Genomic DNA, 72,089 nt, shown 5'->3' with positions numbered 1-72,089 from the left:
AATTTTTTGTGGCTTTGCCCCCCCCCCCCTCTACCCATCCACCCCTGGTTACGCCGTTTTCTTTAGCTCTTGAAATTCCATGGGACCCTCCAAAAACAAAATCCTCCATACGGACCTGATATACAAACTAGGTTTCGGTGTAGGTATCCTTAAATCCAACTTTTTCAATTCATTGTTTTCATAGGTCAAGTGTTTACTGGACACTAATTTCCACTTGAAAAGTGTATTCTTGACATAAAGTTGTACTGTTTAATTTATGTTATATATCTGTGGCCTGATCAGCACATATATTTGTTGTTGTTTTTTTCCAGCAGGGGTCAAATAAAAAAAAAAATATATCAGCATACAAATTTTGAGATTTCAGGGGAGAGGGTCAGTTGGCATGAACCTAAACGCCACTACTTCCTCATATTTTTTGAGGCTCGATATATATAGTACGGCACTAAACATAGATTAGTATAAAAAATTCTGTTATAATCTGCTATTAGAGCATGAGTGACTTATAGCTCTCTTTCTCTGTTATATACTTTATATACATGTTTTTTCGTGTTTTTTTTTTAGCAAAAGCTGGTATCCTCAGCCCAACGTTTCTCGATGTCCGATAATAGTTCAGACTCAATGGAAAAGTCTCAAGCAGCAACATCAGTGATCGATGACACTCAGTCTTACGAGATATATGAAACGGACAACACATTTCGCGACTTTGACCAAACATTTGAAAATAGTCAAAAAAATGGTGAATTTGAGTCTTATCGCTACCCCCCAACCCCTTCGGACAATATTTCTAGAGCTACAAGTGAATACTGGGATAGTACAGATCAGAGTAGGAACATTAGCATGAACGCTGATAGTGTTAGATATAAACAAGTTCATTCGGTAGGTCTGCCTGATCCTAAAAGTGTTGAATATGGCAGGGCTCATTTAACAACACCTTCTGAGCCACACTACAGCACTCTAAGAACGATAGGTCCGTCTGACTATTCACGTATTCAGGGGAGACCTGTCCCTCCCCTCCCGTCTGTTTATTCATCCGCTAGTAGTTTTGGGCGAGGCTTAGATAGGAGCCTTGACGACACAAATGTTGCCAATTCTGTTCGTGCAAATTCTAGTGATTTTCTTGATCAAAAGGAACCTCTTTATAGTGAAGAAAGATCTGTGATGACTTCATTTAAAGCGGGATCACGTGTACGATGTCCATTACCACTAACCCTTCCGCCACCCCCAGCAGTACCACAAAGAGTGTCAGCGTTCCCTCCCCTTGAACCAGAACGCCCCACAACAGTTGCATCTTTTTTATCGGAACCAACAAGAGCCAAGAGTCCTGCTCTAAGTTTACGCGCTCGCTCTCAAATATTACTTGAAACGGACTTTGAAGATCAAAAAGTGACTCATCGTGGTAGTACCCGATCTCAAGTGCTTGAAACAGATATAGATGCTCTTGCATTAAACAGAGTGCATGCTCAAACAACGCCACATTTGCCTGATATAGGCCGTATGAGTGTCAGATCTAAAAGCCAGCCCATAGAAACTGCCATGTAACTTGAAGTGCAGCAAATCTTTTATATTAATCCTAATGACATTTTGTATCCTTATATCGTGTTTTATTGTTCAAATTTGTTGTATAGTGCCTTAGTTTTTTGAACAAATTTTAAACTTTTTAAGTAAACAGAGAAAGAACCAAAGCTCTTATGATTTGATGTAAAATGATGAGCCGAAGAGAAACAGGCGAATGTCCTCATTCGGTGGTTCAATAAGTGTCCCTCTTTCAAGGTCCAAAAGTCTATAAAATGTCAAAAGAAATCAATACTAATTAACCTGTGCATAAACAATTAGTAGAACAATAGGGAAATTTTTTATATAAGACGTTGGAACGCAACTTTAAATGAATATTTCGACCCTATAGGGAAGTTTTTATATAAGACAGTGGAACGCAACTTTAAATGAATATTTTGATCCTACATCCAAGGGCCGTCCTTTATTGTTTTTTTTTCTTCATTTGTTTTTCTGACGACGGCCCTTGGATATAGGGTCAAAATATTCATTTAAATTTGCATTTCACTGTCTTATAAAAAAAAAAATTCCCTATTGTTATACTTATTGTTTGATGGAAAGGCAGTGTGGTCTTCGTCGCTATTTAAACCTGTGCATGCTATAGACACCATTGTCCTTTAGTAAACCAGATCACCACCCAAGCGATATCTTTTACATCAGAACAAACCAGAGCCAAATTGAGGATAGCATGGCATCTAAAATTGTTCACTCAAGGGTCAGTGAAAGCATATTTTTGAACTGTTATTTCCCCCATCTTAAGGTGCAATAATTCTTGTGGTGAAATATGGCTCTGAAGCATGGGCGCTCCGAAATGAAGATTTGAGGAAGAATCTTCGGATGAAGATTTGCTAGATGTTTTCCTGAGAAATTGCCTACGGATTGTTCTGGGTACCCGGCTGACTGACCTTATGTCAAATAGTATGTTCTACAAAAAGTGTGGTCCAATCCAGCTTTTTAGGGCTATAATGAAAGAAAGGCTGAGATGGCTAGGTCCCATTCTGTGAATGTAAGATGACAGATTGCCGAAAATTGTCCTTTTCGGCCAACCGTCTAGGGCTAAACGGAAAACAGGTCGTCCTCGTCTTGGATGGGAGGACGTCATAAATAAATATTTAAAGGAAATGGGTACTTCCTATGAGGGTGTAAAGAGGGAGGTTTTTAGTAGGTTGGGATGGAGGAGGAGCGTGCGCAGATGTTTTGGCCTCAGGTGGCTTTGTGCTGCAGTGAGTTGTTAGTAGTAGTAGTAGTAGTAGTTTTTTACTAGCCTTGTACTCTAAATTAAGCTGTATAAATTTCTATATTTTTTTTTTTTTTTGTATCTGTATTTCTCTCTGGAATTTCTTTGCTTAATCAATTTTCTGGTGTGTGTTCTTCTGTTAAGCCAAACATACACACTGAACTGAACAAATATTTTTACATTTTTCATAGTTATTTTTTTAATCTTGTTGATGTATTTTGTATTTTTAGGCAACTGTAAACAATGTCGGGACCTGTTACATCAAATAAGGTGGGGTTCATTACTTATCAAATCTTTTACTTATTTTGTAATAATAAGTAAAAGATTAACAAATCACAAAATAACAAATTTACAATAAATAGAAAAGTGCAAAAACGAGTATTTTTTGAAGAATAAATACACCTTCTTATACCTTTCGTAGGGTATACCCTTCGTAGCGGTGCTGAAGCTGTAATGCTGGGTTATTTGCAATTTGTCCTTTAAATCGTGTTTCAGGGTTTTAATTATGAGATAACTTTCCGGAATTGGTCATCATCATCATGGGATGGTTCTACTCCGATTTTACAACGCTTACTTAATCCGTTACTTTGAAACAGATGACAGATAGCAACAGGGTTTTGTAATAAAAGACATCAAATTTGCTAGTTCATGCCACAAGATTTCCCAAGCTTTATTTTCCCAATTTCATCTATTATTTTACATTTTTGTTGGCTGGATCCATCACTATTGCCTGCTGATTTAAAAGAAGATGATCCGACACCATCGGAGTCTACAGGAAAAGGTAATCCGATCTTCAAGTAATAATTATGTCAAAGCTATTCAAAATAATAAGTCTATGCTTGTAACACGCTCTTCATCTTGTTTTCAACTGACACAGGAAATGGTTATGGTTACACTGGTTACACTATGCTTACACGGAAATGGTTACAGGGGAATTTTATATAACCATTTCTATTAAACCTTGATTTTCCTATTTCTTACCTGTAAATTTGCATCAATGGAAAAAACAACGCATTAAAAATATCAGTAAGAAACTAATAATGAAATAGAACAAGGTATAAGATTAAGGAGGTTACTCAATAGTTTAATAATATGAGGTTAGTAATTTATCATTTTTCATTTCGGTTTCTACATTCTTTCCTACTTCGGGAGGCTCCTCGTCTAGATAGGAAAAAAGGCATTATAAAATAGGCTATACATACTCTCATCAAATTTATGTTCGCTTAATCGAAAGCTTAATTATATTGTGATATGGCCATCCAAAAGCGAAAGGCATTATTGCCATGGTTGATCACTTAATACCAGCATCATTTTTATCAACAATATAAGTAACGTCAAGCCGAAGAGGTTGTCTTACCCTAAAATTAGTTTTCTTTAACTCTCATTTATAGTATATATTAACAAGTTTCAACAAAACATGTTACGAGTTCTAGAAGCTTACGCTTGTCCAAGGGATCTATGACCACAGAAATGAACGATAGTGACGGTTAACGAAACACACAAACAAATATAATGAAACTTCATTGTTGTCCTCCCCAGACCCAAATAATAACTGTGCTAGTTGCTGTCGAGGATGGAAGGTCAACATCTCAGAGGACGAGAATTATTGCCGGGCGTGACGGGAACAGGGTTGCCACTCAGCCGGTTTTTTTGGTGCCACTTTGGGAAGCAAAATAATGTCAATTTTGTATAAAAAGTGTCATTTTCCAAAAATTTGCCGCTCGCGACGCGTCGCGTCGCGCGCGCTCATATCAACAAGCTTTTCAAATTAAAAATACTTGTCAATCCGTGTGGGAGCCCCTCCCGCGTGGGTTACCGCATCTTTAAATTCTCCAACATGAAATGTCGGATCTAATACCATCTATCAACTATAAAAAAGAAATTTTGATTTTTCTTAGTCAATGCTGATTTCCGGCTTTGCGCAGCAATTCCACTCTTCTCAACTTTCCAGCCCCCCTCCTAAAAACCCGCTAAAACGCAAATGGTACTTACTGTATAAAATAGGAACTCGTTCCAGAAAGTACTTTCTTCTCTTTTTTTCTGAGCAGTCTTTGTTCATAGCGTGAAAAAGCAACGGAAAAAGAAAAGAGGAAATACCTTCAGTTTTTTTTCTTTTGAGAAAACGGAAAAAAAAGGGACAGCAATACTCGTCTATATTGAGAGTTTTTCATCCAGTTTTTCCATAAAATGGACTATCTGGATAATTACAGTGCATTCAGGTGCTTGAAACTTTTCTTTTCTCCAAAAATGCTGAAGAGAATGCCACTAACATAGATCGTTGCTATAGATGACCCTATGATAAACACAACTAATAGTGGTTCAGACACTAACTCTTTCAAATAATTTATTTGGAAAAAGCTAGTGGAAAAACAATAAGATAGCTATATCATCTAACCCGTTTATCACAACCTGAATAGAATAAGTTTCACGAGAACTCTCGCCACTCCCGGTAAATTTGTCTTTAAGATGTCTCCAGGGACTAGGGCATAGCAACAGTCAACTAGCATTTTAAGTATCAATATGAAAGCACCTTTATCATAAAACACGAGCATTTAGAGTATTAATTAAAAAAACTTTTTCCACAAAATAAGTTTTTCAAAGAAAAGTAAAGAACTCCATTAAACAGAAAATGAGCAAAAATATTGTAAAATAACTTACCAGGCTCGAAACTACCACAAATCAGCATCGATAAATAAATGATACCCAAAACGAACAGAAATCAAAATAAATAACCGATTAACATAAGTTGAGCGCAAAACCCTTATGCCTTTCCAAGGCCAGAGCAAAATTTGCACTTTACTGAAAAAAAAACAAATGAATGTGTATTGTCAGTTCAATATACATATACTGATATTTAGTTATCAAAATGTTAATATTATTTGATTTATTAAAGCTATGAAAGTAAAAAAAATTTATATTTTTTTCAGTAAAGTGCAAATTTTGTTCTGGCCTTGGGAAGGCATAGGGGTTTTGCGCCCAACTTATGTTAATTTCTGCTCGTTTTGAGTTTAACTCGGTTATTTATTTCAATTTCTGTTCGTTTTGGGTTTTATTTATTTATCGATGCTGATTTGTGGTAGTTTCGAGCTTGGTAGATTATTTTATTTTTGCTCACTTTTTGTTTGATGGAGTTCTTTACTTTTCTTCGAAAAAGCTTATTTTGTGGAAAAAGTTTTTTTTAATTAATTTCTGTTCGTTTTATATTGACATAGTCTTTTCAGGGAAAAAGAAAATAATACTTTAAATCTTTTCGTTTTTTTGGCCTGCTATTTGTATGCTCGAGAAAAAGTTTCAGCAATTTTTAATAACATACACCCTTTTAAAAATCTGGACACAAATAGTACAGTTTAACTTAGTTTCACACCTCCTCTAGTTGATCTGAAATGGAAAACTTGATACCGTTCGCAAAACAAATCAGTTTATTTTCTTTAATAGCTTTGATACACTTACACGAGTTGGATTTGGTTAAATTTTAAGGGCAGAAGTAGCCACGAAAGTTCGAACATAATACCCTCAGTCGTTCTTGGGATACTGCTGAGACGCCTTATAGGGAATTAGTATTACCACAGTGCATTTTGATTTAATCTTAAGGCAACATTTAGTTTTTAAACATAATGGGAGGATGGGAGTGGAAGGGGGATTATTTGCCCTCCAATAACTTTCGAATATTAAAAAGGGCATCAGCTCTTTCTATTTTCAATCGAATGAGGCCCTTTCAAAGTTCCCACGGCAACTCCTTTGATACGAAGTGCCCTGGTCTAAACAACAACAAATATTACTAATCACTTTCGACTATTAAAAATAGCACTAGCCCTTTGAATTCAAATCGAATGAGCCCTTTTCTGAAGTTTCTACGACAACGTCTTATATAAAAACCTTATTTGCCCCCAGGACATAATTTAAAACCCTTGCCCTGAGGGCTGTGGTGGAGTATCCTCCTCAAAAACATATTTTCTATCTTTAAATCAACTACGCTGAACAAAAAGGCTATCTCAAAATTTTTATTGTATGTGTTTGGGGTAATGATGGGCGGGGGGGGGGGGGGCTAGTTGCCCTCCAATCACTTTCGACTATTAAAAAGGGCACTAGCCCTTTGAATCTCCAATCTAATGAGCTTTTTTTTGAAGTTTCTACTACATCGCCTTCTATAAAAAGAGTATATGCCCCCTGGGCATAACTTAAAACCTTGCTCTGAGGGTTGTGGGGGAGTGTCCTCCTCAAAACATATTTTCTATCTGGAAATCAACCACGCTGAACAAAATGGCTATCTAAAAATTTTGATTGGATGTGTTTGGGTGAACGATGGACTTGGGGGGGCTAGTTGCCCTCCAATCACATTCAACTATTAAAAAAGACACTGGCCCTTTGAATTTCCAATCAAATGAGCCCCTTTTGAAGTTATTATGACAACGCCTTCTATAAAAACCTTATATACCCCAGGATATAACTTAAAACCCTTGCCCCGAGGGTTGTTGGGGAGTCCGGAAATCGTCTCTGTCCTCTTCATTGCCAAGTATTTTGTACCAAAGATCACTGGGTGATCTTCTCTTATCAGTGATAAGAATAAGAATATAAAATTTTCTCACACACAGAAAGAGACAAACACGTTTACATTTTCCACCGCACAGAAAGATTCTTGCATCCAATATTTGCCGCGCGCGGAGTTAAGATAAGAATCGTAATTGACAGAAAAAGAATATTGATTCATATCTACATTGACAGTTTTCCTTCCGGTTTTTTTGTCTGAAAAAATTCTTTTTTTGTAAAATAATGCTACTTAGCAAAAAAAGTGCCACTTTTGCTAAAAAGTGTCCTAATAGTGTCAGGTGTCGCGAAAAGTGCCATTGAAAAAAAAGTGTCAAAAGTGACACTAAAGTGTCACCGGTGGCAACCCTGGACGGAAAACTATTGCATAGATGCACGATTTTTGGTAACCACCGCTTGGTTTAAAAGGGGAGAACGGACACGAAATGCTTTGGTAAAGAATAGCCTAGATATTATTCGTAAATATTATATTAGTAGATAGATAATTTATTTAGTTATAAGTGATGTCACACCATTGCAAAGCATTTTTGATTATTGAATGCGAAGGAAAATTTTATTGAATAGGGGTAGTTAGATAATATATTGAAAGAATCAAAATCAATAAAGCTTAGACATTCTCTATTGCTTAAGATATTACTAAATTTTACGATACATTAACCGACCGTATATTAGTAACAAACAAATAGTTCATCAAATACCTGTCAAAGACGGGAAGTGGGTGAAATTTCACGAAGTAGAATACGAGGTAATGACGGAAAAAATGAACAAAATGAGGGAAAAAATAATGTAGTGAAGAATGAAATATAAAATGAAGGAAGAAATTAACAGAATGAAGAGATAAATTAACAGAATGAACGAAGAAAATGTTTTGTTTGGTTGTCATAGCCATCTATAGCGGGAAATGCCTGGTTTAGGTTCCCAAGACTGATCTATTCAGTTTTGTGTTGATTACAGGAGGTTCAATATCACCTCTGAGACGAATATATACCCAATGCATTAATATGCAATTGCATAAATTTACATAAATTGCATAGATTATGCAATGCATAAATATAAACTTTATAATTTGACAGGCTCTGGCATCTGCTTTTATTGTTACTTCAGAACTGTGATTTCTAAATGTTATTCGTTATTTAAAAGCTAAGACTATGAGGTAGGGTGGTGTTATCCCAAACGTTTGAGTACGGCGAGCACCCTATTATTAAGATTCACCAGAAATTTTCACCAGCACACTGTTGTAATTTACCCATTGTTTATATACAAGGTTGGCTATTGGGGAAGGGGGTTCATGTTGTATCCTGAGTCTCCAAAAAGGCCAATAACGTTAAGATAAAACTTTAAGAAAATATTGAGGGGAATGCAAAATAAAATCAAAGCATGCCATATGCAGCCATCCCTTCTCCCTCTTGCCTGTGTCATTTGCACTTTACTGAAAACGGATTATATTTTCAATAAAACACAAATGACACTGCAGGATTTAGAATTTTAAAATTAGGGAAGGAGACAATAGCTAAGCTCTTATTTGTACTGATTTTTGTTCGTTTTAAGTTTTGTTTGAGTATTAAACTTAAGTTTTACTCATTTTAACATTTATTTATTCGTTTATATTAGTGCCAGTTGCATGTTTATTTGCTTGATTGTCTATTAATTTATGTTCGTTTTGGGTTTCATTTATTCTTGAATAGCAATTTCTTATGTTTTCAGTTTAAATAGTAATTTATTTCTGTTGGTCTTTAGTTTAATATGGCTCTTTACTTTTCTTTCAAAAACTTCTTTTTTGTATTTTTTTTCTAATTAACTTAATGTAGAAAACCTCAATTTTAATTATGTTAAGCTTGTTACGATTGTTCAGACTTGAACTTATTTATTACTTAAATGGATGACTGTGGTATATATTCAATATATTCATGATTATGATGGAGCTTGTGCATTCTGCGCTGCTAAACTTTGTGCAGTCAAATTTTCATGAAGGAGTGGATAATGAAATTATCGCCATATAGGCGGCTGACTTTTTTGATGAAAAGTTTATTATGATAGCTAAAACTGACCTATGGTCTCGAGTTTTCGTGGGCGATCTAGCTAATTACCATCACATAAAGAATATGATTGAGACCTTTCAGAACTGTGAGTCTCATGATTTTATTTTGCCTACTTACGTGATTATTTTGCCTACCGAGGTTCCTGTCATTCCAGCCGTTGCATATTCAAGCCTCGCATCAAGGCTTCTAAACATTGATTCTGAACTCAAGCAAATCCGTGAGAAAATGGTGTCTTATGATCTAAATTTCCCTCTTCGTAGTGACCCCAGGCCCCAGCCAATCGCTGATAAGCATGCCATTATTGTCATTTCAAAAGTTCCATATCACCTTAATAATCCTGCAAGACGCCGTGAAGTGATTGACCTTATACCTGGTCATGAATGTATTCATAGCATAAAGCCCTCCGGCGATAAATTGGTGGTGCAGTTTGATCAGACTGCTGCTAAGGACTATTGCGTTTCTGTTACCTCTGTAATGAGCAACTGTGACGTCAAAGTAAATGAAGCAAAATATATCGGTATTATGAAAGGTTTATCAAATGCCTTTGACGTGGGCATGCTAACTGGTTGCGAACATATTAAGGATGCAAAACAAATTAGCAATTCTTTTGCTGCTGAAGTGGTTTTCGAAAATGCAATTGCTATTACTAATGCGCTGAAGCTTGGCGTGAAAGTTGTTTATGATATTTTCCGTGTTCATGAGTTCCAGTGTCCACCGAGGTGCTGTTATAATTGTCAATCGCCCAATCACCTGAAGGTCACTTGTAATAACCCTAAACGTTGCTCCCGCTGTGCAGAAGAGCATGAATTGTCGCTCGATTCCCCGTGCCAGGCTTACCCTAAATGTGCTAATTGTCATGGCAATCATGTTTCATTTTCTCTAAAATGCGGAATCCTTCGTAATGCTGTAGCTAAACGTTCTAGTCAGCTAAGAAAATGACTATTAAAATCGAATTTCCTATATGCTCATTCAACATTAACGAAACGAAGGATAAGGATGATTCTTTGAATCAGAAACTATCTAATTTTGACATTTTGTTTCTACAAGAACACCTCTTGCCCTTGGTGAGTTTGAACTCCCTTCGCAGGAATAAAGAACACTTGGTTTCCGCTAGAAGTGCCCGAAAAACTTTCGGGAGACCTTCAGGCGGGCTGGCCTGCCTGTTAAAACAGAAACTAGTCCCGCTATCCTCAGTGTGTTATCGTGAATGTGATTATTTCATTGCAATCTGTTTTGCTAACCTAGTTCTTATTAATGTATACCTCCCTTGCGACCAAAGATCCTTTTCCTCACTAACAAAGTATACTAAAGCATGTGCATCGCTAAAGACCCTTCTTGTTAGTGTTGAGAGTAATGGATTGGATTGGATCCTGTTAGGCGATATGAACTGTGATATAAACTCTACCTCAACACGGACTGATTTATTTTTGGATTCGCTATCAAATGGCTATTGGATTTTGGATAAAGATGCATCCCATTCATACATACATAATAGCAGTTCATTTTCTGATATTGATCACTGTGTTTCTTCTGGTGTTTCTATTAGCGATATTCACATTGACTAGGATGAACGTGATTTAGACCATCTGCCCCTTTCAGCCACTGTCACCATCAATACGACTCGGGCTGAACAGACCTTATGTACTAATTACCAAAAGTGGATAACTAAAAGAGACTGGAATAAAGCGGATTGGCCTCTATATCTATCAACCCTTGCTCTTCTTTTGTCTACAATTAAAGCTCCATTTAATTTACTCTGTACCAGTGTTATATCCCCACAAGCTCGAGTTCAGCTCAACATATATTACAGCCAGATTGTATCCTGCCTGAAAAGATCTGAAGAAGGGGCTGCCCCGCTTTGTGGTTTTAAGCTTAAGACTAGAGGTTCAGTATGAAAATCTGGCCCTGATTTAAAAATTGTGAAAACTCGTGCAAAATTTTGGCCTAGAATTTGGGTAGCGTGTGGCCGCCCTTTAAGGGGTAATCTTTTTGACATTAAACAGAAAACGAAGTTGGAATTTAAACGTTATCTTCGTAAATTAAGGTACAATGGTGTGGAATTTCCAAAGACCTCTAGTCAGTGGAAAGAAGTGATTAATGCTGCGAAATTTGATTCACCTCCTAATGCCCATCGGATCCCTAATGCCTCAGATCCCTAAAGATTTTTAATATTTTGAGTTATGCGGTTCACTCTCAGTTTGCTAGCCTCTGTTCTTGTGCATTACCCGTGAGAATTTATCAAGGCCATGTGCCTCCCGTTTCTGCTGACCGTGTGATTCGTTGTGTTAAGAATTTAAAATCTAAATAGTGTCATATTGATGATATTGATGGTAAATCGTGCAAAATTGTGGCTTAAAATTTAGGTAGCGGTGGCCGCCCTTTAAGGGGTAACCTTTTTGACATTAAACAGAAAACGAAGTTGGAATTTAAAGGTTATCTTCGTAAAGTAAGGCACAATGGTGTGGAATTTCCGAAGACCTCTAGTCAGTGGAAACAAGTGATTAATGTTGCAAAATTTGATTCACCTCCTAATGCCCATTGGATCCCTAATGCCTCTTGGATTAATTATTATAATAAGATTTTTAATATTATAAATTATGCGGTTCACTCTCACTCAGTTTGCTAGCCTCTGTTCTTATGTATTACCTGCGAGAATTTATCAAGGCCAGGTGCCTCCCGTTTTTGCTGACTGTTTGATTCGTTGGGCTAAGAATTTAAAATCTAAATCGCGGGATATTGATAATATTGATGGTGAATCGTGCAAAATTGTGGCTTAGAATTTGGGTAGTGGTAGCCGCCCTTTAAGGGGTAACCTTTTTGACATTAAACAGAAAACGAAGTTTCAATTTAAAGGTTATCTTCGTAAAGTAAGGCACAATGGTGTGGAATTTCCGAAGACCTCTAGTCAGTGGAAACAAGTGATTGATGTTGCAAAATTTGATTCACCTCCTAATGCCCATCGGATCCCTAATGCCTCTTGGATAAATCACTATAATAAGATTTTTAATATTGTGAATTATGCGGTCACTCTCAGTTTGCTAGCCCCTGTTCTTATGTATTACCTGCGAGAATTTACCAAGGCCATGTGCCTCCCGCTTTTGCTGACCCTGTGATTCGTTAGGTTAAGAATTTAAAATCTAAATCGTGTGATACTGATGATATTGATGGTGAATCGTGCAAAATTGTGGCTTAGAATTTGGGTAGAGTGTGGCCGCCCTTTAAGGGGTAACCTTTTTGACATTAAACAGAAGACGAAGTTGGAATTTAAAGGTTATCTTCGTGAAGTAAGGTACAATGGTGTGGAATTTCCGAAGACCTCTAGTCAGTGGAAACAAGTGATTACTGTTGCGAAATTTGATTCACCTCCTAATGCCCATCGGATCCCTAATGCCTCATGGATTAATCATTATAATAAGATTTTTAATATTATAAATTATGCGGTTCACTCTCAGTTTGCTAGCCTCTGTTCTTTTGTATTACCTGCGAGAATTTACCAAGGCCATGTGCCTCCATGTTTTTGCTGACCGTGTGATTCGTTGGGTTAAGAATTTAAAATCTAAATCGTGTGATATTGATGGTATTAGTGTTTTTCACCTTCATATTGATTCGAAAGAATTGATTTATCATTTGCAGTTATTATTTCAAATTTGTCTATGTACGTCTTTGGTGCCTGATTCTTTTTTTTGTGCGCGAGTTTCACTTCGATTCTTAAACGTGGGAAAGATCCGACTAATTTCGCATCATATAGACCTACTTTAAACTTTAAACTGTTTGCTGATCAAAGTTTTTGAATATGTCTTGCTTCCTGTTTCTTCCAAAAGTTGATTGTGTGTCCAATCAATTTGGGTTTAAACCAAATATAGGATGCCAACATGCGCATCGAATTCTTACTTCTTTATTAATTCAAGCACAAAAAGATGGATCTGAAGTGCATTTATGTGCGTTAGATATTTCAAAAGCTTTTGACTCGGTTTATCACAGCCAACTATGGTATTCTCTTCCCCAGCTTGAAGTGAATTCATCTGTTACATGTGTCCTTCGTTTTTGGTATGCAAATTCATATGTTCGACTTCGGTAAGAAGAGATCTTTTTTTTGTAATTAATTAAAACAACTTTTTCACCAAAATAAGTTTTTCAAAGAAAAGTAAAGAACTCCATTAAACAAAAATGATCAAAAATAAAATTAAATGATCTACCAAGCGTGAAACTATCAAAAATCAGCATCGATAAATAAATGAAACCCAAAACGAACAGAAATTACAAAAAATAACCGAGTCAAACTCAAAACGAGCAGAAATTAACATAAGTTGGGCTCAAAACCCCTATGCCTTCCCAAGTTCCAGAACATAATTTGCACTTTACTGAAAAAAATAAACATGTTTTAACTTTTATAACTTTATAAATCAAGTAATATTAACATTTTGAATACTAAATATCAGTATATCTATATTAACAGACAATGTACAATTTATTTGTATTTTTTTTTAAAGTAAAGTGCAAATTATGTTCTGGCCTTGGGAAGGCATAGGGGTTTTGAGCCCAACTTGTGCTAATTTCTGCTCGTTTTGAGTTTGACTCGGTTATTTTTTGTAATTTCTGTCCGTTTTGGGTTTCATTTATTTATCGATGTTGATTTGTGGTAGTTTCACGCTTGGTAAACTATTTGATTTTATTTTTGCTCATTTTTTGTTTAATGGAGTTCTTTACCTTTCTTTGAAAAACTTATTTTGTGGAAAAAGTTTTTGAATTAATTTCTGTTCGTTTTATATTGACATAGTCTTTTCAGGGAAAAAGAAAATAATACTTTAAATCTTTTCCTTTTTTTAAGACTTTATAGTTTGGCCTGCTATTTATATGCTGGAGAAAAATTTTCAGGAATTTTTAACAACATACACCCTTTTAAAAATCTGGACACAAATAGTAGTGTTTAATTTAGTTTTATACCTCCTCTAGTTGACCTGAAATGGAAAAGTTGGTACCATTCGCAAAAAAATCTGTTTACTTACTTTGATACCTTGGATACACTTACGCTATTTTGATTTGGTTAAATTTTAAGAGCAGAAGTAGCCCCGAAAGTTTTTGGGATACAGCTGAGATGCCTTATTGGAAATTAGCATTAACACAGTGCATTTTGATTTAATGTTAAGGCAACAGTTAGTTTTTAAAAATAATGGGCAAATGGGAGGGTGGGTGTGGGAGGAGGACTAGTTGCCCTCTAATCACTTTCGACTATTAAAAGAGCATCAGTCCTTTCTATTTTCAATCGAATGAGCCCTTTTCGAAGTTCCTACGACAACTCCTTCGATACGAAGTGCCCTGGTCTAAACAACAAGAACAAAAAATAATATATTATACCCATATCGATCTTTACTATAAAAATGTCAAGCCAATTGAATGAGCCCTTTTTGCGTTTCTAGGACAACGCTTTCTATAAACACCTTATATGCCCCCAGGGCATAAATTACAACCTTTACTCTAAGGGCTGTTAGGGTGGTTGTCATTCTCTAAGACCTAATTTCCAGAACTTTCAACTACATGAAACAAAATGGCTATCTCAAAATTTTGATTGCATGTGTTTGGGGAAATGGTGGGCGTGAGAGGGGCGTTATTCGCTCTCCAATCACTTTCAACTATTAAAAAAAAGCACTAGCCCTTTCAATTTCCAATCAAATGAGTCCTTTTGAAGTTTTTACGACAACGCTTTCAATAAAAACCTTATATGCTCCCAGGGTATAACTTACAACCCTTGCCCTGAGGGCTGGGGGAGAAGGGTTGTCATCCCCAAATACCTAATTTCTAGAATTTTCAACTACGTTGAACAAAATGGATATCTCAAAATTTTGATTGGATGTGTTTGGGAAAATGGTGAGTGTGAGAGGGGAGTTAGTTTTCATTCAATCACTTTCGACTATTAAAAAGGGCACTAGTCCTTTCAATTTCCAATCGAATGAGCCCTTTTGAAGTTTCTACAACGTCACTTTCTGTAAAAACCTTACATGCCCCCAGGGCATAACTTACAACCCGTGCCCTGAGGGTTGTGGGGGGGGGAAGAGTTGTCATCCTTAAGGACTCAATTTCCAAAACTTTCAACTATGTTGAATAAAATGGCTATCTAAATATTTTGATTTGATGTGTTTGGGGAAAAGGTGTGCGTAAGGGGGGGGGGGGGTTAGTTGCCCTCAAATCACTTTCGACTATTAAAAAGGGCACTAGCCCTTTGAATTTCCAATTGAATGAACCCCTTTTGAAGTTTTTACGACAACCTTATATGCCCCCAGGCCATAACTTACAACCTTTTCCCTGGGGGCTCTGGGGGGTTTGTCATTCTTAAATACATAATTTCCGAAACTTTCAACCAAATTGAACTAAATGACTGTCTCTAAAGTTTAATTTAATATGTTTGGGGATATTGTGGGCGTAAGAAGGTGGTCAATTACTTTCCACTCACTTTCGATAATTAAAAAGGGCGATTTCAATTTCTAATCAAATTAGCCCTTTTTGAAATTTCTACAACGACTTTCTATACAAACCTTACATGCCCCAAGACATGACTTACAACCCTTGCACTGATTGCTCTGAGGGGTTTATCATCCTAAAAGACCTAGTTTCCCGAACTTTGAACTACGTTTTAATGTTGCTCTTTACTTTCAGTTAAAAAAAACTTGTTTTTTTTTTAAATGTAATTTTTGAACGTTTTTGAATTGATGAAGGTTTTGATTTTGGCTCACTGTGCATTAATAATTAAAACAAAATTTTCATATTAATTTTACTTTTATTTGGTTAAATGGCTTTCTCGAAAGTTGTTTAATTTTATTTACGAACGTTTTTATTAGTAATAAAAATACGTAACTTACGAATTAATTTACGTAACGAACTTCTATATTCATATATTTTTAATACGTATATTAGGGGGTTCGCCCCCTAGTCAATACCTCGCTCTTTAAAGTTAACTTTCGAATTTTGTTCCAATTCTTTAAAAATGACGCCTTAATCATAAAGGCTGTTAATTAGAATAAATAGCTCTTATGAAAGTACTTAAATATATTTGGCTTAAAGAGCGAGAAAGAGTCTAACTTTAGCGTAAAGAGCGAGGCGTTGAAGAGGGGACATCCCCTTTCATATACGTAATAATTTCTGGTCGTTTTAAGTTTTGATGTTGCTCCTTAGTTTCAGTTGAAAAACTTGTTTTTTTTAATTTAATTTTTGATCGTTTTTTAAATAATGCTAGGATATCTGGTGCCCCCTTCATAGTAATGTCCCTTTCCCCATGAAAACTTCCTCCATGGAAGGATCCTGCAAAATAACCCCCAACTCCCCCACTACCGGAAAAAATCTCCCCTGAATACGTTGTATACTTCCCAATAACCAATGCTGTATGTAAACACTGGGTAAAGTTCATAACTTTCAGCCCTCCCCCCGGGGACTTTGGGGGATTAAGTCATCCTAAAAGACATATTCATTATATTTTTGACCATGCTGAACAAAATCGCTATTTCAAAATTTTGATCGGGTGACTTTGGGAAAAAAATGAGCATGGGAGGGGGCCTAGTTGCCCTCCAATTTTTTGGTCACTTAAAGAGGGCACTGGAACTTTTAATTTCCGTTCGAATGAGCCCTCCAACGATAGTCTATGACCACTGGGTCGATTCAATCACTCCTGGAAAAAAAAGCAAATAAACATACACGCATCCGTGATCTTTCTTCCGGCAAAAAATATAAAATTCCACATTTTTGCAGATAGGAGCTTGAAACCTCTACAGTAGGATTCTCTTATACACTGAATCTGTGGTATGATTTTCAGTAAGGTTCTATAGCTTTTAGAGGGTGTTTCCCCTTTTTTCGAAAATCAGGCAAATTTTCTCAGGCGCGTAACTTTTGAGGGGTAAGACTAAACTTGATGAGACTTATATATTTGAAATCAGCATTAAAATATGATTCTTTTTATGTATCTATTGGTATTATAATTCCGTTCCTTAGAGTTTCGGTTACTATTGAGCCGGGTTACTCCTTACTTACAGTTCGTTACCACGAACTGTTTGATAAAGTCACCTAAAGCCAAATGAACTTTAGTAATCTACATATTGAGCAGTGTGTTCACCTTGTACTAAGCTATGTGATGTAAAACACTCAAAATTTAAAAGGTTGGGCTTAACATATAGCCTACCTTCATCTAACTTCTTGCTTCCAAGATAAGCTTAGGTCTAGCAAAGAGCCTCTCATTTAAAATATAACAAATGAACATCCCAAAAACTTGGTATTTACCATAATGAATCCAGATCCTTTTAGTTTAGGCAAGTTTTAGTCGCAATTTTGTTTCATGTTGATTCACGGGGCATAATTTTTTTTAGATTCGGCGACGTGGTACAGATATCAGTAAAAAAATACTAATCGTAATAAATTATGATTCTGACGCAGAGCGCACCCTAATTGACAATTAAGTATAATACTTTCATAGAGGGTGTGGAAAAATTAAAATTTGAATTTTTGAAACATGTTCCACTCTAGTTCTCAGCTTAAAAACTGGATGTTTGCTAATGAGGAATCTATTAAGAATCAGAGAAAAGTTTCAAACAAAAATTTCATTTCAAGACAAAATTCTTTAAATCAGGTATGTCAGGTGGGTGGGGTAAAGAAGAGTGAAGTGTTTTAAGGAATGATGTAGCCTTGGTAAATTTCTTAGAATTTTTATAAGTTGTTCTTAGAATTTTAAAGTGTTTCCTTCTGATGAGTATCGATTTTGCCCTGGGCTCTCACTATCAAATGTGGTCAATATATAATGGGCTGGCAAAGGAGGTTTGGGGGGAGGAAGTTTACTTTAAAGCGGGGATGAGTAGTGAGGATTTAAGATGGGTAATTTCGGTTTGTGGTAATTTTTTGGGTATTAGAGAAAGGAGGAAATATATTGGGAATTTCAGGATTAAAAATGGTCCTTACCAGTGTCCTATGTGTGGAGAGGAGGAAGATATCATCCATTTTATGGGTACATGCCAGGAGTTAAGAAATTTGAGGAGGGAAGTGTTTTCAACAAATTTTGGAACTCAGAAACTTTTTAAAAAAAATTTTTAAAACTTTTTAAAACTTTTTAAAAACTTTTTAAAATTTTTAATATAACAAAATGATTTTTTTATAATTTTCTCTTCCAATATTTATTTTTAAATGATATCTTTTCTCTTTACATCCAAATTTAAGGCAAAAAAAAATATCTTTAACCTACATAAAATTTCAAAACTAGCCTATGGAATCCTCCGATGAAAATGAGTTTAAAAATTTAAGGTAGTAATAAGTATCTGATCTCAGTTCCTGACAGAAAAATGGTTACAGCTCTTGGAAAGTGTCGCCAGATGGGAGATGGCATTGATTGGCTTGAAAAATTTTTAAAAAGTAGAAATTTTAATGATTTTAGAAGGTTGGGTAAATTTGCAAGAGTGGGTATGGCACATAGAGAAACCTTTTTGATGAACTGTGAGTAATTTATTGTGTTTTTTTTTGTATTTATTTTTGTTTTTGTTATTTTGCCATGGCCCAAAAAGGCTTTTGTTGCAATAAATATCTATCTATCTATACCAAATCATATTATTGAGTTTCAAATAAAGTGAATACATCATTCAATGCCTTTTTTACGCTGATTACGAATATAATAAGCATTTCTATCAGAAATGCATTTCAGCCCCCCCCCCCCTATATAGGCTATACCTAACCTAACCCTGAATTGGCATATATAGGGGGGGCTGAAATTAATTTCCGATAGAAATGCTTATTATATTCGTAATCAGCATAAAAAAAAGGCATCAAATGGTGAATTCACTTTAGTCCTAGGCCTAACTCAATAATATGATTTGGTATATATTGACCTCAAATGTCCCTTCGGTCAATATATACCAAATCTTATTAGGCCTATTGAGTTTCAAATAAAGTGAATGCACCATTCGATGCCTTTTTTTATGCTGGTTATGAATATAATAAGAATTTCAATTGTAATTTATTTAAAGCCCCCCCCCCTCCCTAGATAGGCGATACCTACCCTACCACGTAAGGGGACTATATAGGGGGGGGGGGCTGAAATTCATTTCCGATGAAAATGCTTATTATATTCGTAATCAGCATAAAAAAAGACATCAAATGGTGTATTCACTTTAGTCCTAACTCAATAATATGATTTGGTATATATTGACCATCCCTTCCCCCATATGGTCACATATATAGTCTTAGGATGTAGGTTTTCACAAAATAAAAAAACAACAACTTTATTTCTTCATAATATGCAACATGTTTAGTATTAGTGTAAAATTAGGTAAATTTTTCACAGTTGATATCTTTTTTATGCTCTTTCCAAATATAATAACCTAATCATTTTTGTTGAAAATAATTTTTACCCCCATCCCTATAAATACCAATTCAGGGTATATATTTGCACATTAGGGGGGTGGGGGTGTTGGTAGAGATTAAACTTACCTCTCACTTATATCGGATCTAAAATTTACCCCCACCCCCTCCCTAATGTGTAAATATAGGCTACAACCCAAATTGATATATGTAGGGTGGGGGGTAAAATTCATTTCCAACAAAAATCATTATTATATTTGGACAGAGCATAAAAAAAGGCGGTAAATATCTACCAAATCATATTATTGACTTACGCATAAAGTGCATATACCACTTGATGCATTTTTATGCTGATTACAAATATAATAATCATTTCTATTGGAAATGAATTTCAGTCACCCCCCCCTATATATGCCAATTCCGGGTATATATTTCTACATTCGGGGGGGGGCAAATTTTGTTTCTGATGTAAATTTGAGGTAAGTTTAAACTTTACCCCCCCCCCCTAATGTAGAAATATATACCCTGAATTGGCATGTATAGGGGGGGGGGCTGAAATTCATTTCCGATAGAAATGATTATAAGCCTATATTTGTAATCAGCATAAAAAAAGGCATCAAGTGGTATATTCACTTTATGTGTAAGTCAATAATATGATTTGTTTGATATTTACCAAAAAGGCATCAAATGGTATATTTACTTTATTTGCAAGTCAATAGCATGAACTGCAAAAAATTTACCTAAAATTAGGCTCACTCAGAAGGAAAATAAAATTCTGAAAACAACCGTAGAAATTATTATTTAAAGTATAATTTTTACTTTACACCCCCCCCCCCCCCATGTGTAAATATATAGCCAAAACTATATATTTCCCTATGTATTTTTCCATTTATTGATTTTGACAACATTGCTTCAACTTTCAGGTATTAAGCAGAAACAAAAGGGGTGGTGGATAGCAGTAGTGGTTCTAAGCCAGGGCTGGGGGGGGGGCGTAGCTCCCCCAAGTTTTTCTGACATGTGACATTCAGTTCCTTTTATTTTATATTTTTACAATCCTATGGTATACCTTGCCCTCCCCCTAGACTATGAGGCCTAAATCCACTACTGATGTATGGCAGAATGCACGGGAAATATATAATTTGGACTATATATTTGCACATTAGAAGGAGAGAGGGCAAAGTAAAGTGAAGTACTTTAAGGAAAAATACTAGTAAGTATTTTAGGATTTTTAAAAGTTTTTTTTTTTCAAAGTTATATATTGTTTCCTTCTGAGAAGGCCTAACTGTATACTAATAATAAACTGTATACTTTTTAAGAGTAAAAAAACGATTGCAGAGCAACCAGCCCTACTCCCTTGCTGTTTTTGCTACCCTCCCCCCCCCCTAACTCTGCTAAAGTTTGCCTTTTTATTAGAATCCTTTAAGAAAGACTGCTCAAACAAAAGGGCCATTGAATTTGAATGGGAAGTATTCTTGAATAACTTTAATATTTTAGCATAAACAGCAATGGTTAAGGAAAGGGCATGCCCCCTCATATACATAATTTTTCCTGCTTGTCATAAGTTTTATTGTTGCTCCTTACTTTCATCTGAAATAAAACTTTTTTTGTTATTCAATAACTTTATAAGTCCATGCATACATAATATGTGATATGATTTATTGCAACAAGCCTATGGCTTTCTCCTGTATTGCATAAAACAAATAAATAAATGAAATATCAACTTGGTGTTTGACCTTGGTTTGAATGGTAGTTTTTTTTAACCTGTTACTACCTGCAAAAGATAGAACAAGTCTCTCTTTAAGGGCTGAAAATAGAATTTGCAATTAGTGTATTTAGAAAGAGCATAAAATGCCATATTGAGCTGGTTGTTCATCTTTTTGCTGGTAAACTAATAACTAAGACAAATTTGTAATGTTTTATCAGATCTATTTCTTCCTTTTTAAAGTAGTTGATACTTTTTTGAAATCCAATAAGCTTGTCTTATTAATGACTCAATTTGTGAAATCTATCCTTAAAAGGAAAAATTTCCTCTGTTTTAAAGGGTTGGTCTTCATGTAGAAGTAACAAGCTATTAATTCTTTGCACAAATTTTTTTTTTCTTAATGCTGGTCTGATTACATTTCTGATACAAAAATTACCTCAAATTTAATGAGCTATATTAAACCAAAGATGAGTAGAAATAAATTCATGCAATAATTCGAACTTAAAATGGGCAGAAATCTTTAAAAATAAATAAAATTAAAAAACAAACTTAAAATACAGTGAATAATCAAGTTGAACATATAATGAACAGAAATCAACACAAATAGGACTGAAGATAATGCCATCTAAACTTTCTAAAGGCCATAGTGTCAAGCACAGATAACTCTCTGGTCTTTAGAAAGTTTAGGTGGTGTGTTATACCTACTCCTGTTTGTGGTAATTTCTGCTAGTTTTGTGTATGGTAGGTGTCTAGAGAGCTTATTTTTAAATAAATTCCCTCACAACACTTGAATTTCAACTGGTCCTTGGCATGGTCTTCTGGGGCCTGTACTTCTTCCATTCTTTGTGGATAGCTCTATCCTTTTCATCAGAATATTTACCAGGATGGGCAGCCAGATATCAATAACCTTTGTTGGGTTGTGACAGCTAGTATATTTATGCTAGTATTTTTCTTCTTTTTTTTTGTGGTCAAGAGCCAATCCTGATTTGGTGATAAATTGGAAAGTTCTTGAAATTCTTGTAAAAGGGATTTCAATCAAAATGAGTTGTGAGATCTCAACAAAATTTGGCAAGCAATGAGACTTAGTTTTTCAGAGGCAACGCTGTAGCGTTGCCTATAGTAAAGGCCATACGGCTCCAATGTTTTATTATTATTTATTATTATTTTTTTCCCAGAGGCACTTCATATGGAAGGGGTCATCGTAGAAACTTCAAAAGGGGCTCATTCGATTGCAAATCGAGAGTTCTAGTGCCCTTTTTAAAGGTCGAAAAGGATTTGAGGGCAAATAGCCCCCCCCCCCCGATCATCAGTTACCCCACAACATCGAATCCAAATTTGTGAGTAGCCATTTTGTTCAGCTTAGTTGAGTTTCAGATAGAAAATATGTTTTTGAGGAGGACACTCCCCCACAACCCTCAGGGCAAGTGTTTTAAGTTGTACCCTGGGGGCATATAAGGTTTTTTATAGAAGGCGTTGTCGTAGAAACTTCAAAACAGGCTCATTCGATTGGAAATTAAAGGGCTAGTGCCATTTTTAATAGTCGAAAATGTTTGGTGGGAAAATAGCCCCCCCCCCCCGCCCATAATTTCCCCAAACACATCCAATCAAAATTTTGAGATAGCCATTTTGTTTAGCGTAGTTGATTTCCAGATAGAAAATATATTTTTGAGGAGGATACTCCCCCACAACCCTCAGGGCAAGGGTTTTAAGGAATGCCCTGGGGGCATATAAGGTTTTTATAGAAGGCGTTGTTGTAGAAACTTCAAAACAGGCTCATTTGATTGGAAAATAAAGAGCTAGTGCCCTTTTTAATAGTCGAAAGTAATTGGAGTGTAACTAGCCCCCCCCCCCCACGCCCATCATTTCCTCAAACACATCAAATCAAAATTTTCAGATAGCCATTTTGTTTGGCGTAGTTGATTTCCAGATAGAAACTATATTTTTGAGGAGGACACTCCCCCACAACCCTCAGGGCAAGGGTTCTAAGTTATGCCCAGGGGGCATATAAGGTTTTTATAGACGGCGTTGTCGTAGAAACTTAAAAACAGGCTCATTCGATTGGAAATTAAAGGGCTAGTGCCCCTTTTAATACTCGAAAGTGATTGGAGTCTAACTAGCCCCCCTCCCCCCTTGCGCCAATCATTTCCCCAAACACATCCAATAAAAATTTTGAGATAGCCATTTTGTTCAGCATAGTTGATTTCCAGATAGAAAATATGTTTTTGAGGAGGAAACTCCCCCACAACCTTCAGGGCAAGGGTTTTAAGATATGACCTGGGGGCATATAAGGTTTTTATAGAAAGTGTTGTCGTAGAAACTTCAAAACAGGCTCATTCGATTGGAAATTAAAGAGCTAGTGCCCTTTTTAATAGTCGAAGGTGATTGGAGTGTAACTAGCCCCCCCACGCCCATCATTTCCCCATACACATCCAATCAAAATTTTCAGATAGCCATTTTGTTCAGCATACTTGATTTCCAGGTAGAAAATATATTTTTGAGGAGGATACTCCCCCACAACCCTCAGGGCTTGGGTTTTAAGTTATGCCTTGGGGGCATATAAGGTTTTTATAGAAAGCGTTGTCATAGAAACTTCAAAACAGGCTCATTCTATTGGAAATTAAAGGGCTAGTGCCCTTTTTTATAGTCGATAGTGATTGGATTGTAACTAGCCCCTCCCCCCCCCCACGCCGATCATTTCCCCAAACACAACCAATCAAAATTTTGAAATAGCCATTTTGTTCAGTGTAGTTGATTTACACTTAGAAAATATGTTTTTGAGGAGGACACTCCCCCACAACCTTCAGGGCAAGGGTTTTAAGATATGACCTGGGGGTATATAAGGTTTTTATTGAAGGTGTTGTTGTAGAAACTTCAAAAAAGGCTCATTCAATTAGAAATTCAAAGGGATACTACCCTTTTTAATAGTCAAAAGTGATTGGAGGGCAACTAGCACCCCCACCCCCCCCATCAATCCCCCAAACATATCCAATCAAAAATTTTAAATATCCATTTAGTTCAGCATAGTTGATTTCCAGATATAAAATATGTTTTTGAGGAGGACACTCCCCCACAACTCTAAGGGCAAGAGTTTTAAGTTATGCTCTGGGGGTATTTAAGGTTCTTATAGACAGTGTTGTCGCAGAAACTTTAAAAAAGGCTCATTGGATTGGGAATTCAAAGGGCTAGTGCACTTTTTAATAGTCGAAAGTGATTTAGGGCAACTAACCCCCCTCTCACGCCCACCTTTTCCCCAAACACATCCAATCAAAATTTTGAGACAGCCATTTTATTAAACGTAGTTTTAAGTTTTGGAAATTAGGTCTTTGAGGATGACAAATCCCCCACAGCCCTCAGGGCAAGAGTTCTAATTTAAGGATTCTCCGAATCCTTCCCATTATTTCTTATGGAAGGGATGTTCATATAAACTTTGGAGAGGTCTTATTTGACTGAAAATTGAAAGTTCTTGTTCACTTTTTAAGATTCAAAAGAGATTGGAGGGTGACTATCCCCCCCCCTCATCCACGCCCTAAATGTATCAGATAAAAATTTTGAGATAGAATTTTTTTAAAATAGTTCAAAGTTCAGATAACAAAAACTCTGGTGTCGACACAGCCCTCCAGGGCCCGGGGCAGGCATTGTAAGTGATGCCCTGGGGGGCATAACTTATCAATGGGGGTTTATAACTTATGGGGAGGGGTTTATAACTTATGGGGAGGGGTTTTTTATGGGAAGAACACATAGGAAATCTATTATAATTATCCAATTATAAGGTTAAAATACATACTCTGAGATAGATGTAAAATTGCTTTGGCACACAAATTCCTATTAAGGTCAATTCCAAACAGTTGTGATCCCTTTGTGTCAGCAAGTGAAATGGTCTAAACCCCCTTATTGGAGCTATTTTTTCAATCCATTCATTGTTGTCAATCGCTCTCTACAAGTTATGCGAGCTGTCTATTGTTCATATATAAGGTTCTTACCAAAGAGGTAATCGTATAGACTTTGAAGAGAGCCTCATTCAATTTAAATTGAAAGTTCTAGATCCGTTTTTTTAAAGTCAAGAATAATCGGACAGTAAGCCCCCCCCCATGCCATAAAAACTTGAAACTTTTTGCAATCAAAAACGAACAAAATTAATTAAAAAGAATACTTTCCGAAAAATAAGTTTTTCAAAGAAAAGTAAAGGCAATTTTAAAATTAAGCTCAGTAGATACAAATACCTTTGAAAATTCAAACTCAAAACGGCCAGAAATTACTATTAAAGAATAAATGAAACCCAAAACGAACAGAAATTAAATAAACAATCATAGCAAAAAACATACAACAAGTAATAATATAAATGAATAAATAGATCTGAAAGCGAGTAATGCTTGCATTGAATATGAAAATCAAGCTCAAAACGAAAACAAATATTTTGCTATTAAAGTATAAATGAAACTTAAAACGAACAGAAATTAAATAACAATCAATGCGAACAAACATATAATATTTATTAATGTAAATGAATAAATAAATCTTCAAACGAGTGAAACTTAAATTGAATATGCAAATCAAGTTTGAATCAAATAAAAATAGCTACAAACAAGAGTTTGGGTATCGTCTCACTGCAGAAGCCTAAAACCTACTGCGTCATTGGCGCTTTGCTGAAAACGAATTATATTACAAAGGTTTTCTTTTGTACTTAATATTTAAAATAAACGTTAAAATTACAGTAAAATTTTGAACTGATGAGCTTTTAGCAATTAATATCACTATGCATCAAATATTCAGTTTAATTCATTAGTTCTTTTCAAGATTAGTCAAGACAAATATAGTTTCACTACAAACAAAATTTGGATACCGCCCCCTTCTTTAACTGTAAAAACCTAAAGCCTTCTGCGTCATTGGTGCTTTACTGAAAACGAATTACTCGTATGTTACAAATTTATTATTTTCTCAGTTTTTACAGCATTGAAAATGAAAATAAAATTACAGTGAAAAAAAAAAAATCTTGAACTGATGGATCTTCCAACAATTAATATCATTATATATCTAATATTCAATTTGATTTTGTTTACACTTTCCAAGACTGTTCAGGACTCATATAGTTTTGCCATTTTTTTTTAACTCTGCCATTTTTTCTAAATAATCGTGTTGGTTTGTTATGAGAACATTCTATGGCTTCTATGCATTTCTAATTGAGAGGAAAACTGCACCTAAAACTTTGCGGAACATGCATTTTCTTGCATAAAACACCAAAATATATTAAAATGTCAAGTTTCGGAGTGTCCCACCAATTGCAAGCAAGTGCCATTGGTATTTATGAAACCGCATGGTCAATTTAGGGGGTGGATGGTAGGCTTATTCTCGTAGCAGCCCCATTCCGTCGTGGTATGATTCACACTTTCAACACCTAGCATCCGGACTATCATATAATCTACCAAGCATACAACTACCCCAAATCAGTATCAATAAATAAATGAAACCCAAAACGAACAAATATTAAAATAAATATTAGCGTCAAACTCAAAACGACCATAATATATGTGAGTAGGGTTCAAAACCCCTATGCTTTCTAAAAGCCAGAATATAATTTGTATTTTACTGAAAAAAAAAATTCAAATGAGTTTACTGAAAAAAAAAATGTGCATTGTCAATTTAATATACATATGCTGATATTTATTCCATAAAATCTTAATTAATGAAAGAATTGTTTTCAGTAAAGCGCCAATGACGCAGTAGGTTTTAGGCTTCTGCAGTGAGGCGATACCCAAATTCTTGTTTGTAGTTATTTTTATTCGATTCAAACTTGATTTGCATATTCAATTTAAGTTTCACTCGTTTTAAGATTTATTTATTCATTTACATTAATAAATATTGTATGTTTGTTCGCATTGATTGTTATTTAATTTCTGTTCGTTTTAAGTTTCATTTATAGTTTAATAGCAAAATATTTGTTTTCGTTTTAAGCTTGATTTTCATATTCAATCTAAGCATTACGCGCTATCAGATCTATTTATTCATTTATTTTATTACTTGTTGTATGTTTTTTCCTATGATCGTTCATTTAATTTCTGTTCGTTTTGGGTTTCGTTTGTTCTTTAATAGTAATTTATAGTCGTTTTGAGTTTGAATTTTAGAAGATATTTGCATATACTGAGATTAAGTTTAAAATTTCCTTTACTTTTATTTAAAAAAATTATTTTTCTGAAAGTTATTTTTTTAATTAATCTTTTACAAACTCCATAGCCAGCATAACCTCCATTGGTTAGATGGGTTAGGGATACCTATTTGCTTACCTCCAGGGGATATTCCCAAATGGGTTTTGAATTTCAAATAAATCTAGTCAACAATATTGTATATATATTGACTCTGTTAAAGAAGAGGAAAAGATGGTAGTCTCCTAATTCTGTTCACAACTGCCTGTACCAGAACAGGACATTGACTCTTAACCACATATGGTATTAAGTAAGAGTTAGGCTCCTATTTATGCCTTTAGTGTGGTCCATTCTTGATCTGACCACTTTGGGTGGAGGCTAAGGTATCAAAATCTGCTTTAATTAGCCTTTATAACTTTCAAGATGATGGATTATATTCAACAAAACCTAGTAAACAGCTGCAGTTATGGTTTGGGTTACCATGCTTGATTAGACTTCTAAGAGGAAAGGGCTACAGTTTTGTCATCCATGTCCAACCTAATTCAGTTGACAGTGTTGTTTATGCTGTTCTGCAACTTTGACCTATGTGTAATAGTTGCTGTAATACTTCATTAAACTTTAATACTTGGTATAGAAAACCCGTTTTCAGGTTTCTAGGTTTTATGAAGCCAAGCAGTCTACTACTTAATGATATGCAAGTAAATATTTTGGATGATTTTTATGCCAAGTAGCAGGCTGCGTCTATCCAAAAAATTGAAACTAATTTGGTACATAAATTAACTGACATTTTAAACACAACATAGTCCATATTTCATGGGGTATTTGTATCAATATAGTTCAAAGTTTTATTTTTCTGAGTTAGTCTCCTTTTATATCCAGGCTCTAAACATAACAAATTGTTTAGATCTGATAGGGATCCACCCTGTTGATTAGCACTGACATCAGTGTTATCATTAATGTCATACACTATTTTGAAAAACATTGAGGAATTGTAAACGTCAGTGTTGTGCTACACACTAAAAAAAAAAAAAAAAAAAAAAAAAAAATCTAGTTCAAATTTTAAGACAAGGGAGGAACTTATAAGTAACAATGGGCTGTTATGTCTTGGTCATACCTGCAATGATAGGTTGAAATCTTTTGTTAGTTGATTTACCTATTTATTCCCTATGATGCTTTTGAGCATACAGAAAAATGCTTCTGTGTTCACTACTGAGAGGGAAGTGCAAATAAGAATAGGTTGTTACAGTATGGTCACCTTCTTGGTTAACAAGTTAGAAAATTCTGAAAATTACTTTACCTTTTGTTTGATCAAGAGAACCATCAAAACAGAATTCAAAGACAAGTGAGGGAGTTTTAATAAAAAATTGTGAGGCAGATCACATTCATCTTCAGGGATGAGGAACTTAGCGCTTCTAATGACTGGTGTATATCTTTTAGCAGCCTCTGTACATAATTTTTGATTATAAAAAGAGACAGATAGTTTTATAGTACCAACTAGGGTTGATAAGATTGTATGGTAAGTTTTGAGCTCTTTCATGAGATATACCATTCATTAGGTTTCAAGGGGTTAAAAACTTCAGTTTTAACGTACACATTGAAAGAAAGAATTCAGGTCAAAAGTCTGGGGCAATTTAGCGATTTAAAGGTAATATTCGGCTCTTAGACCATGGAAACCTTTGTTGGAAATGGAATTGCAACTTTTCCTAGTTGGTGTACCTTTTACTGCTCCTGGTGAGCTTTTTGTCCATTTATCAAACATCTATCATTCACTTAACACGATGAGACAGAATAAAGGAAAAAGAAAAGAAATATCACGTAAATAGGAAACAAATTAATGCACCAAATATGGTCATAAGAACAACAGACAATGATAGAAATAAACCATAAAGTTAAAATAAATTTAAATATTAATGTACTAAATATGGTCATAAAAAAGATGTGTAAAAATGCTAAACATTACTGAATGAGAACATGGTACTAATCATTCTGTGAAGAACCAAGTTTTTTGTTATGCTTGGTAATTAATTTAGGAATCGCAAAGATCAAGGTCTGCAATTTTAAATTTTCTAATCACTAGAGATTTCTGATGCCAAGGTGACTACTGAAGTAAATATTGAGGAAACTGAAAAAAAACGAAACTTTCAAACAATCAGTTTAGTAAATTACTACTACTAAGTACTCAATACAGCACCAAGTCGCCAGAGACAAACACAGCTACGCGTGCTCCTCCGTTCATCCCATTTCGTTTAAAGCCTCCCTATTTAAACCTTCCCAAGAAATTTCCGTTTCCTTAAATCTTTCCTTACAACATCCTCCCACCCCAATTAGGGACTACCTGATTTTCGTTTGGTCCTACATGGTTGGCTGGACAAGGTCGATCTTTGCCAATATGTCATCCTTCTTCCACAAAACTTATTCTGGCAATCTCAACCTCTCATTATAGCCCTGGAAAGCGAACCACATTTTTTGTACAACTAACTGTTAGAGACATGATCAAGTCCGATGGGCACCCAAAACTACCCATAGGCAATATCTCTGGAAAATATCTAGCAAATCCTCTTCTGCCTTTTGGAGTGTCCTTGCTTCAGAACATACTTGACCACTGTTATCACTGTAGCATCCAATATTCTAATCTTGGTTTGCAAACTTATCTTCCTATCAAATGAAACTCAGAGAGGAGAGAAACTAACAAAATGAAAAATAAAATCAAAAAGGGTGAAAAAACGAGGATTTTGTCAGCCAGTGGTGAACCATGAAGAATACAAAATATAAGCAAATATTTCGACAAGGACCTCCGCCAAGTCGGACTCAGTGCAAAACAAAAAAGAACAAAAAAAAAAAAAAAAAACGAAAATCTAACCTTTCGAAGTTTACTTTACAAAGACAGAACAGACACTCCATTTATTTATCTTCCTATTCTTTCAAACTTTTTTCAACTGTGAAAAAATACCCTGGGCCTTGGTTATTCTAATTTTAAAATCTTCACTGCCCCCCACAGTATTTACAAATAATACTACCTAGATAAGTGAATCTATCCACTTGATCAATCTTCTCATTACCTAACATCACCTCTCCACCTTCACTTATTGCTTTAATTGTCTGACAACATCTTTGACTGATGCTGTGCTAACAATAAACTGTCTATCGGGAATGGTGGCAAGGAATTTATCTATCTCAGTTTCATAAAAGAGTTCAAGGTTTTGATCAGGAGCAGCAAGCTCAGATTTGTAATAGCTATATCATTCCTTATCAGTAATGTCAGCTGCAGAGAAGGACGGAGGAGAGCTATCTTTGTGAAACATAATTCTAAAAAGAAGATTTTTGTCTTCTTACAAGAAGAGTTTATTTGAGGATAAGGAAATTTGTCTCCAAGGGGTCACCTAATGATTATAAATAAAAATGCACCACAATGACATAGCGTCTCAATTTGCATATTAAAGAATAGTTGCAGTAATACGATTCTGAAAAGTTAGGGATATATACATAAATACATAAGGCTAGTTAGGTTGTATAAGATGGTATTGTAAGTTTTAATTCTTAATAATGCCAACGATTGAAACGACAAGCTTCAACTGGCTATAAAGTCAATATTTATTTTTCTTAAATCTCTTTTTATACCGTGGTTATCTTTGGTGATTAGGTGCTGGTACAAAAGATAAGTTCAATTGGCTGCTATTCAACTGACAGACAAGTATCTGTTTAATAAGGTTTTTGTTGGGGTGACGCAATATGTTTCCAAGTCAAATCCACCTCGGATCCCAGATAAAACAAAACTGTCAACCTTTTCGAGTGGGAAACTATTCAGGGTTAGTTGGTAATCTGTAGTGATGTTCAAATCGAGAAATTTTGTTTTCTACGTGTTTATTCGTAGGTCGAGGTACGCTGAGAAATGTGTGACTTCGTCAAGCATTTGCTGGGCGGAGTATGGCCTCGGCGCAAGAAAGAGTACGTTGTCTGCGTATTTAAGATTCGTCAAGTTGACATTTCTACCAACTACTATTCCTTTAATCCCCGTTTTGGCATGGTCAAGGGCCCAATCGATAAAATAATTTAAGAGGACCGGTGAGACTATACAGCCTTGTATGTTCAAGTAATTGATAGTGAAGAAACAAACCAATATAAGGGATTAGATATTCGTGTCAATTTCAAAGATTATAATTGTTTCCAGCATATTCAAGGGTACATTAGATATATAGCCTACATTTAACGTTCAACCGGCTTCAACGTTGATGTAATTTTTTTTCACCTTCTGACAAAAGTGTTGCTCCTGTAACATATTTTTGTTGACGAAGCCGACAAAGGGCTGCTGCAACACTTCAGGCCACCTAGGTCATATAAATCTAATTTTTTTTTCTGCTTCTCTCTGTACTTTGAAGGAAGTTTTGCAATGATGTCGTTCGAAGTTAAAAGGCCTTCTAACTCCCAACTGATAAAATTGGTCACGGTAAAATTGTGTATTTTACATGTTTTACCGTAATTTTATGGAACCCCATAAAATTGGTATTTTACGTAATTTACGCATTTTACCGTTATCTTTCATATTTTGCTGACATATTTTACGAGGGCTTACAATTTTCTCAGGAAAAAAAGTGCAAAGAGGCTGGCAGTAATAAGTTTGGCTATGATTTTGTTTTGTGTATAGCTGTATTAACCTGTTTAAAAGGCCGTCTTTCTGATTAAGTCTCTTTTTATCAGAACAATAAAGTGTATTATAGTACAAGTAATTATAATTTTAAAATGGTGAAATATTAGCTGAAATAAAATTATATTAGTTCTGTGAGCTGTTAAAGTCAGATAGGGCTACAAGCAGGATTAACATATGACAAAAAAAAATTAAATAGCCGAGAAAAACAAGGGTAATGTCAGCCAGTAGACAGAAAAGAAGTGAAAATGACAGAAGCAGGTATTTCGTCAGGGACCTCTGCCCAGGAGTCTTAAGTACTAAAGAAAAAACGAAAACTAGCCTTTTGAACTAACTCTTAATAGAGCAGAAGAAAGACAGAATCAAACAAGCCAAGCCAGAATAAATGAAACATCATTCGCCAATTAGATTCGGCAAGAATTCTCTGCTTAGGGATTGGCTTAGCTTGTCTACTGACCTGATTTTCATTAAAAATGCGGTCAGATGATCTTGATTCGAACTGAAGAAAAGATGTGTTTTGAATCATTTAATTTTAAGCTATCATAAATTGGGTTGATTGGAATATAAACAGAAAGACTGGCTAAGTGGTTGGTACGTTGGTTTGGGAATCCTTTGTCCGAGGGGCACGGGTTTCGATCCCTGGCGTGGCCGGTTATTTGGTTTGGGACGGGGGTCAATGGTGTGATTCTGTAAGCTCAGCCAAAGTCGACCCAGCTCTAAATGTGTACCTGGAGAAATTTTAGGAAGGTAAACAGGAAGAATGTGCGAAAGCACAGGATGTCTGGCCCCATCCCCCCATTGCACTTCCTGGCTGAAGGGCCACGAAACGGAGATCAGCATTGCCGGTTTGGAACTTGAGGATCTAGTACTGTCATGCTAATTTTATTTTACTTATATGAATATCTCCAGTATCTCTACTTGAAGCAAGGTCTTTATTTATGGATAATAATTTAAATCACCTTCCTAAAAAAATAGGGGAAGCCTTTTGCTTCAGATATTAAAGTTGCCTTATCAAAAACAACTAAACGATATGGACTTTGAACAATATGGAAGGCAAATCAGAACCAATATCCTCATTTTAATTTTAAATTTCACATCCCAGAGAAATCTCGTGTTCATACCTTCGTTTACTCCCCTCCCCCGTGGCGAATTCCCCCCTCGTCCCACGGAAATCTCCGCATTTTCCTCTTGGACAGATACGGATCTTCATTAGAAGGGAAATTAAAATCTACTGTCCTGTTTAAGTCAGAGGCAATCGTATAGTATTGTCTATAGAAAAGACCCATAAGGGTTCAAATTATTAATATCTGTTCATTTATTTTTTCCTAGAGGCACTTCATGTGGAAGGGGTGGTCGAACAAACTTTGGAGGGGGCTCAATCAATTGGAAATTGAAAGTTCCAGTGCCATTTTCTAAGATTTAGCCTGCTTTTCAACCAATTGCTACTGAATGAGTTGTTACTGACTACAGTGTCTGCAAGAAATTCTCATTCTAGTTTAACGACCCTTGTGTTTCAGCAGTTGTTTTGAAAGAATCTTTAAATAAGCACAGAATTTGTTCTATGGGAGAGATGAGGGGAGGTTGTAAATAGATATTGATATAGAATCTTCAGGGCCATATCCAAGAATTTTTTTGCAGGGGGGGGGGGGGGTGGGAATAGGTACAGTCACCTGAATCAGAAGTTGAGTCTGAAGGAGAGGAGCTATATTTGCCAGCATATCCTGTTGAAGACGGTCTTAATGACTGAAAGTGACTGATCTAGTATTTAGTTCATCAAAGTGTTACAAACCACTTTTTTACTTATATTCGGTGCTTTTATAATTAATGAAAAATAAAATGTATAGGATATTAGAAGTGTGGCTGAATGTGGCTATTTAAATATGCAAGGCTGTTAGGGCACCATTTATTAGGTTTAAATATAAAGAAAAAATTGCTTATATGATTTACTCTAAAATAATCGTAAATTTTTTTATTTTTTTTTTTTACAAAATGGATGTCCCAAAATTAGGCACTGTTCAAGTGCTGAGGTATTACCCCAGATACAAGATTACAAAAGGGATAAACTAGATTGTTAATTAAATTGAGGAAACTCTAGATGAAGGGGCACTACCATTTTTAAGCCCAGGAAAATCAGATCATCAAAAAATCTCATTAAAACCTAAAAGCAATGCTTAAAAATAAATGCTCAACTGGTCTTGTACATACAGAGCAACTCTGAAACACCTATTTTACCCTATATATCCTAGGGAGTACCATATGTTACCATATTTTACCAATTTAACCAATTTTACTTACGGAGTTTATATTTTAAGGTAATTTTACAACACTATTGTAAAGTAATGGTATTTCCTTCCTTTTTGGCTAAAATATTCCCTTGAACTGGTGTTTCTGAAGGGTATCTGACAAAAGAATAGAGTTTAGCTAGAGAAAATATAACGTCTATTAATTTTGTTACTTTTTAGCTTGAGGGAAGATCAACTGATTTCTTGACTTACGATGAAGAAAAAGAGATTTTGATGTTTTATGAAGAAAAACTCTGGGACTTCTGCAAGAAATTTAAACCTGCTATGCCACCATCAGTTGTTGGCACTGCATTTCATTACTTTAAAAGATTCTATCTCAAGAACTCTGTAATGGACTACCATCCAAGAGATATTTTGTAAGTATTGCCTTCATGCATTTTTTATTGTAATTCTTCCATTGAAAGAACCTCTTTGGTTACAAGTTAACCAATGCCTATTTTGTATAGGCCTATCATTAACGCTGGCTTTCATGTTCACCTTAACTGCAACTTGGCTACGTATTGTTTTAATGTTGTTTGGCGTCAATTTTGTTAGAATCAAATAAAAAAAAGAAGAAAAAACTGGTTCTCCTTACGAAATTAAAGAGCAATATTAAAGCTTAAACTGAACGTAAATTATCCTGTATATTTGGAGGGGGGCTGCTCACCCCTCAGTCTCCCACTCTTTAGCTTAAATTAACTGTTGCTTTACTGAAAGTATTAAAAGTAAATCAAATCTAGCCAACTGCTAATTGTAAGTATTTTATCCACCGATTGGCTTTAAAATATTCGAATGAGAAGGGTGAAACTTAAATCAAATAAATATATCCTTCCATACTCGAGTTTCTGTGATGAAAATAATCCAGTTCTTTTTTATCCCATTGCTTTTTTGTTAGAGTAATCACTCTTGAATCAATGGAGCAAAAAACTCAATTTTTAGTATGAAAGGCGTCGGGGGGGGGGGGGCGGGATGGGGATAGAAACCAACTCAATAATTTTTCTTAATAGAAGGGAGGATGTGTCTTGTGACGAATCCTTCCCACTTCTCTCTTCACTGAAGTTTGGCTTTTGATTCTGGTGTTTTTTTTTATTTAGAAAACAACTTTTTCTGTTAAAAACAACCGTTTCATGCTAAAACAATCATTTGTTCAATGGAAGATGAACTGCTACTCAAATTGCAATTTTGCACCAGAATTGCAATTTTATATGTTATAGATGTCGACACCAACTTAATAGCAATCTTTGTGGCCCACCTGAAACAAGCTCTAATAACCTAGCAGGTTCCTTCCTTCTATTGTTCAAAGCCTTCAAGCTTTTTCATATGAACTACTAATTGATGCAATTCCTGTTTATTCCTCTTGTTTCTCGACTTGACATAAAGGAATTGAAAACTTAAATAGTCAATTTTTTCCCTCATCAAAGTGTTCAGTTAATTGTTTTTGTTTTTCTTTTTCAAATCACCTATCCATTCTTTTCAGTGCAGTTAATTTGTCTAATCAGTTCCAAAAACAAAAACCTTTTTTTTTGTAAAAAAAAGACTAGAAGCTAAATCGTAATCGCAGCAGTAATATAGTATTATTAGTAGGAATAGTACTAGTCAAAAGTAATCACAATCACAAGCCGTAGTAGGCACAAGTAATTAGAGTCACAGCTACACGTAGTCACATTTTCAATTAGTTGTAGTTACAGTCGCAAGTATTTGCTGTCACAAGAAGTCGCAATCATAGTCGCAAGTTTGCTACAGCTAGTGTTTCAATCTGGTTCAACATCTCTCAATATTTCATGAAATTTTCGACTTTGCTGTTCCTTTGGTATTACAGATAGATCATTTTGATATGCTGGATGCAAAAAGCGTCTTTTGATTTCGTTCGCCATCCCCATTAACATTCCTTGTAGTTTGAACTAAATACCCTCAGCCATTCTACTGATGTTTTAGATACACTCTTTTTGCAAACTAATGTACACAGTGTCTTTTGATTTGTTCCAACAGCCCCTTCAGTTTTTTTTTTTTTTTAAAGTTTCAACCTAATGCCCATAGTCATTAATCTCGGAAAAGTTGCATAATCTTTGAATAAAGCATTAAGCACAACTTTAGAAATTCATACGGCAAAATTCAACATGTCTTGTGTCTAAGAAGCATAAAGCAGATGTTTCTAGCTGCAATTTGTATAATACTAAATTTCGCATTTTTTTTCCGAGAGGGATTGTCACTGAAGCGTTTTTTTTTTTCAGGGTTGATGGTTTCGAACCATCTGTCTTAGGCTTTTGGGAATGGGTTCACTACACCACAAATTTAAAGAGCTAATGGCTTTTGTGAGCAAACAAAAGATGACGCTACCATATTTGATAATACCATCACCACTATTTATGGTGATGCGAATCAAAATTTTTTTTAAAGATTTGATACAGTTTTTCATATGCCCTTCCGAGATCTATAGGTTGCATACATAGTACCCCTGCTTCATTCAATGATGATTGAACTTTAACCGGTGTTAAGTTTTTATTTAACCGGTGTCCAGACAAAGCATCAATTCATGAGATAGCGGTAATTCCCGGTATGTCAATATCTTGCAGTTTTTTCCAGTGGTTTAAGTCTTAGTAAAGGGTGCTGACTGTGAAGTGGTAATTCCCAGTATGTCAATATCTTGCAGTTTTTAAGTTACAAGGGAATCTATCTCTTTTTGCCATTGAGATGATGACCATTTATAGGATTACTAGATATATAGGACACTGGATTTAATATGTCACATAGACTTACTACATAAGTTTAATAATTTACTCCGCAGCTCCATCAGCCATAAGGCACCCGGGGAATGAACATAACCCAAGTCGTAAGGATAGTACAAAATATTCAAAAAACTATTGGGTCAGTGGAATTTTGGGAAATGACATACTTTTGGTTTGGGTCCAAGTACATGTTGGAAGTACTGGAAATAGATTTGCTGATACTATGGCTAAATGGGGTATTTCGGAATGGGCAGCGTTGGGTTTAAGCGTAAAACCTACATAAAATGAATATTTAATGCAATACTCACGATACATTAGGTGATATGACGACCAAAGATTACATTAGAAATTGTGCTAATCCAGTTTTGGAGCTTTATAATTATAAAGCCACACCTGCTCCTAAGTGGGCCAATAGAAAGGCAGTTTAATCAGTTATCACTGAAATGCAGCATGTTTAGTGAATACTACAGAGATTTTCAACATAACAAAGAACCACCGGAAGACAAGAAAAACCACAAATTTAAGACCATGTTCAACAGAAAATGTTTAAAAAAGCTGATTGGGAAAAATTCCTCACTAGGAAATTTGTCACTAATCCTTTACTTAAATATTCGCTTTATATATAGAGACATTTTAGCATGATGTCATGACGTCATATAGTAATGCGGAAATGGCTCCAAAAACGCAGTTTTTTTGCGAAAAGTTGCATTTTAGTTTTCAGCTGTCAAGAACAATTTAGAAGATGAAAAATACATAGGCGTAAGGACTAGCCTTCATTAATTACTTAAACACCTATTACAATGTATCACTGTCCAACAGACAGAAACAAAGACAGGAGACATGTGTGTGGTTGTATTGACTGAATTAAGCTTTCTCAGGTTTTAAAAGCAGCGACTGAAAAATTCTTTCATGGATTTTCGTACAGGCAAATTTCAGTGATATAGTTTTTATCTGTTACCGTTTCAATGTTGCCGTTTTCGAGCTTTTTCAAATTTCCCATGATTTTGTTTTCGTCATTACTTTTTGCTTTTAAATATAAATTAGATAATAGTTGCTTTCAGAATCAATGTCAAATGGTGACTTTTTTATATTTGAAACCTTTTTTAAAACCACGTTTTTAATTTTGGTTACTACTGGGCGTAGTTTGTTCTTTACTAGATTCCAGCTAATGCTTTAACTGTGATTTGCACATTAGTCTGTATTATTAAAATAAAAATTGATTCAATCACAGAAGAGCGCAAAGGAGGTTTTTGTTTCTTCAGTCCTGAAAGCTATAGTTGGAATTGGTGTGCGTGTAACTGAACCACCGTGTAACTGAACCCCTGTAACTGAACCACCGTTTAACTGAACCACCGTGTAACTCAACCACCGTGTAACTGAACCACCGTGCAACTGAACCCCCATGCAACTGAACCCTCGTGTAACTGAACCACCGGGCAACTGAACCCCATTTAACTAAACCCTCGTGTAATTAAACCCCCGTGCAACTAAACCCATTCAACTGAATCCCCATGCAACTAAACCCCCATGTAACTAAACCCCCGTGTAACTGAACCCCCGTGCAACTGAACCACCGTACAACTGAACCACCGTGCAACTGAACCACAGTGCAACTGAACCACCATGCAACTGAACCACCGTGCAACTGAACCCTCGTGTAACTGAACCCTCGTGCAACTCAACCACCGTACTTACATTGGGTAAAACACAAGTTAGAATCTTTACATGTTCAACCTTGTTGGAATTGTTTGTTTCTTAAATTCACGATATAAACGCCTGTCAAATGTATTCACGAAAAAGCTTTGTTTTATTTTTGCAAAAAGAAAAATAAGATCCGATGTCACAAACTGTTAAAGCTGATTTATTACTCTGTTTTTCAGATGAATCAGACCTTTTGGACGTTAAGTAATAAACATATGTGTTGAAAATATTTGATCTATTTGAACCTAGAACACGAATTTTGATCAAATGTCCTTGAGGAAATTGCCGCTAAAAAGGACATGGGAGGGGGACTGGTTGCACTCCAGCCTTTTTTTCAACATTCCTTCAACTTGCCCTGAAAGTTTTAACTTCATACCCTCAGGCTTATACTCTTAGCTGTTTTTGATACATTGCAGATAAAACGTTTAAAACTGGATGCACATAGTACCTCTTGATTTAGTTGAAGATGATCCTAAATATTCTCTGAACAATGTGACGACTGATGCCATCAGCCATTGTAAATGTTCCTGGTATTTCCTTTTCACAACCAATAAAGGAAAAATGGTTTTGATTGTGTTTGGCATTCTTCTCGACATTTCCCTAAGGTTTGACCTTAATGCTGCATGCTTTTTTTATTTATAGGACCAAACATGCCATATTTTCTTCATAAGAAAAACTTATATGTTAACAACAGGCAGCTTGTATAACTTACAGCCCTTGCACCAGAGGTTGAGGGTTGTAAACCATAGTTATTTAACTATGGCATAGTTATTCAACCTTTGAACTGTTTTAAATAAAATAACCGTCTCAAAATTTAGATCGGATGTATTTTGGGAAAAAATAGGGTGGAGTGGAAACCCTCCGATCACTTTTAACTCTGAAAAAGTGCACTGGAAATTTTGATTTCCAATCGAATGAGCCCCCCCCCCCAAAGTTCATACAACATTTTTTTCTATAAAAACCTTATGTGTTAGCAATGAGCAACTAGCTCAACTTACAGCCCTTGCCCCAGATGGTGCTGGTGGGGTTGTTAACCCCAAAGGCATGGTTATTTGACCTTTAGACTATTTTGAACAAAATGTTTATTTTTATTTTGACCGGATGTATTTGGGGGGGATGTCGGTGAGAGGCTAATTGTCCTCTGATTCTTCAAAATTGATCTTGAACTCTCAATTTTGAATCGAATGTGCCTCCTTCAAAGTTTTTACGACCATCCCTTCTATAAAAACCTTAAATTTTAACAATTGGTAACCTGCAAAAACATACAGATTGCTGATACATGTGTATCAGCAATTTGTTTTTTGAACGGCATAGCGTATCAAGATGAAACTTCTGGGGCATCTACCTGCTACTACTGCTATTAATACTGCTGCTACTACTGTTGCTACTACTACTAATTCAACACTTTTATTATTACTGCTGCTCCTACTACGATCTTTACTACTATTAAACTAGCACTATTAAGGCTAAGCATATCAAGTTGAAAATTTGACGGATTGGGGTATTTGACACTAATTTGCATGCAGATTTCCAAAATGGCGTATCCCAAAAAGGGATTTGTGTATTAAGTTCGAACTTTCAGAGAGTGCTTAAAGGAAAAGTCGATTCACCAAAAGGAAATATGTGTACGCTCAGGCCTGGATATACCACTAGGTCCCTAAGCCCGGACCTAGGGGCGCATAATTCCAGGGAGAGCAATAAATTATCACTGAGTAATTTTTCTTGACAAAACTGGACTGATGTGATTTATCGTCGCCAAGTGCACTCTGCCGCCACTCTGCCTATTCACAGGAAAGTGACTTTAAAACAACAAACCAACAAAGAGAAAAATCTCAGTGAAAAAAAAAAAAACAAAAAAACAACACAGAAGTTCCATGGTCACATGGTCACTTATAAACTGTCAGATTTCGCCCAAGAATGGTAGCTGAGAGTTCGGTATTACCCCTCTCTTTCATCACTTTTCGCTCATCAGTTGTGTTCTGTTAATTGCTTCCATTTGCCCCGAATTTTTGGGAATAGCCCCGAAAATCTTGCAAAAACGGAGCGGCCAAAACGCTTGGTTCTTAATCGTCAAAGCTTTAAATCCGGCCCTGTGCACGCTACTGTTATGCTATTACTATTTTAATTACATTTACTACTATTGCTAGTGCAACAATTACTACTACTACTAGTTCGACTGCTATTTCTATTGCAACCGTTTGTAAACTAAAAGTATTAAGATGAAAATTAAGGAGCTACATGAACATATAGGTTATCAAAAGGATATATCGGCAATGCGATAGCAACAGCTAATTGTATTAAATTGAAGCTTCTAGAACTTGATGAGAGGAATCTTCAGCTGACCAAAAGGCAATATGTTAATACTACTGCTGCTACTAGCACTTGTGCTATTACTTTTTTACAACTTACTTTTTTATGTTTGGCTATTTGTATCAAACAGTTCGTGGTAACGTTAGCAACTAGCATCCAACCGAGCAAGTTCAAAAATTTACCTCTGCTGTATTCCGTGCCAAGTGCACTGTGACGTAATCTATTGGATAAACAAACTAATTATTGGATAAGCTAACTAACCGCTGGCGGACGTGATTTATTGCAAGGCACTTTTGGAAAACGGGGGGATTTAATTGCCCCCCTTGCCAGTAAGTTTTTGTGTTATTTTTAACATAATTTTCTGAAGGTGTGGAAGGAAGTATATAAAGAGATGGTTGAATGATGGTTATCTAGCCCAATATTTTTGAGCCCGCCTAGTAAAAAATTTTGTATAGCGTTAATTAAAGGTTGTTTTATTATTTTTCGACAATTGAGGACAGTATTTTAAGCATAATCATTAATCTTCAACCAGAGATTCTAATGGCGAATAATTGGTTATTCGGTTGAAGGAAAGACAATGGCAAGTAAAGATGTCTGGTTCGGATAAAAGAAAGTTGCAGATTCTAACGGCAGGCGATGGAACAATGCGCTCTGATTCAGAAGTGAAGTTCTCAGGCAACGAAAGTACGGAAGAACAATTAATCATACTGACAAACCAAATAAACCAACTGAAGGTTAAAACAAAACAGTGGACTGACAAAATCGAAAAAGACTTGGACTTAAAAATCAGCCAAGAAGTTAACACCGCTGTCAGCAAACCGAGTGCTGCAAATCAGAGAACAGAACCGAGTGAGTCCACCATCGAAAACATCAAAACGGAGATTTACAATAGTCTGTCGCTCGATCTTGAGAAAGTGGTGAAAGATAAGCTCTGTGAACCAGACCGGCGTTTAAAATCCCTTGAGAAGTCCGTTTCTGATATCGATCTAGCTACTAAGGCTGTGAAAGCGTCAGTCAGTGAAATTAAAGGGACAATAGACAATCACAATGAGACCCTTGCACAAGCGTCGCTAGGTAACCAACTGATATTGTCGGCCTCGAAGAAGATGTCACGACGAACACTGTTATCAAGGAGAACGTAGAAAACAATCTTATGGAACTATGTGCGCAGAAATTTTCGGGCATTCCTTTAGATGCCTCTGGTATTGTCTTTGCCCGAAGAATAGGATGCAAAGTGTCAAATCTGCCAAGACCGACTGTAGTGACACTTTCAAACCTTAGAGTTCGGTTGCAGATTTAAAAAAATAGGAAACAGCTCAAGGGGTCTAGAATGTCTGTCACTGAATGCCTAACAAAAACTAAACGTGAGTTATTAGCATACGCAAAAACTGAATTTGGACTGTAAAATGTCTGGACCACTGACGAAAATTTTATGGTTAAAACCGGACCCAGAAGTGCCAGTAAAGTGTCAAATAAGAATGAGATTATCATTTTGAAAAAATATCCTGATACTACGATCGGGGGCGTTTAAAACTAAGAAAGTGCATTGATAATACTATCCACGGGTGTAAGTACTTTGTAACATTGTTGCTTTTCTACCTTAGTGCTACCATTTCTTTTTCTCTTTCTCATTTCTTTTTCTCTTTCTCATTTATTTTTCTCTTTCTACTTCTTATCCTGCTTATGCTTTTCCTGCTGTATTTCCTGCTTATGCCTCTCTTCTTGTTGTGATAGACGGTCGGATTCTCAGACTCAAAAAAGGGGGGGGGAGAAGGAACATAGATTTTTTTTCACGTAAGGGTTGCCCGTTTTTGGCCAAGTCATTATCAGTAGATATCATCACGAAATATTAAAAACACCGAAATACTCCTGTTATTACTATTTTCCTCCACTATCATTATTTTGTTTAATTGATGAAAATAAAAAAAATCGTTGATCTCGATAATGAATGATTTTTCATTCTTAACTGAACAGTCCCTGCTAAAAACCGCATTTCTCAATCTGCTAGGATGTAATGACGAGTCAGCTACTAATCCCATGATAGACAGGGTGTATGCCTTATTCTGCTCATATTCAATACCCCAAAAATGTCTTGATGAAATACTTACTGCAATTTCTACCAATGATAAGTCTATTAATTTCTTCCATAATGTTCAAGGAATTAAACCTAAATGGGATGATATTCTTACATTCGCTAGTGGAAAGAAAAATCCTTTTCGTTTAGTTGGTTTAAATGAAACTTGGCTGTCTTCTCAAGATAACGTGTCGCCATACTATTTGCTCGGTTTTGAAGCCATGCCTCTTCCACGGCACGTAACAAAGTGCTCCGGTGGCATTACATTATTTGTAAATGATTCTATCTCTTACAAGCGCCACGATGACTTGGAATCAATTTTTAATGGTGTGGTTAAACGTCGTCAATGTGTCTACTCAATAGTCATTGAAATTGTTGGAAAGTCATCTCCAGTAGATTTCATGTGCCTTTTTTATAAGCCACCGCCATTTCCAAGGGACATTTTCTGTTCGCAAGTTGAGCAGCTTATTTCGGAAATTAATGAATGTGGTCAAGGTAAAAATACATGTCTTATGGGTGACTTTAACATCAACTTGCTGACGATTAACGCTGACGCCAACTCGCGTTGGTTCCTTGATACAACTATATCATCTGGTCTTCTCCCCACTATATTCTTTCCCACATTTTATTGTATTGCTAGAAATACTGGAACACTGAGTGAACATCTATTCATGGCATTTAATATTCACACATCTTTTACCTCGCATATTATCAAATCTGATATTTCAGATCACCACCATATCATCAAAATGTTGCCAACAAGTGCAGACCGATCCACTAAGTCAGTTTATACTCGTGTTTTCACGTGTCAAAGTTTTTCACCAAAAGACATGGACTACTTCACTGACGCCCTGAAATTGAATGACTGGTCTGCTGTAACTCATGCGTCTTTGGCAGATATGGCAGCAAATGCACTCACGAGCCACCTTAAACAGTTAGAAGAACGGTGTTTTCCTCTACGGGCAAGTTTGATCAAAAGGCTTCCCCAAACTCATTGGATGACAAAAGATTTCGCTCAGTCTTCCGAACACAGAAATAGACGGTACCTGAAAGCTTACAATTTTACAATTTATAAAGCAAGAGTGAAATACAAAAAGTACAGAAATACATTAAACGGATTAGTACGTAATGCAAAAAGGCAGTATTATGCAGAGAGAATAAATGAATGTAAGAGTAACTTGAGAAAAGTATGGGAGGTTGTTAATGAAATAATTTGTCAATAAAGGACGAAGGTGGCTATACCTAAAGAAATAATAAATATGCGTGGTGAGACAGTAGCTAGCGAATCTCTTGCTGATGCTTTTGATTAATTTTTCGTTAATTAGACATCTCTACATGCTTCTGGCCCATCTCCTGAACAAACCCAAAGTAGAACAATATCAGGTCTTTTTCTAGCACCATGTACGAAAGAGGAATTACTAGTAATTATCAGTAAGCTGCCTAATGACAAAACCCAAGATACTTTGAGCTGTGCAACTATATCTTGAAGAAGGCCTCTGCATGTCTTGCAGCTCCACTTACACACTTGGTCAACCTTTCACTAGCAACCGGAGTTTATCCTAATGTGTTCAAAACTGCCCAAGTCCTTCCCCTCTACAAAAAAGGAGACAAGAGTCTTATCTCTAATTATCGACCCATATCAATTCTACCGGTTATAGCAAAAGTCCTCGAGCGAGTGGTTTATAACAGAGTATATAGATTCCTCGATGTCAAGCAGCTAATCTCTCCCCGTCAATACGGGTTTCGGCGTTATCATTCAACTTTGCATGCCTTTGTTGATTCAGTTGAATACATATCAAATAGCCAGGATGCTGGAGAAAAGGTACTAGGGATTTTTCTGGATTTCACTAAAGCTTTTGACACGGTATGCCATTCAATCCTCCTCACAAAATTACATTCATTTGGAATATATGGTGTTTCTCAAGAGTGGTTTTCATCATACCTGACTGATCGTAAGCAGTGTGTAATTGTGGAGGGTAGTGTGTCGCCAGAATCACCCGTAAAATCTGGCGTACCTCAGGGGTTGGTACTTGGACCGCTCTTGTTTATTTTGTATATCAATGACCTGACAAGATGTCTTACTACAAATGCACACCCACTACTATTCGCTGATGACTAAATTTTTTTTTTTTTTTTTTTTTTTTTTAAATAAAATAGGGTTTAATCATCAACCAAAAATAACAAAATCCATAAGCTAAGCTTGTAAAGGAGATCACTACCCCAACTAGGCCTAAAAAAAAAAATAAAAAATAAATAAATAATGAAAAAAAAAAAAAAACAACAACAAACATATCACATGAAAATAACTAATAAGCGACTATACCACCCCTACTCAAAATATCTCTTCAATTCTCAATATTCAACATATTAATCCTTGTCCTTCTCAATCCATCAACCAAACACAAAAATCAAAAAAACAAAAACATTAGCAAACTGAAGGCAAAAGAGACCGGAGAACTGACTCACTCACTCCCATATACCCTATAACAATGTTCTTTTATCAGACTTCTAAATTCAGAAACATCCGTCACCTTCTTTATCCTTTCTGGCAGACTATTCCAAGCACGAGGGCTAACATGGCGGATACAAAACATTGACCTAGTTGTCACAGGCTTAGGTAGTCTGAATTCATTCGAAAGTCTTAAACTATAAGAATGAAAACTAGAAACAGGCAGAAAAAAATCTTGAAAGCAAATTGGTAGCCTTTTATTCTGATGTTTAAACATAAAAAGAGCATTATAAAACTTAATCAATCCAAATAGTGGAACAATATGTAGTTCAGCATACCTTGCTCTAACCGAGGAACGCTTATTATCTCCAGTAAGTACTCTTACAGCTTGATTCTGTAATACTCTAATCTGTGATAAATGACCCACAAACGTTGAAGACCAAGCCAATATACAATAAATGAAATACGGATGAATAAGGGAGAAATAAAGCATTCTGAGAACCGGTCTAGGGAAAGTACGCTTTAGCTTCCTTATAATTCCCAAATTTCGGGCAACTCTAGCTGCAATTTGATTAATATGGTCTTTGAAACTCAAGCACTCATCAACTATCACTCCAAGAAACTTCACTGCTCTGACACGTTCTATAGCATTCCCATCAAGTTCTTGTTTCTCTATCCAGGGATTGTAATTTACACTTCTCCCGTAAATCAAAAATTGACTTTTCTTATGGTTTAATTTAAGTTTATTAACTCTCATCCATTTCTCTTTTTGTTCCATTCCCTTTTTCAGAACTAGTAGAAGTTCTCTTTCTGTCCTCGCAGCAACTGTAAAATGTGTATCGTCAGCAAAACTAGGAATTATAATTCTGTTACCGCGATGCCCTTTATCCGAAATATTTATATCTTCAATGCACCGGTAAATATCATTTATATAAATCGAAAATAAAAGAGGTCCCAAAACTGACCCTTGAGGAACGCCAGCCTTGACTCTCTGCGGGCTAGAGGTCTCACTTTCGATTTGAACAATCTGCATACGTTCACTCAGGAATGATCTAACAAGTTCCAAAAATTTTCCACGGATACCACAATTCGTCAAGAAGATCACTGCTTGCTCAGTTGACATTCCTTTCCTAAATCCAAACTGACTAGATCGAAAAAAAGACCTAGATTCTAGGAAATTAACCATTCTTACATTTATTAGTCTCTCTATTATTCTGGAAATAACAGGAAAAAGTGAAATAGGCCTATACTACTACTACTGCTAACAACTCATCGCAGCACCAAGCCGCCTGAGGCCAGCACAGCTACGCACGCTCCTCCTCCACCCCAATCTATTCAAAGCCTCCCTTTTTACACCCGCGCACGAAGTTCCCATTTCCTTTAAATCTTTCTTTATGACGTCCTCCCACCCCAGACGGGGACGACCTGCTTTCCGTCTAGCCCTAGATGGTTGGCCGAAAAGAACAATCTTCGGCAATCTGTCATCCTTCATCCGCACAACATGCCCTAACCACCTCAACCTTTCTTTCATTATAGACCTAGAAAGCGGTATTGAACCACATTTTTCGTATAGCCTATTGTTTGAAATACGGTCAGTCAGCCGGGTACCCAGAACAATCCTTAAGCAATTTCTCTGGAAAACGTCGAGCAAAGCTTCATCCGCTTTTCGGAGCGTCCGTACTTCAGAGCCATATTTGGCCACTGTCATCACTGTAGCTTCTAATATTCTTATATTGGTTTGCAGACTTATATTACTATTCTTCCAAACTTTTTTTATCTTTGAAAAAACACCCTGAGACTTGGTTATTATATTCTTTAAATCTTCACTGCTCCCACCATCTTTACTAATAATGCTACCAAGGTAAGTGAAGCTGCCCACCTGATCAATCTTTTCATTACCCAACGTCACCTTTTCATCTTCACTTATTCCTAGCCTTAGTGACTTAGTCTTCCTAACATTAATTTTCAAACCTATACTAGCACCCCGAACTCGTAAAACTTCTAAAACTTCATTCATTTTGCTCACACTTTCACCTAGAATGCATAAATCATCAGCATAATCTAAGTCCATGAGACTCTTTCCTCTCTAATTGATTCCGTGGTCTCCCATTGCCTCTCCTGTGCTCCTTAAAACAAAGTCCATCAAAATAATCCATATAAAGGGGATAGAACACAACCCTGTTTAACTCCTGATTTAATACAAAACCAGCTGCTAACCTCATTTCCTACCTTAGCCGCAGCAGTGTTATTCTCGTACATAGCACTAATCACTTTAATGTATTTGTCTGGTATACCATACAAGGATAAAACCTTTACTAAAGCTCCTCTATCAACAGAATCGAACGCTTGCTCATAATCTATAAAACTGAGAACCAACGGTGTTTGAAAACTTAGGCACTTCTCAATTATTAACCTAAGAGTGAAAATTTGGTCAACACCTCCTCTACCTTTTCTAAAACCGCACTGCTCTTCTCTTAAAACTTTGTCTACGGCATCTCTCAGTCTAAAAAGTATCATATTACTAAGCAATTTGCTACCTACATAGACCAGACTAATGCCCCGATAATTACCACACTCACTTTTATCACCTTTCTTATAAAGTGGCTTAATTAAGGTTTTCCTAAAATCGTTAGGTACTTCCCATTTTCAAAACTCATATTCATAATCTTCAATAACTTATTTCTGACCTCAGAGCCACCATATTTAAGAAACTCATTTACCACCCAATCAGCACCTGGAGCCTTATTATTCTTTAATCCTTTTAGTACTGTCGCTAATTCCTACTCACAAAACAAATCTTCATTCACATCCAAGGTATCACAAACTTTTTTATTTTCCTCTATATTTTTTCCTGCGACTCTATCTCGGTTAAGCAAGTTCTCAAAATGTTCGGCCCATCTCGCTTTAGCTTTTTCCTAACCGCTAATTGCCACCCCGTTCCTATCTTTAACTGGGACAAGTCCGGATTGACTACTACCTCTCAATTTGTTAACGTGCCAGTACAATATTTTATTATTATGCCGTCCAGCTGCCGGAAGCTCCGAGGGAGACCGACTAGGGTTCGTTACAGACTTCACAAGTTTCCAATTCTTGCCTGGATTTCCCTCAGCTTCTTTAAACTTAAAAGCAAAATAATCCGTTTTAGCTCTCCGAAGGAGACAATTTAGCCTGTTATTATATGCTTTATAATCATCCCTAGAAGGTGTCCCTTTATTTTGGATCAATTCCTTATATAAATGGTTTCGCCTTCTCATACTCAAGAGTAGACTCTTAGTAATCCATGGTTTCTTTGCTGATACATATCTGTAAACTCTTTTAGGTTTAATACATTTCTGAAGTAAACCTGTTAATGTCTAGTACCATTTTCCAAATTTCCTATTGATATCATATTCCTCTTGTAAAAAATTTAATTCAGTCTTATCAACTTCTAATTTAAAACGGGCAACAACCTCAGAATCAATAATAGGCCTAATGACATTACAACGATGTCCCTTATTCAACTGTAGGACGTGCGGTACTGTTATCATTACTCCAAAATGATCTGAAACACTATTAACCACAACAGCAGGTGACTTATATTCAGTATTTACAAATATGTTATCCAATATTGACGCAGAATTCTCAGTAATTCTTGTATAGATATTTATAGTAGGCTTCAGCCCGTAGCTAAGCATCATATCCAGAAACTCCTTAACTCTCTGACTAGAATGTAGACTTTTCAAATCAATATTGAATTCACCACACACAAAACACGGCTGTCTTGTTCCACTCAACAGGTCCAGTTGTTCTTCTAACAGACTCAGAAATTCAACGAGGCTACTAGACGGAGGTCGATAAATAATAGCAAGAACACATTTAAAATTTTGCTTAGATACTTTCACAACCATCGACTCAAACACCATTTCCTTATGTTTAGTAAGGGTAGGCATCGGCAAGACATTAAAATCACTCTTGATATATGCCGCTAAACCTCCATGTTGGTGCAGTTCCCTGTTTTTTAAAACCAGTTGGTAATTAGGAACATCTAATAGGGATGACGTATGAGACTTCAACCATGTCTCAGTCAGGGCCAATACCTGTAAACCTTGAGTCTGCAGAACTTCCTCCAGGTACTGAAAAGAAGTACTAATACCTTGGCAATTTAAGTGAAAAACCGAAAAATCACTCGGGTCATAATCATTATTCAAATCCTGAAGGAACTTATAACGGGCATTCAAATATTCCTCACCAATACCATTACTATCAAATTCACGATGGAGTACCCCACCCCCAATATCTTCAATCCTGAGTGAATCATTCTCCAGCCCCTTCAACCTATTCCACTCTAAATTAACCATTATCAAAAATCATTTTGTGATGGATATGAGAAGGAAAAGGTTCAGTTAACTTACACTTATCATTTTCATCATTCGTTGAGTTGGTATCATCGCTTCCTCACTTCGATCCTAAAAAAAAAAAGAAACATAAATATCTTCATAAAATCTAAAAAAACACTACTACTGTTTCCAGGCCTAGTATCAATGAAAGCCAAGACCAATCCATAAGAACTCCAAACTCAACCCGGGACGCTCCGCACCGTGCGATACATTATACACCATTAATACTTCTTTCTCATTTTATTTTTATACTTTATTCCATCCACAATATCTTTTTTAAAAAAAAGAAGAAAAAAAACACGAGACAACATTACTTCATACCATTATGCTATCACAAAAAAAAACAAAGAAGAAAAAAACACAACAAAATAATAACTCAAAACCATATTAGACTAAAATAATTAATACAAATATAAATATGACAACCCGCCTAGCATTGCATAGGCCCACCTCGAGGATTTATCGGCACTGAAAATTCAGGAATCACGTCATTCACGGAGAAAGAAACACGCAGGCCATTTGGCCGATCAAAACAAAGGAGAGGTGGAACCGATTTTGTTATCCATGCTTGAATACCACAATCAGCAAGCTTTGATCTTTTTTCAATCAGCCGTTTTCTAATATCTCACTGCCGTCGGAGCATCATCATTAAGATAAATATCTTTATGACCGCAAACAGTCTTTCCATTAAGTTTTTTACTCTGTTTCAGAATCGTTATTTTTTCGTCTTTAGACCGAACAGTAACTTTAAAATATCTACGCTCTTTTTTTACTTCTGTAACAGCAAAATCTGGGGTCTCATTTACACCTAGTCCTTCTTCACAAACAGTTTTGAAAATTGCTTTTGCTTCCTCTTTATCATCGCAAGGTACATTCCAAGCCACTATATTTTTCTCATTCATTCTATACTCGCAATGCATTAACCGATTTTTCAACTGATTATTTTCTTCACGGAGAAACACTGACTCAGCTGTAACAACACTAATCTGTGATTTTACATTTATTATTTCATTCTCAGTAGCCGCCACATGGGTCTGGATCGTTGAAAATTGCTGCGATTGGCCAGATAGAGCTTCCTCAAGCGATTTGACCCGGGTTTCCAGAGATTTGAACTGGTCCGTGATACCGTCAACCATTGTCTTTCACTATAGTTAGAATTTCAGAAAAGCTCCGAGCCAGCGTCGAAACCGACAAAGTCTCTCCATCCTTAGGTGAAGATGACGAATAATCATTTTGATTCTCTTCGAATGAGACTTCTTTACGGTTTCTTTTATTTCGCCCCATCAATAAGTAGCAATTAAAAAATGGACAAAGAGTCTTACCTCAGCCGGCAACGAGTGTTTATCCACGATGTTGCTAGCGTGCAGGGCTTTTAGCCGTTTGGCACGGCAAACACCTTTTCCAACGTTGGTAATCTAAGGCTCTGTTTATAATGACTAAAATCCAATCCTCTTTTACTCCATGCAATTCTTCAGTTCAAAGCAATAATCACACACCAAAAATTTTCTTTCATCAATTCAAAACATTAATCTCACAAGATATTTCACTCCTCAGCCAAAACTACCGCAGGCACGGAGCGCCTAAGGTGTTACTCGTTCGGGGAATGAATCATGACTGAGTCATCCGAGTCAACATTGCTGCTGAATCATCCGAGTCTGCTGCAAAAAAAGCCCAAAAAACCCTTGACGAAATATCTGACTGGTGTTATCGTAACAAAATGCAGGTAAATGCTACAAAAAGCTGCATCATAGTCTTCACTTCTGTTCCTTCAAACTCCTCATTGTCTAACAATGTCGCACTGTCAATCAATGGAAATCCCATTCCTCAGACCACAGTCACGAAGTTCCTCGGCGTATTTGTAGATTCCTCTCTTTCGTTCAAACATCACATATCCCAGCTGTCTTCAACAGTCTCACGGCAAACATCAATGTTACATAGAGCTAGCCTGCTTCTAAGTGCTGACATGATGAAAATGCTTTATAATGTTTTTGTCTTCCCCTACTTGAACTACTGCTGTTCTGTCTGGGGTAATACATTCAAATCTCATCTAAAATCATTAAAGAGATCGCAAAACCGTACAGTTAAGGCCACATATTGCCTCCCCAGGCTATACCCCTCAACAGACCTATACAGAGACACTGGAACAATAGATATAACAGAGATAATCAACGTTAGTAATCTGCATTTAGCAAACTTGGCAATATCGAATGGAAGGTCTTTCAAGGTACTTCAAACTTTGTAGCACAATTCTCCTCTGCAACCAGTCCAATTTTTTGATACCGAGAAGAAGGCTTACAAGGTCTCAACACTTTTCAGTTTATAGAAGTATTTCTGTATGGAACTCAATTAATGAATCTATTTAATCCATAAAATCATTTGGCACACTCCAAAAACGATACCTCTCTTACACAGTATTTGATACTGCATGAGTTAATGTCTCAATTCTTCTTTTATATCTTATCCTTTCACTCTCCTTCTTTGACTCCACCTCGTCTCCACCTTCTTTGACTCCACCTCGTCTAATTCTTTATCCCTCTCTTATGTTATCAGCTCTTCTCTTTTCATTTCATAGTGTGATATAAATTTGTTTACCAATATCTTTGTGACTCGTACAAGCATTGCTTTGAGTCGAAATGTTCATGTTAATTGTTTCGTTTGTTCATTTATTTAAAATTAAAAGGTTGATTGATTGATTGACTATTAATACTACTACTAATACTATTACTAGGACTACCATTACAGCTGTACCTAACAGTAATGAACGATATGAAGGTGGAATTTTCAGGAAATATTGAGGGTGAAAAGTGAACTGAATCACATCACGCCATCTGTATACAGGTTGTCAAAAGGGCGCATCAGTAATATCCTAAGGAAAGTTTGGTGTGTTTAAGAAAATAAAAGGTGATATATCCATACTGCTACTAATTTTATCACTGCTAATACGTAAGCTAAGGGTATTACGGTGAAACTGTCAAGGACTATTTTGGTAGAAATGGAATTGGATCAAATTGACTATGTTTATGCACCTTCTCAAAAGGGTTACACAGCAATATCTCAAGAACGGCTTCCATTAATAAGTTAGACCTTTCGGGATAAGTTGTGGGCGGGGGACTTCGAACTAATGAAAAGTTCAAAATTTGCAATAAAACCAAAATAAACACTTTATTGGGCCATGTTTTTGGCGATAGGCCTAATCCTGAAAGTTTCATTCAATTTAGAGGGTTTAGGGGCTACACTGATGAGTAATACAAGTTAGAAACCGCAAATGAAGCGAGAAATAGATTTTGAGCTTTTAATCAGCCTTAGTTCAAAATTATTTTTAGGCCTTGACTTCCGTTCAGGGTTTGATTTAAATGAGGGTTGGGTTAAAGGAGGCTTGAGTTAATTGGGCGTTTGTTAGAACGGGGGTTCAGCATGTAACTCTGTAGCCCCGTTTTTTCCCCAAAACCCTATGTTTTCTATGATCGTTTGTTTTAACTTCTGTTCGTTTTGGGTTTCTGTTTTTTTTTTAGTAATTTCTGATCATTTTGGGCTTGAATTAATATAGGAACTTTTTTATGCTAGTCTTTGGTTTAATATGGCTCTTTATTTTTGTTTGAAAAATTGTTTTTCGAAAGAATTTTTTTAATTGATTTAAAGAAAGCGCAACAAAAAGTGATTTTTTTTGTTATCTAAATTCTCAAAGTTCCAATATTTTCAGCACAGATTTTCATTACTCATCGTTCAGGAAAGGCCTGACACATCTACGTAAGAAAAAAAAAAAAAAAAAAATCAAACCAAAAGTTCCCAAACACAAAGAGAAAGTAGCTTTTGTGTCGGCTCCACCGAAGCAGGTAATTAAGCTTTTTCAAACCAAATGATGAACAACTACGAGCGTAGAAAGTACCACAAAATGAAAACAAAAAAATAAGCAAAGTGGTAAAAAAAATCACAGTATGTAAACGGTGAGAGCCGCCGTTTACCCCCCCCCCCCCCGCAAAAAAACATCCCCTAAGGAAAATACCCCGCGGAAAATAAAACCTCACGGAAAATACCCCCCTCCCAGAAAATACTTACCCATGGAAAATCCCCCCCCCCCCAAAAAAAGAAATACCTCTTATGGTTGGTTAGTCTCCAATCACTTTCGGCTTATAAAAAAAGACTAGAAATGCCTGGGTATTCTCAAACAATTTCTACCTCCATCCTCCTGTCGTCTCTCCCTTAGAACTAATTCTGTATTTATTTGAAGACTCAATGAGAGCTGAGATGTTTTGGAATCAAAATGCACCCTTTGAGGTATCTCCCTCTCTTTCTAGCTACAAAACAATCAGATAACCCCCTTGCAGAAGTTTCAATTCCTTTTTAAGTTTTTTTTATTTGTACTTGTCATTGTACTTGTCATTGGGATAGTACTTGTCATTGGGAAACATACGGAAATTTTTGTGTGGGGGTTTTCTGGAGGATCTTTCATGAGAAGAAAGTATTTGCACGGAGGGGGGGGGGAGATTTACACATAAATTACTATTTTCCACTACCCTTAGAACTTCTCAATTAAACTAAAAATTAACACGACTCAAAGAAGATTTTTAAATTTTGAAAACCATAATTTCTGCGAGTGGGTATTTTCCAGGTGATGGGGTTTCTGTGGGTGGAGAAGAGAAAATTTTCCGCAGGGGAGGGGAGGGGGGTGAACGCTTAGACCCGTAGAAAGTGACAGGGTGAAGGGAATCACAATTAACAGACATAAAAAAGAGAAATAAACCTGGATTTAAGAGTTTATCACGTCCGATTTTCTTTGTTTTTGTGACAACAAAACAGAGCATTTTTATAAATCATATTGACAGTAATTTATATAAAGACTAAAAAAAGCACACAATTCCAACAAGGTTGAACATGTAAAGATTCTAAGTTGGGTTTTACCCAATGTAAGTACGGTGGTTGAGTCGCACGAGGGTTCAGTTACATGAGGGTTCAGTTGCACCGTGGTTTCAGTTGCACGGTGGTTCAGTTACATGGGTTCAGTTACACGGTGGTTCAGTTACAATGAAACCGTTGGAATTAACATTTATTGATCCGAGTTGATATCTTTTATTTAACCCAATGATTAATCATGGCCCAGAATAGTTCAGCAAGCTTAATATATTCAAAATTTCTGCCTAGAATAGCTGTTGGCTTGGACTCTAATGTTCATTCAGCTTAAAAGCTACTTTGCCCTTGTTGTTTTTTAGGGCTACCTGTGTTTATCTTGCCTCAAAGGTGGATGAATTTAATGTATCAATTGGAAATTTTGTGGCCAATCTCAGAGGGGACAAAGAAAAGGCTTCTGACATTATATTGAATAACGAGCTGCTTCTCATGCAACAGTTGGGTTATCAGTTGACAATTCATAATCCTTATAGACCTATTGAAGGCTTTTTAATTGATATCAAGGTAGGTTTTTACTATTTTCTCAAGGTATATTTGCACTATTATATAATCCTCACATACACACAGAGAATAAAGTTTAGAAAAAAGTACAGGAGAAAATACGTTATCACTGTAAAAATAGGGTACAACGACGATGGGGAGATAAACAGGCAGGGGGTATCTAAGATATTCGTTGACCATATTTCTAACTTTGGAACTATATCAGAGACACAGAAGTTATTCAGAAGAAATTCCGTTTTGTCCAATGCGGATGATAAAGAAAATATTTATAAATTTTTAAAATGGTTTATCTGATTTCCATTGAGATTACTATTCTCAAGAATAGAGGAAAAGACCCAAAGCATAAATGTGCAGGACAGTCATAGAAAGTGGAGTAGACCTTGACCAGAACGCACCAATTACGTTTTCCTAAGTTTAAGCAATCTTTCCATGTTCTTTTTTTCACTATTTATTCATGATTTTTATCTATTTTTTTTTTATTTTTCTATTTTACAGCGGTAACAGTCCGCTTGCTCAAACTCTGAGGACATTTAGTAATGGAAATGCTAAGCCATCAGGTAATTTTTACACTAAGAACAGTGAAGGGGGGAGTAAGAGTAGTGGAAGAAAGGAGAGGGTATGGATAGGGAAGGAACTAACATCGTAAAAGCCAACTGAAACAGTAGAAATCATTTGGGAAAGATTGTTTTTGGTACGACTAATCAGAAGCAGGTCTTCCGCGTATGCAACATAAGCAAAACCAGAAAAGCAAGTGCCCAAGATCTAAAGCAAAAGGCTAGAAATACAAATCTTAATAGGGTGGGAGATAATACCCCTCCCTCTGTCTTACTGCTCTTATGATAATACTTTATATATTATCTAGTAGAAGAAAAAAATTAGAATACCGAAAGTTAAGGAACTTTTATCACAGAAAGACTAACCTAGAACTATAAAGAGAAGCTCACCATTCACCAAACTATCGATCGCTTCGAAAGATCTAGGGCATAAATATAAAGACCATTTACCTTGGATGAATTATCAAGGACTAAGAAAAACCGAATCCTATGCACGTGTTGACAACTTGTACCCCGTGCCAAAAACCAAACTGATTCTCATGAAAGTTTGCTTTTTTAGTTGAAAAAGATAGAAAGATATAATCGAATCCTTGTTAATATTGCAATATATGGTAATAGGTCCTTATGAATCAACATTGGAATGGTTATTTTTCTTAAATATATGGAACTATACGACACAAAATACTCTGAGTAGGTATGTAAGGGCATTGCTTCATACACGGTTTGCCTTTTGTCTAATTAAGATTTGTCTTATACAGCTATTGTCAATTACCCATTTTATGAATGAAGGAATCTACCACATCGTGTTATGTAAGTATACATGGACAGGGGGGAGGGGTATATTTCCTCTCTGAGATCTATTCCAATGACCATTGACGCAGAAAAATCTGGTGAATTAGTGTCCAAAAACTTGCCTTCCCTTTGGAAATTCTCTGTTCTGTAGTTGCACATATTCAGAATATTTGTACCCTATTAAGGTATGATTGGGAGATGCTCATCCCCTTTCTCCACAGGAAAAAGAAGAAAATTCAATCTTGGACCTGATATTATGGACGTTTCGCTCACCTCTGTCAGGCCTTTTCACGTATATTGTGTATATCGGGTAATCGAAACCTACATATTTCATGTGTTTCAGAATACTTCTGCGTCATTTTCCTTATTATTGCTTCAGTGCATTCAGTATGTCAGTCAGATTCTAGCGTATTTAGCAGCGTATCCAGTTTTATTTTTAATTAAGGATTCTTTATTTGCTTCTATCTTTTATATCCTTCTGTCCCTTTCGAACGGGACTCGTTCGTTCACTGGCTTTATATGCTTCTATCTTTGATATCCTTCTGTCCCTTTCGAACGAGATTCGTTCCTTCATTGGCTTTATTTGCTTGTATCTTTGTATATCCTTCTGTCCCTTTCGAACGGGACTCGTTCGTTTATTGGCTTTATTTGCTTGTATCTTTTATATCCTTCTTTCCCTTTTGAACGGGACTCGTTCCTTCATTGGCTTTATATGCTTGTATATTTGATATACTTCTGACCCTTTCGAACGGGACTCGTTCGTTAATTGGCTTTATTTGATTCTATATTTTATATCCTTCTTTCACTTTCGAACGGGACTCTTTCGTTAATTGGCTTTATTTGCTTGTATCTTTTATATCCTTCTGTCACTTTCGAACGGGTCTCGTTCGTTCATTGGCTTTATTTGCTTCTATATTTTATATCCTTTTGTCCCTTTCGAACGGGACTCGTTCGTTTATTGGCTTTATTTGCTTGTATCTTTTATATCCTTCTGACCCTTTCGAACGGGACTCGTTCCTTCATTGGCTTTATTTGCTTCTATATTTTATATCCTTCTGTCCCTTTCGAACGGGACTCGTTCGTTAATTGGCTTTATTTGCTTCTATATTTTATATCCTTCTGTCCCTTTCGAACGGGACTCGTTCGTTCATTGGCTTTATTTGCTTCTATATTTTATATCCTTCTGTCCCTTTCGAACGGGACTCGTTCCTTAATTGGCTTAATTTGCTTGTATCTTTTATATCCTTCTGTCCCTTTCGAACGGGACTCGTTCGTTCATCGGCTTAACAGTCAGTCGGCAATTGTATTAAAATTAATAGGTTTATTTCGATTCAGCTGTAAAATTTCCGAAAGGAAGTCTAAAAATGTTCCGCTCATAATTCCCGTCAGTGCACTTTACATCCGTGCACCAGTACGACAGAACTAAGAAAGAAATACATTAATAGTGTTAGAAGGCATAAAGTTTGACAAAAAATAGAAAAGGTAAAATTAAAAAATAACAAAAAACAAGGTTGATTTTCAGTCACTGGAAAACGAAGCGAAAAGAAAAAAGTAGATGTTTTGGAAAGGCGCCAAGCCGTCCTCAGTGCTCTGAACAAACAGAAAACAACTCATCTTTTGGGATGAACATCATGAAAGCCAAACGTATTTAAGAAGGCATAATAGAGTACTGTGAATAGACTGGAAAAGAAGCAAAAGAGGCTGCAAATAAAATGATATTTAAATGAAAATTTGAATATATTGACTCAGCACAGAAAAGTGTATTGAATTAGAAATAGGTAGTTTGGAATATAGGTATAAAAATGCCGAAACAGAGGAAACATGGTATTTGTTTATAAGATTCTCTTTCTCAGTATAAAAAAGAGTCTCAAGATCGACTTTGAGTCTTTGCTTCTTCAGCTATCATATACATGATATGCTCTGTGTAAAACAGGTAAATAATAATGATAGTCAGAGGCAACCCTATAGCGCTGACTATAGTAAAGAGCCGTAAGACTTCAGTGTTTTATTATTTTTATGTCTTTACTCCAGAGGCAGTTCATATGGGAGGGGTGGTCGTATAAACTTCGGAGGGGGCTCATTCGATTGGGAAGCGAATTATATTTCAAATATTTTCTTTTGTACTTGAAATCTTGAATTGCTGAGGTTTCAGCAATACATCATTATACATCAAATATTCAGTTTAATCTTTTTAGTTCTTTCCATGGGCTGTTCAAGACATAAAGTTTTCAATTAAACTCAAATAACACAGCAGACTTTAGACTTTTATAGTTAGGAGAGGGAGCGTGGGACAGCACCCAAATTCTTTTTCATAGTGATTTTTGTTCGTTTTAAGTTTGATTTGAATGTTCAATTTAAGTTTCACTCGTTTTACGATTTACTTATTCATTATATTAGAACATGCTGTATGTTTGTTGACTGCGATAGTTTATTTGATTTCTGTTCGGGCTGGGTTTTATTTATTATTAAATAGTAATTTCTGGTCTTTTTGAGTTTGAATTGTTATAGAAATTTATTTATGCTTGTCTTAAGCTTAATATGGCTCTTTATTTTTCTTTGAAAAACTTCTTTTTTGGAATTTTTTTTAATTGATCAAGTAAAATAATAGGACCTTTAAATTTATAATTGTAGAAACATAACTAATAAAACAGAGTAAGCTTTCATTTTAAGAGTGGAAAAAAAAACTCACAAAATACGGGTATTGTTTGGCTACTTCTGGGACTATTTTTAATGAACTAATTTTAAAATATTTATTTAACGGAATAATTGAAAAATGCATAAGCGAATAATGGAGAGAAGCCAAAGTAAAATTCTAATGCGTAAAAGCATGGACAGCAAAAATCTCAAACGTAGATTAGCAACAAATATTAAACATGTTCACAATGACTCGAATCGAACGTTAAAAACATTATATAACTCATTAGTTATAAAACATTTAGAGAATTCCGTGGTTCCTAAGCACCGATAGTCTCTCAAGCAGTTTTTTTCGATCTGAAACATTATATTTTATCGTAATTGATTGGGATTAACTGTATCATTCTTTTTGTATTTGTAATATTTATTTAGGTTATCAGTTTATCCCCTATTAGGAAGGAAGCGCAGAAACAACAAACGAACAGCAAACTTATCCTTCTATTCCCCAACTAACACTATCTCCAAATCTAGTGGCTGCTACCGTGACAATGCTCCTCCCCCCCTCTGTATAGTGCCATATATAGCGTTGGGCTTTATTTAAAATTACAAGGAAATACTATAATTATGAAATTCTTATTTTATAATATTAAGCATCTTTCTTTTAATCAGATTTTCATGATTCCTTCAGTGGTTATCAACATTTTAAAATTATTTCAAAATAATTTATTTATCCAACTTATGTCAATATTTTCGCAATGAAATGATGCTGTTGGTGGTTTAAGAATACAAAAAACCGTTTACTAAAAAATACGAGCATTCAAATGATAAAAACAGAGGTCAACTATATAATCTAGGATTATATCAGGACCATTAAAAGGGTTGGGGTGCATTGTTGGGGTAGCTAGCATTAGACCTAGGAATCGAATGGTAGGCTTACTGCTCTTTTGCTATTGTTATATTTCCTTCAGAAACTGCACTGTTACCTTATTTAAATATTAAAATCTTCCTCACGAAAAGATTGGTTTGTGACACCTAGACTAGCAGATGGAATCTTGTGTTTGGCGGCAACAATAGTCCTACCATCCTGAAACAATAAACGGAACCTTTTATCTGGCGTATTTTTTGTATCTTGCGTTACTAACGTGGAAGTTATTTCACGGCTTATTGTACTAGAATAGAGTATACTTGCAATAGTGTGTAGGTGGGAGAGGCCTTCTCACCTCCCCAGTACTGATTTGAAGAGTCTCCTTCCCTGGATACGTGACTGTTTTTTCAAAATAGCATTTAGGAGTCTTTTTTAGGATCATTTGCTCTTAATTTTGGGCTTTGTAAACTAATCGGGTACCTTTGGAGATACGATTCAAAGAACTAAAAGGTCATTTTATATGTATGAAACATTCACTATTCTATCCATATTATTTCCAATAAAACAGCTCATTGACATTCAAACCCTAGGTATGTAAAAACATTTTATACTTTTCTTTTATGGATAGACATGCGGGTTTTCTGAGAGAAATAGACAGATGTCTAAGCTCTTCTCGACTACAAGGGTCCTCATGTGGACCTGCGGCAATTGGGATTCAACCCCAGGCCCCGCATTGACAGGCAGAGATCAATTGCCACCGCAGACACAATTGACAGATGTCTGGACTAGATTTGGGCCTGTTTTGTGTTGTGTTGATGGCATCAGTGGTTCTATCAGGTGTGGCTTGTTTTTGTTTGAAATATTAGATGTAAGATTTCTTTTCTTATTTTAGCCTGGTCTTCATTATTAAAATCAGTTATAGACGGAAAAATATGATTTTCTTGTATCTCATATAAGTATACAATGGGGACTTAAAATCCTCTACAAAAGGTTTCCGATAATGGTGATTCTAATGGTGTACTTTTCATTTTGATCTGCTCTTTTTGACGGAAATTCAGTTTTTGTGTATAGATACATTTCAACATGTCATGATTTCATGATGCCATGACCTCATATAGTAATACGGAAATGATTCCAAAAACGACGTTTTTTTTAGTGTGCAACACTAGTCTAAAGAGTCTCCTTAGCTGGTACAGTTAAAAACCATTTTCCTATTTATGTAACTTTTTCGAATTCATCCCTCCCCTCCCCCTTTGAAGTCTCCCCTACAGATTTGAATCAAGTTTTGGAATTTATTTGATCTGGTTCACAGTATCTAGCGCTATAACATGCAAGCGAAAACAATGTTCAAGCATCAGCCCTTCTATTTACTTTTATAAGGGTTCCAAAAAGAAAAATAAATAGAACCGATTTTTGAGTAGCCGATAGATTAATTGATAAATTGATAGGCAGATAAATACTGCTCCACACCAAAAATAGAAAAATATGAATAAACAAACAGCGCAAATGAAAAGAGTAGGAAGAGTAAGTGAGTTTGGTTTATGATGCAAGATTATGTGACGCTGCTCAAGCCACAATAGTGGCTTAATAAAACGTCACACGTTCTTACCATTTCTACGTTTGGTTGATAATGTTATTTAAAAAATGTGGTAAGTGCCAGTTAAGTATGATGTAATTATTAGTTGAAAATAAAACCCATCTCATCTCATCTCAAATGGCTAATCCTAATGGTATACTTAAGATCAACAAAAATCTTTAATTTTTTGCAGCAATACGTTACTAACTGAAAAAAGAGACAACACTAGGAATTTAAATAAAGGTTTACATCCTGAATGTTACCTTCTTACTAAAATGAGAACTAAAACAAATATTTTCCAGTAATGATTTTACAGGGATATTCTGAGGGAGATCTATTATATCTTTTCTAAGTAGGTGCAAAAAGTTGGTTTTTAGCAGAATTAACTGTAATCGGGAATGACGGCCATAACCTAATCGTACCCTCTCTAAATTCAAAAGAAAAATGAGGATTATGTGACTGGTGATCACGAAATAACAAATCAGTCGTTATGAACAATTTTACTTCTTTGATTTTTTTTAGACTCGCTACAGCCAAATCGGGAGCATTGACAAGGTTCGACCAAAAATTGACGAATTTTTGGAGAAGTACTACTTCACCGACCTATGTTTAATTTACGCTCCTTCGCAGATAGCTCTGGCCGCTATTATTCACGCTTTCAGCCAGGAGTCAGGAAGCTTGGATCTATATGTTGTTGATGTCCTCATTCCAGGAGATGAAAGCCACCTCGGTCCATTAGTAGAAGTCATAAGGTATTTAGTGATGGATTGTTTTCTTTTAACGGAATTGTTAATATGTTATATTGCCCATATAGTTGACTGTATTCCAGTTAAGTGCTTCCTTGTGAATGAGTTTCTATTATCCCCCTTTCCAGCCTTATTATCATCAGTCACGTAAATCCCATTATGAAAAATTTTATTTATGAAATTTTGATACTTCTTCTGCTGTAATAATTTTGAAATCCTTGAAAATTGTAAAGAAATTGAAGAATTAATCGGAACAACGTTGATCCTGTCTTGGGTCTATAGCCTATTATCCCTCTCTTTACCGTCATTTCCACTAGTCAGGTAATTTTCGTTTTGAAAATGAGAAATTTTAAATTATGATTAGTTATGATGATTACTAAAAGAAATTTTTGGCTCTTGTTAGTTGTCATGTAGTGTAAAATTATATTTTAAAACTTTCAAGATTTCTCGCTATTGTAAAGAGATCGATTGACTACTCCAAGCTTATCTGCAAGTGTTGTTGATCAGAATCTGTAATATCGTGTAGTGGCAACAGCGTATTTTATTAGTAATCATCTGGAATTTTTTCTAACGTTATTGCCACCTTCTGTAAAAATACGACCTAAAATCAAAAGAAATAGGCCGTAATGACGTTAGAACACAAAATCAAATATTTCAGTGAAACCTAGCAAAAACTAAGCGGATTGCCTTCTTTTTGTAAGATTGATCTCTTGCTAAAATTTTTCTCAGATTTTTAGTTTTATCAAGTTGTATCATTTTCTGCTTCTATTTGAAATGCACCGTCACTTTGACGGTTGAGATTAGGGATATTATGGGTGAGTCAATGTAGAAAGCAGGAAAGGTAAATTTATATTTTAAGTAGTAACGGGCCACTTATTTTTTGAGAACAGATAGCTTAACAATGAGAGTTCTGTTTGGAATGAACAAATAAAGAAAATCACTTTTGTTCTAAAGCCTGTGCCAGCTAAGGAATTCAAATAGTACCGCCTTTATTGAACCTCATTAGTTCTCCTGTGCTCCTGTAGGAAATTTTAAGTCAGTAAAAAAAGAAGAAAAGCCAATTCCCAGCCGATTGGTTCTTTTGTGTGAAATTTTAACCCACTTAAAAGAACGAATAGTTTTTGAGTCACAAGATGTTCTATCGGCAGCCATTTTCACTTTTTTTCTTTCTTTTTTTTTATAGAGAGAGAGAGAGAGAGAGGTTTAAAATTATGACAGACAAACAACAACCAAAGTTCAACGGCCTCCCCAAGAAGTAAGAAACTTGTCCGAGAAGTGGCAAAAACAGACTGAAGCAAGAGAGAGAGAAAAAAAAAACTCAGTTCACAACACGCTTCCTACTCAACACCACTAACCTTATAACAAAATATTTTAACGAATGCACTATACTATGCATACCCTGAGAGTTCATAATTATTAATTTATTTTAGCTATTTTAGCTCGGTAATTAAATTAGCTTTTACTTTACAGAAACTAACAAAAAATGTATTTAAAAAAAGCAATTGTTAAAGTTAAAAGATAATTTTTGTACATAAATTTCTGCGTGTTAATTTTGCAGACAAGAAAGCTCAACTTATTTCAAAGTAAAAATATATCCTTATACCTTAAAGCACATAGATACGAGAAATAGCTTTTGAATGAGCCATTAAGAATCTCTTTATGATGTTCTTGTAGCCCGCTAGACCTGTTGGAAAAAAAAAAAAAAAAACTGAAGAGAAACTACCGATGCAAAAAAGTGATTTTCATTTGTTGTTCAGGGAGGGGGACTGTAACTTGCCTGTACAAGGTTTTAACCGTGTTGATTCCATTGGTACACTTTTCATTTTGATCTGACGCCATTTTCGAGGGGTTTGAGGCTTTTTTCGAAATCACCCGAAATTTCTTTTCGCAATAAACTTTTAAGACAAACCGAAATAATAGTTAACATTCCTTAGTCAGTGTTAGATGGGAATTTTTTTTTCACAAGGCAGTTTTTTTCAAAACGTGAATTTTAACTTTTCGTTACTATGGGCTGTGATTCGCTCTTCACTAGATTGCAGCTGCCGCTGCAACCATTATACCTTGCCGGGACATACTTTAAAAAAATTAGCCTAGAAAATGCCTGAAAAAAGTGGATACCGATATTCCCGATACGATACATGCGATACCAATACGCACGATACCGTTACGGCTATATCGATACGCCCGATTCCACATACAGCCCCTCCCCAGGGAGTATGAAGGGCCATTTCATCACCAAAACTATATATATTGGACCTTTGAACTATGTTAAACAAAATGGCTATCTCAAATTTTTTATAGGACTTGTTGGGGGGAGGGGGCCTGTAGGGAGGGGGCGGGGCTTTTTGCCCTCCAATCTTTTCGGTCACTTAAAAAGGGCATTTACAAATTTAATTCCCTTTAGAATGAACTATCACACACCTCTCTATGATGCTCTGGCCACCCCCTAGCCCTTCTAGAAAAAAAGAAAAAAAAGAAAGGGAGACAGATCAGTGCTACCCATGCAAAAAAGTCATTTTCTTTGGTATTCAAGGTGAGGGACTGTAATTATCCTATAAAAGGTTTTAGACCATGCTCATTCCAATGGTGCACTTTTTGTTTCGATTTGACGCCATTTTTAAGGGGGTTTGGGCTCTTTTTCGAAATCACCGTAAATTTATTTTCGTAATAAACTTTTAATTCTAAGATTAACCGAAAAAATTCCTGATTCAGTGTCAAATGGCAATTTTTTCTCACTAGACATTTTTTGAAAACGCGTTTTTTAACTTTTGGTTACTACGGGTTGTGGTTCGCTCTTTACTAGGTTGCAGCTGCCGCTGCAACCATGATAAATTAAGAATTTTCATTTATTCATTTTATTTTCTTGTGTCTTCAATTTGAAATGAAACTTACCAAAGGGATTTTAAAATACAAATCAAGAGAAGTCAGTATGAGAAATGGGACTGTTTTAAGAATAAATGTGAACTTTTCTTTATATCTAAGTAAAGTATTCACTAATATTACTGAATGTTCTATGTTTCAGAAGCATTCGAAAGACAGTCCGGGATGTAAAACGTGTATCTAAAGATTCATTGAAACCTCTAGAGATGAAACTGGAAAAATGCAGAAATCAAGCAAACAACCCGGACAGTGACGTGTAAGTTGTTTGTTTAATTTATATATATGAAGTATTTTGATATACAAAAAGTTTAGATCATGCGATCCTAATACAGTTTGTGTCGCTCTTGGAAGCATCTGAGGCCCCGCCAGACTAGAAGTGGGCTCTTCACTGTTTGTATTAATGTATAGCAAACAAAATATGTATCTTTTCATACTAAGATTATGAAAAAGTGAAAATATTTTGTGATATAGCGCTACCCTCTGTGTGAATAATTACCATCTATGAATCGCTAGACTATTCAGGAGCTAAGAGCCGTCCATTAATTTACCCTAATCCTTAGCTAAAATGATGGTATCACTAAATACACCCTTATCTGGTATATTGCTACGTTTACGACCCCCCAACCTCCCTAGGTCGCATCATCCCTGCTAAAGTAATAACCACTAACAGTATTGCGCATTTGTATGATTTGTCTCCGCCAGGGAAATGAGTGGTATTGAAACTTTTCCTTGATCACGTTTGTTTCTGAACCTCTAATCTAGGGCGTGTTAGAATATATATAACAAATGACTTTACTAGCCTTTAATAACCCAGGAAAAAGATGGTTGGATTCAAAAATAAATTGGGAAGGAACAATCTTTATAAACTAAGAGAGACTTAGGTTTTTATGAGAGGAGGCAAAGATAAGTTATTTGTAACCTTTTTTGTATTATATGTGCAAGGGATTCCTAAATGTACTTGCGGGGAGAAATAAGTCTTGGCACTGCGGGGACAATTCCAGTTTCGTTTTTCTTATTTTTCTTTTATAAAATGTTTTTTTTTTTAGTTACGCAGTAGAATCCATTTTCCAATTCATTTATGCATAAAAAACGTTGATAACGGTTTGTTCTGTCCACATCTCTGTTCTAAGACAGAAAAAAATGCTCTGATTCTTAATTTTTTATATAATCTAGACACGAAAGCATGGAGGGCGTCTGATCCTTCCCCCTCCCCTGGGATCTCGAGATACGTATAGTGATTTCTCAAGTTACCGTGACATTTGAATATTTTCCTGCTTTTTGAAGCTGTGCCCCCCTCCCCCCCCCCCTGTAAAAAAAAATCGTGCTCACTTTCCTAATGTCAGGATGCATTTATCTAATACGATTCGTATGAAAGATTGGCATGCATTTTGAAATCTGTCCTTTTTTATTAATTTATATGGGTTATGTTTAGCTGTTAGATTCTATCATTAAAATTTTATTGTTGAATTTGAGGTACAAAATTCTGATGGCTGAAAACAGCATCATTTCAAATTAGCATATCCATTGAGCCAAAACTTCCCTTTAGCGGGAACCTTTTCCGGTCTATTGGGTTTCTGTATAACGCAAATTTCGTTGAGTGTTTGTCTCTTATACTTTTAGCTACAAACAGAAGATGGTGGAATCATTAGAAGAAGAAGATGAAAGACAAGCCATAAAATGTGCAAGAATAGAAGAGGAGACACGAAGAATGGACGCTGAATCTCTTGGTGATATGCAATCTCTTGATTCTCCTGGACTGTGAAAGCTTATGTGTCTTTTCTGATCATTAAATTTATATCTTGTTCTTTTTTTCTAATGACTTGGCTTTTGAATTCTTGAAATGAGGCAATTACCCCTTTCTTAAGCTTGCTGCAATAGGTGCTTACTGGGGTGCGGGGGATTCCTTTTTGGCTCAATTGTACAGAGTCTCACAATCTCATGTATGATTCTCATATGGTTCAGTTAATGCCGGCTGTTCTGGCTGCGTCAATAATATCGATTGAGTCGGGGCTAGGAGGGTGGGGGTTGGGCTAAACAGGTAAAACTTATTTTATCTATTACGTACACGGAATTGCTTGATTTCTCGCGTCTATGGAGGGGGTCGGCCCTCCTTTTTACATTGGCGCGGCCCGAAATATACCTTTTCTTTCGCCCAACAGTAAATTGTAAAAAAAAAGTAATAGTGTCGTCCCCAAAAAGAAAAGGAGCGACATACTAAGAAAATGAGTTAAGGGGTGAGAAAGATTGCGCTAAAAAGTGTCGTATCCACTGGTCACATTTTCAGAGGAGTATTTACTTTGCTGGAGGCAGGGAGAAGGCAGCCGCAGTAAAGAAAAATTCAACTAATTTGTTTCAGTACATCTAATACAAAGACTAGTTAACATGATTTTATGTACAATTCACTGAAGTGAAGCAATTTGGTTCAGGTACAGGCTCTAATTTTTACCTAGTCTTTCTTGTTCACATCCTCAAACAAAAAGATATCCCCTTTGAAGGATCAAAAAGTCATGTTTACACTCTGGGAAAATTATGAAATTGGGAAATACCCCCTCTTGCAATTTTGGGACGATGATTTAAACTTTACAATATTTCTTATAGTCCTGGCACAAAGCTTACAACCGTTTATAGCGTTTCAGATTTACCGGGAATCTGAACGCTTAACATTCTAAAAACTGGTTTAATAGATAGAAGAAACGTCGAATATTTTACCAGTTTCTTTCCTATATACTGTCATGTTTATTATATATGTATCAGGTCATAAATGGTGCACCATGAATTATGCTGTCAAGTTTACCATACGTTTTTTTTTATTTTTATGAATAATTGGACTCATGTACATATTCTCTATTTTTAGGGGGAAGGGGCTCGACAAAAGGGAAAAAAACAAGGAAAATTATAGGTATGCGTTCGAAAGTCATGAAAATTCGAAGGTTTCATATCTCGTGTATTTTATATTTTACAATTTTATCTGTTATTTATCTCCCTGCTGTTAAATATCCCTTCAAAATTAATTTTTCTGAGTCGTGACTTCCTCCATTACGAATTTTTTATCAGGGTAATATGCTCAAAACATGAGATACGACGTTTTCAGATCCAGCAGTATTTTTGAAGTAAAACTTGGCGCTCCTCCTTGTCACATTGACCTATTTAATAACTTTTGTATTCGTTAGTATATCAGCATATTATTTTTATTGCATGGGGCCGTAAAAATTACCGGTGGATGGGAATTTAGGCTGCATAGCTCTTTCAAGCTATAAAGACCAGACACGCTCGCCGTAATGAAAGGCAAAACATGGCTAGCGCTTGATAAAAGCCTTTTAATTAACCACCTGTAATATCTTCTTGCAACCTTGTCAAAAGTTTGGAGGGGGACAGCTGTAAAAGTAAGGCTTACACTCCACTCCCTGATTAAAACAACCTATACAGACCAGGCAACGTATGCAGGAATTTGTTTCGGGGGGGGGGGCGCAAATCCATCAAATCCCTTATTATGTGAGAATGTCAGAAAATTATGGGAAAATAAAAAAAAAATTGAGAAATTTCTCAATTGTTGAGTACAAATTTCTCAGTTGAGTACGTGCCAGATACAGACAACCGCTCTTAGACAATTTTCTTATTCAAGATTGAGCTATTTAAAAACAGCTTTCATAGTATTAGCAAGAGCCTCAACTAAATAACGCTATCTCTTACAGCAAAAAGAAAAAGAAAACTAAGCATCACTGATGAGAATTGTGTAAAGCAGAACAAAACCATTGCTGAATCGATTCGTTCTGCATCTTATTGGCTCGAACTTGTTCGTGTGTCGAGTATTGACTTTGGTGGCAAATGGGCAATAAGAGGAGGCAACAACGTATTGTTTTCACTAAAGAGGAGCGAGCGACTGTCCAAATTTGCACTTGAGATGGAATCTCCGTTCTCTCAGCGTTGGTATTTTCAACGTTGTAATAGCAGTTATATACTTTTCATTTTTGGGGCCCAATATGATTTTTGTCGTACATTTTTGAACAGCCTCACGATTGTCACTTAAGTAGTCAATGTTCTGCACCTGTGGTCCCCAAACAGGGCACGCGTATTCTAGCAGGGGGTGTATATAGTAGATATACGCTAGCCGTAACTGATTCACTGGGAAACCTAGTTCTCGGAGTGTAGTCCGTGAACGCAAAGCGTAGTTGCCTTTTTCACAAGGTTAGAAATATGGTAGCTGAAAGAACAGTTCGTACTGAAAGTCACACCAAGAATAATTGCTGTTGAAGTGGTAGGGAACCAAAGTTCAGGATAGGCTACGTTCTTTTTAAGCGGAACTTTTGTTTTATTGGCGTTAATTTGAAGTCCATATTTCCTCCTCTCGTCAGTGAAACTGTATTTCAATTCACCCTGGAACTGAGGTATTGCTTGGGATTTATCCATGAAAAATTTGAGCAAGGCGGACAGATCATCGACGTATTTAAAGCGTTCATCAAAGTCAACGAGAACGTAGTTGATCACAGCCAAGAACAGTAAGGCAGCCAGCTTGGTACCTTGGGGAGCCCCGCACGTTACTTCAGCCCATCCGGCAAAAAACGCAAATACACACTGCTGACGGCTTCTGAGGAAATCAACTATCAACAGCAAAGTCTATTTTCTAGCCCCCATCTGTTTCAGGTTTTTTACAGCAGTGATTTGTCGGATTAAATCGAAGGCTTTATGGTAATCAGCGAGCAGAAGGTCTACTATGGTGTTTCCTTTGTCTAGCCATTCAGTTATCAGGTGATAAGAGACGCACAAGCTAATGGGTAGGACTGCTTCCTTTCGAACACCCATACTGGAAAGGGTCTAGGGAAGGATTGATTTGCGTCAGTAGTTCACGATATATAAAAGATTCGGTGACTTTGGGGAGATAAATTGGACGGAGCTGTTCGCATGATTTCGGGTACTTCACTATAGGTGTAACCCGGACATATGCTCTCTGCCATGCTTGAGGGAAGATTTGATCTCTGAAGCATTGATTTATTGCTGACGCCAAAGGTTTACCCAGGAATGGTGCATATTCAATTGGAAGTTTGACCGGCAGTTCTCCGGGATATGAAGCACGGTTCTTTTTTAACTCTGCAGTTCCTTACAAACTGCATATTCAGATATCTCAGCAAGCTGGTAGTCCGAAAGGTCAGCTGTGAGACTTTCGACATTTGTTTCGCTGAGTGGTAACTAAGTCGAATATATATTTGCGAAGACTTTGTTCACTTCAGCTGACGATAGAAAAGTTCCATCGTCTTACTGTACCTTCAGGTCACTGCTAACACTCTTACTAGATAGCCGCTTGACCTGGGAGTGCCATTTTTGGGGGTCAGCCGTCAGAAGTGGCGACACTTTATCGTGAACGTATACTCTCTGATACGCCTGTTAACTTTCACAATGTTGTTACGGAGTTTCTTCGCAGCAATGGTTTGACCACTCGAGTGTAGCTTGCTGTGGGTCATGATTAGGGTTTTAAGCTCCTTCGTTATCCAAGGCTTGTAGTTGTCGCTTACCACAACTGTTTTAGTGGGGAAATTTTCATGATATTTCTACAGGAGTGGAAAAGTTAGTGACTCGACTTGGAGATTGATATATGTTACTGAACAAATTTCGTGAAAGTTGAAGTTTTCTTCCATCTCCCGAAAGAACAGATAGATTCCTTGGTCATGGGTCGAGTTGTAAACTTTTCTTCTTTGGTCTGGGGAAAGTAGTGTTAGCTTGCCACAGAATGATGTAGTGATCGGAGCTTTGTAGTGGACCGAGGTAACGAGGAGGGAGGTAATAGTCAGAAAGGTTGATAAGTATAAGATCCAGTGTACTACCACTCTGGTGGGTGGGAATTTCTACAACTTGCTACAAGTAGAGCATGCTGGACACCCATTGTTTGTGAGTTTGATTGAAATCGCCGGTAACGACGAACGCAGGAGCAGCGTACTGATGGCGCACATTGTCAATAAACGTTTGTAGATAATGCATCAGATCTTCCCTGTATAGCATAAAAAAATCGTCCCGGAGATACCTCACACTTGGGATCTCCTCGAGCCGGTATTATTTAATTGCCACCTCGGGCTGTCATGCTCAGTGCTAAGCTAGGGAAGGGGTATCTAGCAGGTACAACCGAAACGGAAACTTTTATCTTTACTCCAAAAACCGGCTTAATTTTTAAAGCCGTACCCGGGATATCTTCTCTTATGGTATATCTGTTTCAACATGGGAGGTTACTACTCCTAAAGTGAACATATAAAAATCTCGTTTAAAAGGAACAGAATGGGTTTAAAAGGAAACAATAAATTACGAGAAAGGACGTTTAGCTGGGTTGGGCGACAGGTTTGCTACTTGTCTTTGTGAAAAAGACCCAGTAACCAAAACGTCGACTCGATGCCCTATGCGCCAGCAATAGCTCTTGAGGTAGTGAAGGATCTTATATATATATATATATATATATATATATATATATATATATATATATATGTATATATATATATATATATATATATATATATATATATATATATATATATATATATATATATATATATATATATATA

General features: G+C 36.0%; 2 protein-coding genes across 2 annotated transcripts in view; both read left to right on the top strand.

The window, feature by feature from the left end:
- Positions 1 to 1,682, top strand: part of LOC148950480 (protein bark beetle-like) — a 45,030-nt gene extending 43,348 nt beyond the window's left edge. Inside the window, exon 13 of the mRNA XM_089092435.1 lies at positions 562 to 1,682. Coding sequence (XP_088948561.1) covers positions 562 to 1,539 — 978 coding nt within the window. The 3' untranslated portion in view covers positions 1,540 to 1,682. The remainder of the gene's footprint in view (positions 1 to 561) is intronic.
- Positions 1,683 to 17,861: 16,179 nt separating this feature from the next.
- On the top strand, positions 17,862 to 67,363 carry CycH (cyclin H). The gene is made up of 6 exons (XM_089091625.1): positions 17,862 to 17,980; positions 34,639 to 34,835; positions 55,302 to 55,503; positions 62,444 to 62,673; positions 65,690 to 65,803; positions 67,168 to 67,363. Exons 1-6 carry the CDS (start codon positions 17,864 to 17,866, stop codon positions 67,307 to 67,309), a joined length of 1,002 nt encoding a protein of 333 aa, XP_088947751.1. The 5' UTR covers positions 17,862 to 17,863; the 3' UTR covers positions 67,310 to 67,363.
- Positions 67,364 to 72,089: the final 4,726 nt, after the last annotated feature.

This window comes from Artemia sp. Qi Xiang Cuo, chromosome 7 (genome assembly GCF_049724085.1).
Source record: "Artemia sp. Qi Xiang Cuo chromosome 7, ASM4972408v1, whole genome shotgun sequence".
Lineage (NCBI taxonomy): Eukaryota > Metazoa > Arthropoda > Branchiopoda > Anostraca > Artemiidae > Artemia > Artemia sp. Qi Xiang Cuo.
Note: the sequence above shows the minus strand (reverse complement) of the source record. Positions and strands in the feature narration are given on the sequence as shown.

Excerpts from the sequence above, each read along its gene's own strand:
- CycH (XM_089091625.1), top strand. The coding sequence starts at position 17,864 with ATGTTCCACTCTAGTTCTCAGCTTAAAAACTGGATGTTTGCTAATGAG. Across the intron at positions 17,981-34,638 it reads GACAAAATTCTTTAAATCAG|CTTGAGGGAAGATCAACTGA; the intron begins GTATGTCAGGTG and ends GTTACTTTTTAG. Across the intron at positions 55,504-62,443 it reads GCTTTTTAATTGATATCAAG|ACTCGCTACAGCCAAATCGG; the intron begins GTAGGTTTTTAC and ends GATTTTTTTTAG.